Source organism: Gossypium raimondii, chromosome 11 (assembly GCF_025698545.1).
Source record: "Gossypium raimondii isolate GPD5lz chromosome 11, ASM2569854v1, whole genome shotgun sequence".
Lineage (NCBI taxonomy): Eukaryota > Viridiplantae > Streptophyta > Magnoliopsida > Malvales > Malvaceae > Gossypium > Gossypium raimondii.
This window is the reverse complement of record NC_068575.1, coordinates 5412680-5473627: the sequence shown is the minus strand read 5'-3', so window position 1 is coordinate 5473627 and position 60948 is coordinate 5412680. Positions and strand designations below refer to the sequence as shown.

Sequence of the window (60948 nt, the reverse complement as noted above, 5' to 3'; positions counted from 1 at the left end):
CACACTGACTAGTCCAAAAGAAAGGACAGATGCTTAAACTAATCTTTCAGCACTAAACAATCATGTAACAATACACCTAGCTCAGATGCATCAATTATTGGCGGAGTGCAAGCAGTCATAACAGCCAAGCAATTAGACCCAATGGCCACATTATCGAAGAGCAGAGCCTTTAGCCATGACAACGCCTCCCGAATGGCGTAAGCTACATCAATACAACGACTAAATCTGGCGTACTCAAACCCCGAGAGACATAACAACATCCGCATTATTGACATACAATTAAACGCAATCATACATCAAAGCACACTTTCAATAAATTACACAAGCTTGAAATGCCCTTGATTCTTGTATGGGTACTAAAACTGAACTTGAAGTTTAGATCAATTGATTCAAGTAATCTCTTTTAAAAAGTGGCATTTAATAGATCTAAGATCTGAATCCTATATAATCAACCACAAACATAAACAAACCATTTGTAACAATTAATTACTTTTAAAATTTAAAAATTCTAACAATTATTTTAAAATTAAAATCAACATTATTAAAAAAATATGAGGATCAAATTGAGACCATTTGTAAATTTTGAGAGTTAATTTTTAAAGAATTTAACTAAATCAATATAATATGTAAAAGTTGAGAGCTAAACTTGTTATTGTCGATTTTTAATTGCTACATCATCCTTTCTTCAGAGAGTTAACGGTACTTAACGGAAATTGACTAAAAAATATCTTGATTAGTTGGGTGATCAAATTAAAAAATGATAGATAATAAAAAGTGACATATAACCTGTGGTATAGTTTAGCTTGTAAATAAATAAATCAATAAATCATTAAATGTTGTAAAATCTTGCAGGTCTGCCGTCAAACTCTTTAAATATTACAAAGATGAGGTTATTATTGAAATCTATTAGAGGTTTAGAATTTTGGCTTAGCTCCCAAAAGTTGGAATTGCCTGTATATAACGAATAATAAAGGTTGAAGCTTTTGCCCTTGCCCTATCTATGCCATACATCCATTCTTGGTTTTGTTTGTTGTGGCCATTGCAGTTAAATTATTAAAACATTTTGGAATAACTCCAGAAATGTTGTTGTGGGCAAGGTCCAAGTTTTGAAGAAATTGAAGATCACAAATTTCATGAGGAATATGTCCATCGAAGTTATTTGATCGAAGGCTTAGAATCACAAGGTAGAGCTTATCACTAATCCATGCTGGTACACTTCCACCGAAATGATTTTCACTAAGATCAAACATAATCAAATATGGAGAATTTTGCAATGTGGATGGCACTTCTCCAAACATTGTATTATTTCGAAGGTTTAGCATTATAAAATTTAGATGCCATAAAGAAGGTGGGATTTTTCCGGTCAAATTGTTGCTTTCCAAATTTAAAAGTTTCAAATGGTACCAATGATTCCAACAATCTGGAATATCTCCTGAGATAAGATTTTTATCAATGTAAAGAACTTCCATCCATTTCCCACTTGATGAATTACAAACTAATTCAAAAAGAGATCCCGAAAATGAATTATTTGATAAAATTAGAAATAATAAAGTTGGGAATACTCTTGGCAATGGGCCTATGAATCGGTTTGAACTCAAATCAACAGAGTTTCTCACATTCAAATATGAAATCTCTCCTCTAAGTTGATTCGAGGAAAGGTTTAAAGATTTAAATGAAGTGGGAAGGTTCAAAAACCAAGTGGGCATGACATCTGAAATTCCTGCATGGGAGATATCCAAATAAAACAATTCCTTTTGGAATTTTAGCCACTGGGGAAACTTTGGGCCAAGATGCCAGTGACCTAATTCGATACTTTCACATTGAAATGGGGGAATCCAGCTTGAGTTTGGTTCAAATCTAAGCCGATTGTGTGATGCTGCTAGAGTTGTCAATCTCGTGAGATTAGAAAAATGGGTTTCTGATACAACTCCTTCTAATAGATTATACCCACAATCCAGAATTTCCAAACTTTCTAGTCGTCCAAAAGATAGAGGAAAAGTACCATTTAATTGATTTTCTGAAACATCAAATACCTCCAAAGATGATAACTGCCCTATAGACGAGGGAATTTGGCCGTTTAACTGATTTTTTGAAACATTAAACAACTTCAAAGATGATAGCTCCCCTATAGACAATGGAACTTGACCATTTAATTGATTTTCGAGATTGGTCCTTGTAACTGGGTATCCCTAAGACTAAGGAACTGAAGACGGTTTAAACTATACAAGGAATTGGGTATGGATGAATTGAGATGGTTCCAACTAAGATCAAGAACTTCAAGAAACGAGATGTTCCCAAAGTAATCTGGAATTGGGCCTTCCAAAGAATTGCCACTAAGATCAATGGACACAAGACCATGAAGACTAAATATCCACTTAGGTACTGAAGAAAAGCGGTTCCGAAAAAGATCAAGAACAACCAGTGATTTTGAAGAATTAACATTGATCGAAGATGGATCATTGTCTAAACTACAACGTGAAAAGTGCAACTCTAACAAAGAAGGAAGTTTGAGTGTCACCTGTACCCAATCATTTGCTGTATGAAGATCCGCATAACTCAAATCAAGGTACTGCAAGGAAGAAAGTCCAGAAACCCATTGAAGAGTTTTTGATTTGAGATTATTCCCTCCAAGATCAAGATACTGCAACTTTGAGAGATTCCCAAGGTTATGAGGAATTGCTCCCTGAAATTGTGCTCGACAGAGATTAAGATATGTTAAACTCTCCAGCAAACCGAAAAATTTCGGGATATGTATGCTGTTAAAATCGTTATAGCTCAAGTCCAGGGAACTGAGATGCTTCAACTCCAGCAGTGAAGGATTTATTTTGCCTCCTAGCCGGGAATTGTAGTAAGCTTCCATTTCAGCATTTGTTGCAAAGCCATCAGGCTCTGAAAGAGGAGCGGCCAAGTGCAGTTGGTTGACGTGGCCGGTGGAGTTATGGCAGACGACACCAGTCCATTCACAGCAATCCCCACCTTCAACCCATGACGATAGCCTGTTTGAAGGATCAATAAGATGATTCTTGAATTTCAAAAGAGCTTCTCTCTCACTCTGAATGCAAAGTAGGTTGGAATTGGCATGACAAACTGTAAAACAGATAGCGGGAATGAGAAGAAGAAAAGGGAATAAGGAAATAGGAAGAGGAGTAGTCATGGTTGCAATTGCCATGGCTCACAACTCCAAATATATAGAGTAAGCTTTAGCTAAAACACAAAAATGCATGAAGCGCAAGGAAGTTTCTTCCAACAAAATGCATTAAATTCGAAATTTATTTATCCACAAAAGGTTATAAAGTTGAGTCAAACAAAAGTCTACTAAAAGCTAAAGGAGAAAAAAGAGAAGGAAAAGCTAATGGAAAACACGGAATTTGAGTAAGAAAAGCAAAATTTTGATAAGGAATACTACTTCAACTTTTATTGAAAATAAATCAATTTATGTTTATATACTACAATGCAGTTTGTCCTATTTTGGTCACTCTAATTTTTTTCTTAATTTAGTTATTCTCGTTAAAATAAATATTCAAACTAGTCACTCGCGTTAATCAATTTGTCCTGTTAAAATATAAACGTAATTTTTACTCCACAATACAACAAGTGAATCACATTCTATCACTCCCCAAGTAGAAATCCCACCATTGTACCTAAAAACTACAACATTCACCTCTAAATACTCTCCATGAGAACTTGGGAAGTAAACACCCAATGTTTACAATTCAATTTGCACTATCACACCAAACAGTTCCTCAATGAATGAGTACAAGTGCTCTCAACATTCCCTCATTCATAATCTAGACAAGCCTCCATAGCATATGTTAATTTTTACTTGCAAACATAGAATCTAAATGAAAACAAAGCAACTCATTGAGAATAGCAATTACAATCAAACCAATAGAAGCAACTCCTTGATAATTTGTTAACTTTGCTAATGTGGCATACTCGAGGATTGCCATATAGATGACATGCCAACAATTAATTAATTTTATAAAATTTAAAATTTTATAAAGTCTTTTTAAACTTAAAAATCATTAAAAAAAGATGAGGATCAAATTGAGACCATTTGTAAACTTCGAGGGTTAATTTTTTTAAATTTATGACTAAATCGAAATAATATGTAAAAATTAAATGCTAAATTTATTATTATCGATTTTTTAATTGCTACGTTTCCTCTCGTAAGAGATTTAACAACACTTAATGTAAATGGACCAAAAAATTCTTGATCAGTTGGATGACGACCAAATTAAAAAAATTGTTAGTTAAATGATCACAATATACATATAGCTGTGGTATAGTTTATAAATAAAAAAATCGTGTAAAATCTTGTAGGTGTGCAGCCAAACTCTTTAAATATAGCAAAATATCTGAACATGAGGTTATTATTCAAATCTATTAAACGTATAGAATTTTGGCTTAGCTCTCCAAAATTCGAATTGCCTGCATATAACGAATTATACAGGTTGAAGCTTTTGCCCTTGCACTTCCCTTAACCATGCCATACATCCATTCTTATTTATATATGTTCATTCCTCTTTAGTTATGGTTGGTTATCGTTGATAGTTGCCATAGATCCATTGTTGAGAAAATGGTGAAAGGCATGTAGCTTTGAGATGCCTGTTCTGGTTTCTCTTTTTTGAGTTAGAGAGAAGAGAGAAGAGAGAAGAGAAAGGGAAAATAAAGTGTGTTGGATTAATTATAGAGAAGTCCTTAAGTTTTTGTTAAAATTTAAAAAAAAAAGTGCTATGTATCATCATTTAATTGGTTAATATGCCACATTAATAATCCGTTAGTGGATTAACGAAATTTTTAACACAATGACCAGTTTGAGTAATTATCTTAACTAAAGTGATTAAATTGAAAAAAAATTTAGAGTGGACAAACCCTATTTTAGAGTGACCTTGAGTGTAATTTATCCTTATACTTTTATGTGTGTCTAAAATTACTATTTTTTTTAGAGAAAAGACAAATTACTAGACTTGAGCCAATAGGCTCACCCCATAAACCCAAACCTACCATCCGTAATCCTCATTTATATCAACATATGGTATAATTGCAACAGGTAAATTACCAAAATAGTCACTTTTGTTTGCCTTAGGTTATATTTTAGTCACTTATGTTTGAAATGTTACGTTTTAGTCACTTACGTTATCGTGTTGTAACATTTTAGTCACTGGGTCGTTAATTGCCAACAATGTTGTAACGGTAAGCTGATGTGGCACGTTAAATCATCATTTCAAACGAAAATTTTAGGTTAAATTCTACAATTGGTCCTTATATTTTTTCATTTTCAACAATTTTAAAATTTTCTTTTATGTTCTTTTAACTTTTTTTTCCATTCTCTTCTGCTTCTCTCTCTATTTTCCTCCCTTCTTCATTTCTTTTAACATAGTTTTTCTATGTTTTCCATTTGTAACTAGTCCACAAGCTCGCCTCACTAAAAAAAATTAAATTGTTTAAAAAAAATAAAACATAGAAACACTACATTGAAAGAAATGGAGAAAGGAGGAAAACAAAGGAAGAAGCATAAGAGAATGGAAAAGAAATAAAGTTAAAAAAACATAAAAGAAAAAAATTAAATTGCTCCAAACGAAAAAATATGGGGACCGATTGTATAAATTAACCTAGAATTTTTGTTTGAAATGATGATTTAACATGCCACATCAGCTTTTTGTTACACCATTAACATAAACTAACGGCTCAGTGACTAAAATGTTACAACACGATAACATAAGTTATTAAAACGTAACATTTCAAACATAAGTGACTAAAATGTAACATGAACCAAACAAAAGTAACTATTTTAGTAGTTTACCCTAATTGCAACATTCTTTGAAAAAGATGCAAGGGAAAAAACATCCCATTCCATGTGATTTGCATATAAGAAAGCTGCTCACACAAGTAAGTGGGTTGTCTTGTTGGCACACCGACTAATAAAAAAAAAAAAAGACAGCTGCTTAAACTAATCTTTCAGCACTAAACAATCGTGTAACAATACACCTAGCTCAGATGCATCCATTATTGGCGGAGTCCAAGCAGTCGTAACAGCCACACAATTAGACCCAATGACCACATTATCGAAGAGCAGAGCCTTTAGCCATGACAACGCCTCCCGAATGGCATAAGCTACATCAATACAAGGACTAAATCTGGCGTACTCAAACCCCGAGAGACATAATAACATCCGCATTGTTGACATTTCAATAAATTACACAAGCTTGAAATGCCCTAGATTCTTGTACGAGTACTAAAACTAAACTTGAAGTTTTGATCAATTGATTCAAGTAATCTCTTTTAAAAAGTGGCATTTAATAGATCTAAAATCTGAATCCTATATAATCAACCACAAACACAAACAAACCATTTGTAACAACTAATTCATTTTTAAAATTTAAAATATCCTAACAATTATTTTTAAAATTAAAATCAAAATTATTAAAAAAATATGAGGATCAAATTGAGACCATTTGTAAATTTTGAGGGTTGATTTTTAAAGAATTTATCTAAATCAATATAATATGTAAAAGTTGAGAACTAAACTTGTTATTATCAATTTTTAATTGCTATATCACCGTTTCTTCAGAGAGTTTACGACACTAAACGGAAATAGACTAAAAAATGACAGTTAGATAATAATAAAAAAAGTAACAGTATAACCTATGGTATGGTTTTGCTTGTAAATAAATAAATCAATAAATCATTAAATGTTGTAAAATCTTGTAGGTCTGCTGTCAAACTCTTTAAAGATTACAAAGATGAGGTTATTATTAAAATCTATTAGAGGTTTAGAATTTTGGCTTAGCTCCCAAAAGTTGGAATTGCCTGCATATAACGAATAATAAAGGTTGAAGCTTTTGCCCTTGCCTTATCTATGCCATACATTGATAGTGGAATTGCCTGCTTATTTATATATGTTCATTTTTCTTTTAACTATTTGTGGATATATGGTGGGTTATCATTGATAGTTGTCATACATCCATTGTTGAGAAAATGGTGAAGGACACGTAGCTTTGAGATGTCTGTTTTGGTTTCTACATTTTGAGTTACTACGAGAACAGAAAGGGAAGAAAATGTTCTGGATTAATTATAGAGAGGTCTTTAAGTTTTTGCCAAAAGTCAAAAGAAAGTGCCACGTGTCATCATTCAATTGGCTAATTTGTTACAACAACAATCCGTTAATGGATTAACAGAATTTTTAACTGCAGTAACTAGTTCGAACAATAATATTAATTAGATTGAGTAAATTGATAAAAAAATTAGAGTGGCCTTGGGTGTGGTTTACACTTATACTTTTGTGTGTCTAAATTTACTAATTTTTTTGAGAGAAAAAAAATTATTAATGAAAAAGTCACAAAATAATAGTAAACACAAAGAGGAGACAGACTACAAAACCCAGGCCAACAAGCTCACCCCATACACCCGAACCTACCATCTGCAATCCACATAAGACATAATTTCAACATTCTTCAAAGAAAGATGCAAGGGGAAAAGCATCTCATTCCTTGTGAATTTGCATATAACAAAGCTAGTTACGCAAGCGAGTGGGCCACCTTGTTGGCACACCCATGAGTCCCAAAAAAGGACAAAAAGGCTAAAACTAATCTTTCAGCACCCAACAATCTAGCTCAGATGCATCAATTATACATGCCTTTTTCCTATCAAACTACATACCCATAGTAGCCCAAAACGCATACAATTTACCATAGATCTGGTCCAACTTTCGATAGTATGCAATCGTCCAAGACCTAATGAGAAACAAGGGAGCCACTACACCCCAAAATCCCATTACAAAGCTAAGAACTATGCTGAGTTAAGCCAATTCACTTTACTTCCTTCTCTATTACTTCCATTATTTGCAACATCAGTTGGAATACCTTTTGAGGTAAAACAGAAAAATACATGAAGCACAAGGAAGTTTCTTCCAACAAAATTTTATTGAAAATAAATCAATTTAACATGGAGTCAGATTTTATTTTTGGGAGTCAGAATTAAATTATATATTTTTACGATAATAAAATACAATTCACTATTTTAGTAGCCTAAATTTTTATAATTTTAAAGGATTAAATTAATTTTGTATTATTTTTAAGAGAGCCAAAATATAAATTTACTATTATCAATGCCAATGAAAATTTAGAAAAGTGTTGAATTGTGATTGGAGGACTGAAGTTTCTTTTAATGACTTAGAAGTTAATTGGCAATATTGATAGTTATCTCAACACGAGGTTCTTAAGATTCTTAAGACATTGGAGAAATTTGGCTTAGCTTCAATGTTTGAAATTTTCTAATTTTATATGTGAATAAAATATTTTTAAAACTTCAAATATTACTTTTAAAATTCAACTTAAATCTGTTTGTCTCAATCTCAAAATTATTTTTCTTGCCGTAATTACGATATTCATCATTGATAGCAGTGATTAATTTTCTAACTGAAGATATTTTCCGAAAAGTTAAATGAGTGACAATAAAATATGTTCCATTTTCGTGAGCGGGATTAAAAATATTATTTTTGAATATCCATAATCGTAATAGTGATTAATCTTCTAATTGTGGATGTATTCAAAAGATAAATGATTGACAATAAATTGTATTTCATTTTCATGAGTGGAGATTAAAATTATTTTTAATTATTTGAAAAGGTTGATTTAGTTAGGGAGAGGTTTATTATTATCGGATTTAAGAACTAAATCATAAAGTGTCAATATAGAACTTCAATCTATAGTACTTGATACTCTTTTGGTACCACGTACTGATCGAAACATTCCGTTTTGATAGTAAATTGAAACAACTAATTGTTTCATGTTGAGTTTTCTCAATAAAGTTTTAGTTACCAAAAGTTGTAAAATTATTTGTGTTTTAAAATAAAATATGAAAAATTTTCTCTCATGTAAAGAAATATTTATGGCATATTGTTAAATTGGGCCCTTAATGATTACATCTATTATCAATTTGATTTTAATTCTTTTTTTTTTTGAGTTAAATTTGACCATTAATTTTTTAAAAAGAATCAAATTGCTTTAAAAAAAAGAATTGTTGACTAAAAAAACTAATATTTTAGCGATGTTGGCATGCTAGGACGCATGGTACTCCACATATATTTCATACTGACATAACACTATTTGTCTTATATGCTACATCAATCTAAATGCATGTGGATTGTTATGCATGTTTCAATGTTTAAAAATTGAATGTTTTAGTTAGTATTTCCGTTAAAAAAACAATAATGAGACTCTTTTGAAAATGTTATGGGTCAAATTGAGCTCAAAAAAGAATAAAAACTAAATTGACAAAAAAAATTGAAAACTAAATTCAATATTATATCAATATTTACTATGTCCTGCTTCCCAATGAACCTAACTCAACATCCAGTCTCTATCTAAACTCACTTTATTACTTTTCAAAATTTCAATATATATTTTAGGCTTAATTCAAATATTGATACTTAAATTATATCCTTTTTCCTATGTTGAGATCTAAACCACTTTTTTTTTTTAAGTTGGTACCTTTGTTAGTCTAACTATTAAATCTATGTTTAAATAAGGCTTAACTTATAAGTTGGTATCTAAACATATTTTTGCTCTTAAGTGGTACTTAAACTATTCTTCTCTTACCCATTTGACACCAAAATATTAAACCCATTCAATAAAATTCCAGCTAATAATAATCTGCCATGTCATATAACTTAAAAATATATATTTTAAATTTTTTCCTTTTTTCTTTTACATTTTTCTCTCTTTTTTACTTTTTTTCCCATTCCCTTTTTTTTCTTCTTCTTCTTTTATAATGTATGACAATACTAGCGATGCTCAAAATTCACTCTCTCAAAGTTGAGATGCTGGCAATTGATTATATTTTCGAATTTCACCACTTGCTTGTTCGATTTGATGAGATCAAAAAAGTTGTTTCATCGACCAAATCCAATGTTTTCAAAATTGGACTGGATTGACCGGTTGGATTGAGAATCTGTTGGGGTATTGGTTCGGAGATAAGGGTTGATAGATTGACTTGCAAAATTTTGATATCACTTGTGACAAAAAAAATGTTTAAATACCAAGATGAGAAAATTTTAATTTAGGTACCAGTTTGTGGATTAAGCCTAAATTTTATAATCTCATTTTGAATATCCTCATGCTCTATCCTTTTTCTTAATTTCCTTCCTACATGTCAAGAGATTTATAAAATCATTTGAAAAATTCAAATTATTTTTTCATTCAATAATTCCAAAAGCCAGAAATTTATTTAGGAGAACCGAAATTAAATTGAAATTTTTACGATAGTAAAATGCAATTTACCGTTTTAATACCTTATCTCTTTATAATTTTAAAGGATTAAATCAAAATTTTATCATTTTCTAAGGAGATCAAAGTGCAATTTTACTTTTACTAATTTAAAATTTTAAAAGATATAAATAGAAAATTTTCCAGGTGCCCGTCCCTAGCGCCCTTGTTAAAAACTCGATTCACCTTTCTTCAAACTCAATTTTTAAAAACAAAAAACCACTCTATATGGCTGGAGTGGATGGAATCTCGATAACTTGAAAGGATTTTTGTCGGGTATGTATTTCACTTGAGTATATTAAAACTTTTATAAATTGTTTCATATATTTTTGAAATATTCTATGCTCATTCTCATTGTTTGAATGTGCTGAATCCAAACATATACTTTAAAATAAAAAATCGAAATAACTCTAAACAGGTATACCAATTTGATCCATAAAAGTTAACAAAGAAGAGAGAACAATCAATTACATTAAATTTTACAAACTTGAAATTAACTTGGAGATTTAAATTCCAACATTTACGACTTCTTTTATTTTCCAGACCAAATGCAAAAACGAGGACGTTTTGATGTTGTTACCTGTCTTACTGAGAAGGGTGAGTCCAAGGATGAAGAGCAACAGCTGAACTCTTTTTTTGTTGAGATCCATTGGCAACAATTAAAAAATGACAGAAAAAAATAGGCTAATCCTATTTACTACTATTTTTGTTACTCCAAATTTGAAGGATCAAGGAGGAAGAAGACCAGATCTATGGCTGCCACGTCTACTCAATTATTAAGCTAAGCAACTGATGGAATTTATCAAACAACATTTTTTGCTGAAAATTATTTTCATTGTATATTATTGAAATACAGCAAAACATATTCATACATAATCAAAACACACTTGGATCCAATCTCCAGTAAATTATACCAACTTTAGACAACATGTTTACACATGTTTTTTTCCCATCAAACTACATACCCATAGTAGCCCAAGACACATACAGCTTTCGACCAACATGGTCCAACTTTCGATAGTATGCATGCCTCCAAGACCTGATGAAAAACAAGGGAGCCACTACACCCCAAAATCCCATTACAAAGCCGAGAACTATGCTGACATAAAGCCAATTCACTTTACTTCCTTCCCTGCTACTTCCATTATTTGCAACGTCAATTGGAATACCTTTTGAGGTGCAGTTCTTAGTGAGAGGAGGTCCCCAAAGATGATTGCCCACGTAAGACAAGTTCTCAAAGCTTTGAAGCTGAGTGCTTGTTGGGATTTGTCCTGTCAAGTTGTTGTAGGACACATTGAAGTGGTTCAAGAAATTCAAATTGGAGAAACTTGGAGGGATTTCACCATTTAGTCGATTCATGGACAAATCAAGAGATTCCATTAACTCCATCTTGCCAATGTTGTCTGGTATATTTCCTGTTAAGAGATTCCCAGAAAAATTTAAAGACAATAGTCCAATGAGACTACCAATTTCTTTGGGGATCTCTCCTGTGAGACTGTTAGCTGAAAGGTCCATGCTTGTAACAAGTCCTAGTGTGCTACCATATTCATCCTCTCGTCCTTTCATTACCAATAATGCTTTCAAATAAAATGGGGCAGCATTTACATTGTTCAAATAAATTGGGTCTTCAAGATTTACATTATTTACATTCCCCGCAGAAATTTCATTATTGGTTTTTTTTGTTGTGGCCATTGCACTTAAATTATTAAAACATTTTGGAATAACTCCAGAAATGTTGTTGTGGGCAAGATCCAAGTTTTGAAGAAATTGAAGATCACAAATTTTATGAGGAATATGTCCATCAAAGTTATTTGATCGAAGGCTTAGAATCTCAAGGTTTGAGAGCTTATCACCAATCCATGCTGGTACACTTCCACTGAAATGATTTTCACTAATATCAAACATAATCAAATCTGGAGGATTTTGCAATGTGGATGGCAATTCTCCAAACATAGTATTGTTTCGAAGGTTTAGCATCATAAGATTTAGATGCCATAAGGAAGGTGGGATTTTGCCGGTCAAATTGTTGCTTCCCAAATTTAAAAGGTCCAAAATCGGCCAATCATTCCAACAATCTGGAATATCTCCTGAGATAAGATTTTTATCAATGTAAAGAACTTCCATAAATTCCCCACTAAACGAATTACAAACTAATTCAAAAAGAGATCCCGAAAATGAATTATTTGATAAAATTAGAAATCGTAAAGTTGGGAATACTCCTGGCAATGGGCCTCTGAATCGGTTTGAACTCAAATTAACAGAGTTTCTCACATTCAAATATGAAATCTCTCCTCTAAGTTGATTCGAGGAAAGGTCTAAAGATTCAAATTGAGTGGGAAGGTTCAAAAACCAAGTGGGCATGACATGTGAAATTCCTGCATAGGAGATATCCAAATAAGACAAATTCTTTTGGAATTTTAGCCACTGGGGAAACTTTGGGCCAAGATGCCAGTGACCCAATTCGATCCTTTCACATTGAAATGGGGGAATCCAGCTAGAGTTTGGTTCAAATCTAAGCCGATTGTGTGATGCCTTCAGAGTTGTCAATCTCGTGAGATTAGAAAAATGGGTTTCTGATACAACTCCTTCTAATAGGTTATACTCACAATCCAGAGTTTCCAAACTTTCTAATCGTCCAAAAGATAGAGGAAATGTACCATTTAATTGATTTTCTGAAACATCAAACAACTTCAAAGATGATAACTCCCCTATAGACAATGGAATTTGACCATTTAATTGATTTTCTGAAACATTAAACTCCTCCAAAGATGACAACTGCCCTATAGACAAGGGAATTTGGCCGTTTAATTGATTTTCTGAAACATCAAACAACTTCAAAGATGATAACTCCCCTATAGACAATGGAATTTGACCATTTAATTGATTTTCTGAAGCATCAAACTCCTCCAAAGATGACAACTGCCCTATAGACAAGGGAATTTGGCCGTTTAATTGATTTACTGAAAGATCAAGCTGAGTAACAGAGCTCAAGTTTCCAATGGCACTCGAGATTGTTCCTTGTAACTGGTTATGGCCAAGACTAAGGAACTGAAGACGGTTTAAACTATACAAGGAATTGGGTATGGACGAATTGAGACCATTCCAACTAAGATCAAGAACTTCAAGAAACGAGGTGTTCCCAAAGTAATCTGGAATTGGTCCTTGCAAAGAATAGCCACGAAGATCAATTGACAGAAGACCATGAAGACTAAATACCGACTTAGGTACTGAAGAAAAGCGGTTGAAAGAAAGATCAAGAACAACCAGTGATTTTGTAAAATTGGCACTGATCAAAGATGGATCATCTTCTAAATCACAATCTGACAAGTGCAACTCTAACAAAGAGGGAAGTTTGAATGTTACCTGTATCCAGTCATTTGCTTCAGAAAGATTCACATAGCTTAAATCAAGGTACCGCAAGGAAGAAAGTCCAGAAACCCATTGAAGACTTTTTGGTTCGAGATCATTACCTCGAAGATCAAGATACTGCAGCTTTGAGAGATTCCCAAGGTTATGAGGAATTGCTCCCTGAAATTGTGCTCGAGAGAGGTTAAGATATGTTAAACTCTGCAGCAAACCGAAAAATTTCGGGATATGTATGCTGCTAAAATCGTTATTGCTGAAGTCCAGGGAACTAAGATGCTTCAACTCCAGCAGTGAAGGATTTATTTTGCCTCCTAGCCGGGAATTGTAGTAAGCTTCCAATTCAGTAATTGTTTCAGAGTAATCAACCTCTGGAAGAGTAGCGGCCAAGTGCAGTTGGTTGACGTGGCCTGTTGAGTTATGGCAGACGACACCAGTCCATTCACAGCAATCCCCACCTTCAACCCATGACGATAGCCTGTTTGAAGGATCAATGAGATGATTCTTGAATTTCAAAAGAGCTTCTCTCTCACTCTGAATGCAAAGTAGGTTGGAATTGGCATGACAAATGGTAAAACAGATAGCGGGAATGAGAAGAAGAAAAGGGAATAAGGAAATAGGAAGAGGAGTAGTCATGGTTGCAATTGCCATGGCTCACAACTCCAAATATATAGAGTAAGCTTTAGCTAAAACACAAAAATACATGAAGCGCAAGGAAGTTTCTTCCAACAAAATGCATTAACTTGGAAATTTAATTATCCACAAAAGGTTATAAAGTCGAGTCAAACAGAAGTCTATGAAGAAAGCCCCACTCCCACGTTCTTTAAGACTTTTTAGGTCTTAGAAGCTAAAGGAGAAAAAAGAGAAGGAAAAGAAAATGGAAAACACGGAATTTGAGTAAGAAAAGCAAAATTTTGATAAGGAATACTACTTCAACTTTTATCTTTATGTTCCTGTATCAACAAAACATAGAGTTTAGAAGCAGGTCAACTTAACCAAGTCTACGGAGTAAAATATTTTTCAGGATAAATTACACCAAGGTCACAATAAAATATGGTTTGTCCTATTTTGGTCACTCTAATTTTTTTTCTCAATTTAATTATTCTCGTTAAAATAATTATTCAAACTAGTCACTCACGTTAATCAATTTGTCCTGTTAAAATATAAACGTAATTTTTAATCCACAATATAACAAGCGAATCACATTCTATCACTCCCCAAGTAGAAATCCCACCATTATACCTAAAGATTAGAACATTTACCTCTAAGTTCTCTCCATGAGAACTTGGGAAGTAAACACCCAATGTTTACAATTCAATTTGTACTCTCACACCAAATAATTCCTCAATGAATAAATACAAGTGCTCTCAATATGCTGTCATTCATAATCTAGACAAGCCTCCATAGCATATGTTAATTTCGACTTGCAAACATAGAATCTAAATGAAAACAAAGCAACTCATTGATAATAGCAATTACAATCAAACCAATAGAAGCAACTCCTTGATAATTTGTTAACTTTGCTATTGCCACGTAGATGACATGACAACATTTAATTAATTTTATAAAATTTAAAATTTTATAAATTATTTTAAAATTACAAATTATTAAAAATATGAGAATCAAATTGAGACCATTTGTAAACTTTGAGGGTTAATTTTTAAAATTTATGACTAAATCGATATAATATGTAAAAATTAAGGGCTAAATTTGTTATTATCGATTTTTAATTGCTACGTTATCCTCTTGTAAGAGATTTAACAACACAATGGAAATGGACAAGAAAAAAAAAACCTTTTGTTTAGTTGGATGACCAAATTAAAAAAATTTGTTAGTTAAATGATCAAAAGAGAAAAAGGACAATATACATATAGCCGTCGTATAGTTATCCTATAAATAAATAAATAAATAAATAAATCGTGTAAAATCTTGTAGGTGTGCACCCAAACTCTTGAAATATAGCAAGATATCTCAACATGAGGTTATTATTCAAATTTTGGCTTAGCTCCCCAAAATTGGAATTGCCTGCATATAACGAATTATAAAGGTTGAAGCTTTTGCCCTTTGCCTTAACCATGTCATACATCCATTCTTATTTATATATGTTCATTCCTCTTTAGTTATTTGTGGATGTCGTTGATACTTGCCATACATCCAATTATCTTAATTAAAGTGATTAAATTGAAAAAAATATAGAGTGGACAAATCCTATTTTAGAGTGACCTTGAGTTAGGGGTGTGCAAAATTCGGGTAAAACAGAAAAAATTCGGTTAACTGACTGAATTTGGTTAATCTGTAACACCCCTTACCCGAGACCGTTGCCGGAGTCGAGCACGAGGCATTACCTGACTTAACTTACTAGTTCGGAGCATAAAAATTTGCTTTTAAAATTTATTCACTCACAATCAATCCATATGTCCCTAAAAGAACTCTCGAGACCCCAAAATCATGTAATAAAAATGGTTCGGGTCCAAACCAGAAACATCAATAATTTTCCGAATACTTAATCAAATTAAAACAATTTATTTCACTATTCACAATAAAACTGTCCACCTGCGCAACAGTCACTAATTTAATTATACCTCGAGTTACGAAACTAGAAATTTAGATCCGTAAATTTTCCCTGAAACTAGACTCATATATATTTTTACCATAAAATTTTAAGAATTTTTGGTTCAGCCAATTAGTACAGTTTATTCTTTAAATTCTCCCTTGTTTCACTGCTCGACAGCTCTGACCCCTCTTCACTAAAAATTAATTATATCATTGTAAAGAATTCGGATAATATTATTGTTTGTTTCTATTGAAAATAGACTCACTAAAGAATCTAGGCATATGAATTATAACTCATAATTCCTTCTATACAATTTTTAATGAATTTTTAAAGTCAGAACAGGGGACTTCAAAAACCATTCTGACCCTGTCTCACTAAAATTCAAATATCTCATAATATATAACTCTTTTTATTATATATTTATTTCATGTGAAAATAGACTCATTCAGCTTTAATTTCCTATCTCACTCAGGTTCTAATTCAATTTATTCTATTTTTGGTGATTTTTTAAAATCACGTCACTGCTGCTGTCCAAAAAACTGTTTCATTGCAAATTTTTACTCTCTTTTGTCATTTCTTTGTATTAACTATCATTTAAGCATACGCAAGGCCAAAACACGTTCCTATATAGCCATTTCAATAACTAATCATTATCGAATATTTACTTGTTTCTCCTTAGCCATACCATAAGGACACACACACAAAATGACCAAATCCCTATACATGCCATATAAATCAAAAAGTTGTTTGAAAAACTCTACCGGAGTAAATCTTGATAGTGTGATCGTTGATGTAGATCCGATCCTCCGAACATATATATATCAATCTACAAGAAACGATAAACACACACAAGTAAGCTTATAGAAGCTTAGTAAGTTCATAGGCTCATTATAAAATCTTACCACAATTTCACTAATAATATTAATAAACAAATAAAAATTCAACATTTCCTGCCAATCACAATCTCAAACAGTGAATCTATTCAATCGAGCTCAATATCAGATGTCAACTTATATTCCGACATTTAGCTTCAATTTCACTTATAAATACCTGTCACATTAAGGATCGTCTTACGGATTTGAGTACATCGTTTGCCCGGTGCCACGATTTACTTGAATATTTCACATTGCTATAACTCAGTATGGTTTTCTTCATTGAAACACCATACCTACTTTTCACAACTCAGTATGGTTTTCTTCATTGAAATACCATACCTACTTTCACATTTTGCCATGGATCCACCATGGACTTATCCGTCAATTCATCACTGGTTGCCGAACGTATGTACTCAATCCTGCGTATTCCTTAATTTGAACTAACAATCTCATTTTATTCTCATTTTTACCATAATCATAATTCAACAACAATATACGAATTGATACAATATGTCATTCCCACACTAACAATTAATCATAAAAATTCAGCCATATGAACTTACCTGGGCCAATTTGCAGGAGTTGTAAAAGTTTAGGGACTAATCAACTACTTTTTCTTTTCCTCGACTTGTTTCGGGTTCTCGATCTAAAATACAATTTTATTCATTCATCAGCATCTAATTCTATTCTAATTCATTTCACAATTTATGTCCTTTAATTTTCGAAATTACACTTTTACCCCAAACTTTACAATTTTTACAATTTAGTCCCTGCTCAATTAACCCCTCAATTGATCTAATTTTTCTCAATTAACACCTTGTCCAACTATTTTAGACTACTATACAGCCTTTGATATTCAAAACCGCAACATCAAACCCTAGTTCTCAACTTTTTTTTACAATTAGGTCCCTAAAATCAATTTCTATCAAAATTACTTAATAAAATCATCATATAATAAAATTAAAGCTTTAACTCCATGTTCATTCATCATAAAAATCCAGCACTCATCAATGGTAACTTTCAAAATCAGCCATGAAATCAATAACTAATGAAGTAAACACCCAATGTTTATAATTCAATTTGTACTCTCACACCAAACAATTCCTCAATGAATAAATACAAGTGCTCTCAATATGCTGTCATTCATAATCTAGACAAGCCTCCATAGCATATGTTAATTTCGACTTGCAAACATAGAATCTAAATGAAAACAAAGCAACTCATTGATAATAGCAATTACAATCAAACCAATAGAAGCAACTCCTTGATAATTTGTTAACTTTGCTAATGTGGCATACTCGTGGATTGCCACGTAGATGACATGACAGCATTTAATTAATTTTATAAAATTTAAAATTTTATAAATTATTTTTAAGATTAAAAATTATTAAAAAAATATGAGAATCAAATTGAGACCATTTGTAAACTTTGAGGGTTAATTTTTTTAAATTTATGACTAAATATGTAAAAATTAAGCGCTAAATTTGTTATTATCGATTTTTTAATTGCTACGTTATCCTCTTGTAAGAGATTTAGCAACACTTAATGGAAATGGACAAAAAAAAAACCCTTGTTTAGTTGGATGACCAAATTAAAAAAAAATTGTTAGTTAAATGATCAAAAGAGAAAAAGGACAATATACATATAGCCGTGGTATAGTTTATCCTATAAATAAATAAATAAATGGTGTAAAATCTTGTAGGTGTGCACCCAAAGTCCCAAACTCTTTAAATATATCAAAATATCTCAACATGAGGTTATTATTCAAATTTTGGCTTAGCTCCCCAAAATTCGAATTGCCTCCATATAACGAATTATACAGGTTGAAGCTTTTGCCCTTGCACTTCCCTTAACCATGCCATATATCCATTCTTATGTATATATGTTCATTCCTCTTTAGTTATACATCCAATTATCTTAATTAAAGTGATTAAAATGAAAAAAAATTTAGAGTGGACAAATCCTATTTTAGAGTGACATTGAGTGTAGTTTACCTTAAGGGTGTGCAAAATTCGGGTAAAACAGAAAAAATTCTGTTAACTGACTGAATTTGGTTAATCGGTCGGTTAACAGAATTTTTTTGATCGGGGATCGGTTGATTATTTTTTGATTTTCGGTTAACGGTTAATTCGGTTCGAAATCGGTTGGTTAACCGAATTTTTCGGTTTAACTGAAAAAATTAATAAATAAAATTATAATATATAAATAGGCCCACTATTCACCTAAAACCAATCCAAGCTGTAACACCACTTACCCTAGACCATCGTCGGAATCGAGTACGAGATGTCATCCAATTTAACTTATTAATTCGGAGCATAAAAATTTGCTTTTAAAATTAAATTCACTGTTCACAATAAAACTGTCCACCTGCGCCACTGTCACTAATTTAATTATATCTCGAGTTACAAAACTCAAAATTTAAATCCGTAAATTTTTCCTGAAACTAGACTCAAATACATTCTTACCATAAAATTTTTAGAATTTTTGGTTTAGCCAATTAGTACAGTTTATTCATTAAAATCTCCCCTATTTCACTACTAAACAGTTCTGATCTCTTGGCACTAAAAATTAATTATCTCATTTTACAGAATTCATATAAGGTTATCGTTTATTTATTTTGAAAATAGACTCACTAAGGAATCTAGATATATAAATTATGACCTGTAATTCTCTCTGTACAATTTATAATGATTTTCTAAAGTTAAAACAGGGACTTCAAAACCATTCTGATCCTGTCACACTAAAATTCAAATATCTCAAAATATAAAATTCATTTGCCTACACCGTTTCTTTCATGTAAAATAGACTTGATAAGCATGTTTGGTATGCTTATTTTAAATAATTTAATGGGTGAAACACTGATTTCCATTTTAGTATGCTAAAAAGTAATTGTACTTCGATATAACTTTAAACATAAGACTGTGATTAAAAAATTAAGTTAAAAGGTACCTTTTAAGATAAATTATTTATTTATTTATTTTCATTATTCTTTGGTACAAGTTAATCTTAAATTATTTTTGAGTGAATGAACATCGATCAATAGGCCATAATTTGAGTTATTTATTCTCATTATTTTCATACAATGTGTTTTCTAATTACAAAATCATGAAATTTATTTTAAATACAATCAAATAAAATGTGTTTTTATATTCTAATTTAATTACGTATTTGTTATTTTTTTAGAATTTTGATTATATATATTCTTTATTTTTAAAAAATTAATAATATTTTTAAAAGAAATTATAGATAAAATTATGTATAACAATGAAAAATGTTAAAATTAATCAAATTCGACATTGTTATTAGCGAGTGATGAAGTTGAATTAATATTTGAAAAATAAATTTAGAGAAATAAATCCCATATTTTAATAAATAAAAAAATAAAACTAATGTTTATAAAAAATCTTGAAAAATTAATTTATAATAATTAAAAATTCTGGAGTGGTAAACTAGGTGAAACTAATCCCTTCAAAAAGCCCAAATCTAACCAAGCAAGGCCCATGATGAAGCATCTTCCATTGATAAACAAAAGAATTTTGCTGCTGATTTTCTCGGGAAAGATTCAATCTTTTCCTAACCATCTTTTGTTTCTCGCAGTCACAGCTTTACCCATTTCAGCTTCCAATTAACTATTTCGCTTCGTTTACTTTAGCATCAGTAAGACGCTGCAATCAATCAAAGGCATGTTCTTTCTTTTTCCTTAATTGTGAAGTATGAATTTTGTATGTTGATCTTTGATGGGTATTTCTTTATTTTAATTCTTGTTTGATTTCATGAATTGGGTTTGTTTTCTTTTTAATTATAAAAAATTAAATTTCAATGCAAATTCACTTTCTTTTTTTGCTGTTATTTCTTTGTAAGTGGAATATTTGATGGCATGTGATTGAAGGCATTATGAAATAATTTTTACAAATTTGAGTGTTAGAAATATAATTAGGGTTCTAAAAGCGAGTATTTTGTTCAGTTCCCAAATTCATTATGAAATTTATTAGGCAAATCAGTCTAAAAATTAGCTTGGAGTATTATAGCTGCAATGGCGGAAATCTAGGTGAATGTTGTCGCTATGTTATAGGGTCCGGGTCATAGTAGTCCCTCTATTGTTAAATGGATCAATTTAGTCCCTGCACTATTAAAAGGAATCAACTAAAAGGATTTCATTAACATTTTGAAATATTTTTCTGGTTTTGAAATGAAATTTTTTGTTTGGAGTTGAACTGCAAATGAAAAAAAAATATTCATTTCATTTTTTAAACAGTAAATGTTAACTTTGTTACAAATTGGCTTTATTTAATTCTTTTTAATAGTATAGGGATTAAATTGATACATTTAATAGTAGAGGGACTTAAGTGATCCAGTTCATATAATAGAGGGACTTGGCAGGTACTTTCACCCTGAAATCTATGTCAGTTTAGTTTCCATTGATTATCCACTACGAAAATTTCAAAATTAGCGAGTATTTTTCCAGTTCATATAATAGAGGGACTAATCTGGGATAACTTTTGGTGCTTCTATTTGTTTGCAATGCGGTATCTTTATGTCTTATTTATATTCCATTTTCTGTATGACAGATAATACTTTGTCTTAAATCCTTTGACTTATGCTGATTTTAATTTGTATTGTCGATAGGTGATATAACCTTTAGTTGGAAATAACGTAACTGGTACGTTGAAGGATTTTAATGGCAGGCAATGGCCTGCCATCTCTGGGTCGTGTAAAGCTTACTGACCTCGTACCTTCTGAAGGCATTCCTTCAGATTCTTACAAGCTATCAGTCTCTACTTTATCACAATCATTTGCTCAATATTCAGCTGCCATCATTCAGTTTCCAGCTAGTGATGGAGCTCTACTGAGATTTGGTTTAGATTCTGCTCGCCTTTACTTCCAACAAAAGGCTGCATACCCACCGGAGGAGCTGATTCACACAAATGATTCTCGTGAGTGGTGCAAAACGTCAGGTTACTATGCCGACCCCCAACTATGGCAGGAAATGTATGATTACCGGCCTGGTCTAACTCCTACAGACCCTATCAATGGAATGGAGTTTCCTCCGGGTGGTTTGCCTGATAGATTTGGCTTGCTCGGTAAGGCAGCTCGAGATGTAAGCTATTACTTGAACTTGCATAGCTCTCCCTTTGCTGAAATACTCGATAATGTACCCTTAAGAAGCCGGGAAATTTCTTCTTCAGTATTATTTATAGTCTAAAATTTAATTTCTTGATAAATTATATATACATTTAAATAATTTTCACATATATATTTATATTCTAAGTTTTAGTTTCTTCATAAATTATATGTTATTTTGGTTAAAAAGTAATTATACAATATATATACATGCAAATATATCTTAATTATATCCATATAAATATATTTATATGTTAATGTATGTTTTAAAATTAAAATGTAATTATGGTAAAATTAAAATGGTTTTTACAAAAAATTAGAAATTAGTCCAAATTTTGAATGTATCAACTGGTACTGATTGGTACAGTGGTATTGATTGAAATGAGTTGAATATGAAACTTATTAAAATTTTGATTGAAATAAAATATAAATTACTGTGCATTGATTTAAATTTGAAACATTACGTACTTACCGTGATATATATATTTCACAAAATAAGAAGTTAATAAATATGTGAGTTTAGCCTTATACTTTTATGTGTGTCTAAAACTACTATTTTTTTTTTAGAGAAGAAATTTATTAATGAGAAAGTCACAAAACACAAGCCAACGCAAGGAGGAGACAAATTACTAAACCTGAGCCAATAGGCTCACGCTATAAACTTGAACCTACTGTCCGTAATCCTCATTTATATCAACATATGGTATACTTGCAAGGGAAAAAACGTCCCATTTCATATGGTTTGCATATAAGAAAGCTGCTCACACAAATAAGTGGGTTGTCTTGTTGGCACACCGACTAGTCCAAAAAAAAAGACAGATGCTTAAACTAATCTTTCAGCACAAAACAATCATGTAACAATACACCTAGCCCAGATCCATCAATTATTGGCGGAGTCCAGCAGTCATAGCAGCCAAACAATTAGACCTAATGATCACATTATCGAAGAGCAGAGCCTTAATAATATATAATGTGATCATAAATTAAACCCTTAATTGTAGGACAAATTAGCCATATATGCCAAAAAAGTTTGTTAATTGACTAAATAGGACATTTTTTTTTAAATCTAGGGAAATCGATCCTTTTTGGAGAGAGTATGTGAAAACTCGACCAGTTGGGCGAGCTTTCTATTGACATGTCAAGGAAAGTGTGCTAAGTTGAAAACGTTTTTTGAAAATTTCAATGAAAGTGCGTCCAGCTTGGCAGATTTTTCCTGACATGTTAGAAGTTGAAAACGTTTTTTGAAAATTTCAATGAAAGTGCGTCCAGCTTGGCACATTTTTCCTGACATGTCAGCAGAAAAGCTCGCCTAGCTAGATAAGCTTTCTTGCCACTTCTGCAGAAAGAGCGTCCAGTTGGTCGCGCTTTTATACACTCTCTCTAAAAACAACTTATTTCCCTAAATTTTCAAAAAATCGACCTTTATGACCAATTAAATCAAAATTTTATTATTTTTGGAGGTACCAAAGTGTAATTTTACCTTTAGTAATTGAAAATTTTATAAACAATAAAGGGCCTAAATGGAAAATATTTTTAGGGGGCTAAAGCCCTTACCAACCCCTTGGCTCCGCCCCTGGTGCCACGTGTCATAATTCAATTGGCTAATGTGTCACAACAGCAATCCATTAATGGATTAATAGAATTTTTAACGATATTAACTAGTTCAAACAATAACATTAAATAGAGTGACTAAATTGAGAAAAAAATTAGCTAGAGTGACCAAAATAGGACAAACCTATTTTATAGTGACCTTGGGTGTAATTTACACTTATGCTTTTATACGTGTCTAAAATTACTATTTTTTTAGAGAAGAAATTCATTAATGAGAAAATAAAAAAGCAAAAGTGAACACAAAGATGAGATGGACTACTAAACCCGAGCCAACAGGCTCACCCCATACACCCAAATCTACCGTCCACAATTTGCATTCGTATCAACATAAGACAAAATAAGACATAATTTTAACATTCTTCAAGAAAGATGCAAGGGAAAAAACATCCTATTATATGTGGTTTGCATATAATAAAACCGCTCATGCAACCGAGTGGGCCGTTTTGTCGGCACACCAAGCGAGTTGACAGACGCAAAAACTAATCTTTCAAATCAAACAATCATGTAGCAACACACCTAGCTCAAATGCATCAATTATACATGCGTTTTTTTTTTCCTATCAAACTACATACCCATAGTAGCCCAAGACACATACAGCTTTCGACCAACATGGTCCAACTTTCGATAGTATGCATGCCTCCAAGACCTGATGAAAAACAAGGGAGCCACTACACCCCAAAATCCCATTACAAAGCCGAGAACTATGCCGACATAAAGCCAATTTACTTTACTTCCTTCCCTGCTACTTCCATTATTTGCAGCGTCAATTGGAATACCTTTTGAGGTGCAGTTCTTAGTGAGAGGAGGTCCCCAAAGATGATTGCCCACGTAAGACAAGTTCTCAAAGCTTTGAAGCTGAGTGCTTCTTGGGATTTGTCCTGTCAAGTTGTTGTAGGACACATTGAAGTGATTCAAGAAATTCAAATTGGAGAAACTTGGAGGGATTTCACCATTTAGTCGATTCATGGACAAATCAAGAGATTCCATTAACTCCATGTTGCCAATGCTGTCTGGTATATTTCCTGTTAGGAGATTCCCTGAAAAATTTAAAGACAATAGTCCAACGAGACTACCAATTTCTTTGGGGATCTCTCCTGTGAGACTGTTAGCTGAAAGGTCCATGCTTGTAACAAGTCCTAGTGTGCTACCATATTCATCCTCTCGTCCTTTCAACACCAATAATGCTTTCAAATAAAATGGGGCAGCATTTAAATTGTTCAAATTAATTGGGCCTTCAAGATAATTTAGATAATTTACCTTCCCTGCAAAAACTTCATTATCGGTTTTTTTTGTTGTGGCCATTGCAGTTAAATTATTAAAACATTTTGGAATAACTCCAGAAATGTTGTTGTGGGCAAGGTCCAAGTTTTGAAGAAATTGAAGATCACAAATTTTATGAGGAATATGTCCATCAAAGTTATTTGATCGAAGGCTTAGAATCTCAAGGTTTGAGAGCTTATCACCAATCCATGCTGGTACACTTCCACTGAAATGATTTTCACTAATATCAAACATAATCAAATCTGGAGGATTTTGCAATGTGGATGGCAATTCTCCAAACATTGTATTGTTTCGAAGGTTTAGCATTGTAGGTTTTAGATGCCATAAAGAAGGTGGGATTTTGCCGGTCAAATTGTTGCTTCCCAAATTTAAAAGGTCCAACATCGACCAATCATTCCAACAATCTGGAATATCTCCTGAGATAAGATTTTTATCAATGTAAAGAACTTCCATCCCTTTCTCACTTGATGAATTACAAACTAATTCAAAAAGAGATCCCGAGAATGAATTATTTGATAAAATTAGAATTCGGTTTGAACTCAAATCAACAATGTATCTCCCATTCAAATATGAAATCTCTCCTGTAAGTTGATTCGAGGAAAGGTTTAAATGTTCAAATGTAGTGGGAAGGTTCAAAAACCAAGTGGGCATGACATCTAAAATTCCTGCATAGGAGATATCCAAATAAGACAATTTCTTTTGGAATTTTAGCCACTGGGGAAACTTTGGGCCAAGATGCCAGTGACCCAAGTCGATACCTTCACATTGAAATGGGGGAATCCAGCTTGAGTTTGGTTCAAATCTAAGCCGATTGTGTGATGCTGCTAGAAATGTCAATCTCGTGAGATTAGAAAAAAGGGTTTCTGATACAACTCCTTCTAATAGATTATACCCACAATCCAGAGTTTCCAAACTTTCTAGTCGTCCAAAAGATAGAGGAAAAGTACCATTTAATTGATTTTCTGAAACAGCAAATACCTCCAAAGATGATAACTGCCCTATAGACAAGGGAATTTGGCCGTTTAACTGATTTGTTGAAACATCAAACAACTTCAAAGATGATAACTCCCCTATAGACAATGGAATTTGACCATTTAATTGATTTTCTGAAACATGAAACTCCTCCAAAGATGACAACTGCCCTATAGACAAGGGAATTTGGCCATTTAATTGATTTCTTGAAACATCAAACAACTTCAGAGACGATAACTCCCCTATAGACAATAGAATTTGACCATTTAATTGATTTCCTGAAAGATCAAGCTGAGTAAGAGAGCTCAAGTTTCCAATGGCACTCGAGATTGTTCCTTGTAACTGGTTATAGCCAAGACTAAGGAACTGAAGACGGTTTAAACTATACAAGGAATTGGGTATGGACGAATTGAGATAATTCCAACTAAGATCAAGAACTTCAAGAAACGAGATGTTCCCAAAGTAATCTGGAATTGAGCCTTCCAAAAAATTGTGACTAAGATCAATGGACACAAGACCATGAAGACTAAATATCCACTTAGGTACTGAAGAAAAGTGGTTCCAAGAAAGATCAAGAACAACCAGTGATTTTGAAGAATTAATACTGTTGAAAGATGGATCATCTTCTAAACCACAACCTGACAAGTGCAACTCTAACAAAGAGGGAAGTTTGAATGTTACCTGTACCCAATCAGTTGCTTCAGAAAGATCCGCAGAGCTCAAATCAAGGTACTGCAAGGAAGAAAGTCCAGAAACCCATTGAAGAGTTTTTGATTTGATACCTTGAAGATCAAGATACTGCAACTTTGAAAGATTCCCAAGGTTATGAGGAATTGGTCCCTGAAATAGTGCACCAGAGAGGTTAAGATACGTTAAACTCTCCAGCAAACCGAAAAATTTCGGGATATGTATGCTGCTAAAATTGTTATTGCAGAAGTCCAGGGAACTGAGATGCTTCAACTCCAGCAGTGAAGGATTTATTTTGCCTCCTAGCAGGGAATTGTTGTAAGCTTCCCAATCAGCATTTGTTGCAAAGTAACCAGGCTTTGAAAGAGGAGCGGCCAAGTGCAGTTGGTTGACGTGGCCTGTTGAGATATGGCAGACGACACCAGTCCATTCACAGCAATCCCCACCTTCAACCCATGACGATAGCCTGTTTGAAGGATCAATAAGATGATTCTTGAATTTCAAAAGAGCTTCTCTCTCACTCTGAATGCAAAGTAGGTTGGAATTGGCATGACAAATGGTAAAACAGATAGCGGGAATGAGAAGAAGGCAAGGGAATAAGGAAATAGGAAGAGGAGTAGTCATGGTTGCAATTGCCATGGCTCACAACTCCAAATATATAGAGTAAGCTTTAGCTAAAACACAAAAATACAAGAAGCGCAAGGAAGTTTCTTCCAACAAAATGCATTAAATTGGAAATTTAACTATCCACAAAAGGTTATAAAGTCGAGTCAAACAGAAGTCTATGAAGAAAGCCCCACTCCCACGTTCTTTAAGACTTTTTAGGTCTTAGAAGCTAAAGGAGAAAAAAGAGAAGGAAAAGAAAATGGAAAACACGGAATTTGAGTAAGAAAAGCAAAATTTTGATAAGGAATACTACTTCAACTTTTATCTTCATGTTCCTGTATCAACAAAACATTAAGTTTAGAAGCAGGTCAACTTAAAAAAAATTAAAACATAAAGTTTACAAAACATAAAAACTCTTGCTTAGTTGGATGACCAAATTAAAAAAAAAAATTGTTAGTTAAATGATCAAAAGAGAAAAAGGACGTGGTATAGTTTATCCTATAAATAAATAAAAAAGTAAATCGTGTAGAATCTTGTAGGTGTGCAGTGTGCACCCAAACTCTTTAAATATAGCAAAATATCTCAACATGAGGTTATTATTCAAATTTTGGCTTAGCTCCCCAAAATTCGAATTGCCTGCATATAACGAATTATACAGGTTGAAGCTTTTGCCCTTGCCCTTGCATTATCCATGCCATTCATCCATTCTTATTTATATATGTTCATTCCTCTTTAGTTATTTGTGGATGTCGTTGATAGTTGCCATAGATCCGATTATCTTAATTAAAGTGATTAAATTGAAAAAAAAATTAGAGTAGTGGACAAACCCTATTTTAGAGTGACCTTGAGTGTAGTTTACCCTAGGGGTGTACAAAATTCGGGTAAAACAGAAAATATTCGGGTAACTGACTGAATTTGGTTAATCGGTCGGTTAATAGAATTTTTTCGATCGGGGGTCGGTTAATTATTTTTTGATTTTCGGTTAACGGTTAATTCGGTTCGAAATCGGTCGGTTAACCGAATTTTTTCGGTTTAACTGAAAAAATTAATAAATAAAATTATAATATATAAATAGGCCCACTATTCACCTAAACCCAATCCAAGCTGTAACACCCTTTACCCTAGACCGTCGCCGGAATCGAGTACGAGATGTCATCCAATTTAACTTACCAATTCGGAGCATAAAAAATTGCTTTTAAAATTAAATTCATTGTTCACAACAAAACTGTCCACCTGCACGACTGTCACTAATTTAATTATATCTCGAGTTACAAAACTCAAAATTTAAATCCGTAAACTTTTCCTGAAACTAGACTCATATACCTTCTTACCATAAAATTTTTATAATTTTTGGTTTAGCCAATTAGTACAGTTTATTCATTAAATTATCCCTATTTCACTACTAAACAGTTCTGACCTCTTGGTACTAAAAATCAATTATCTCATTTTACAGAATTTATATAAGGTTATCGTTTGTTTTTTTGAAAATAGACTCACTAAGGAATCTAGATATATAAATTATGACCCATAATTCTCTCTGTACAATTTATAATGATTTTCTAAAGTCAAAATAGGGACTTCAAAACCATTCTGACCCTGTCACACTAAAATTCAAATATCTCAAAATATAAAATTCCTTTGCCTACACCGTTTCTTTCATGTAAAAATATACTTGATAAGCTTTAAGTCTATATATCATTCACTCTCTAATTCCATTTCTATTATTTATGGTGATTTTTCACATTCACGTCACTGCTGCTGTTAGAGAAACTGCTTCTTTGTATTAGCTACCATTTACACATATATAACACCAAAACATAATCTTTACTAACCATTTCAATAGCTAATCTTAGCCATATCATATGAACATACTCAAAATGATTAAGACTCTATACATGCCATAGTTTTAAACATTCTGAAAAACACATAATACCGAGATGGTTATGATAGTGTGATACGAGCTCCGACGATCCCCAATTCGAACAAGCTCGAATCACTATAAAACAAAGGAAAGAAGAAAATGTGTAAGCTACAAATGGCTTAGTAGGTTACATGTAAACAATAAGTACTCATTTAATAATTGACATTTCTCTTATATAACTAATCAAACATTTCTTAGCAATTTCAATCACTTACACATGCATAAGCTTACTCATTTCACTTGCACATGCACTTATACACTTAACATTTATCACATACGCTCATTCTTTTAAACGTACCTGCATACACACTTCATTTCATATTCACTTTAACTCATTATTAATCCCATTGAACACTCGGAATATACACAGATACGTAGAGATTTAGCACACAAGTGCCACACTGATATGTAGCTAAAGCTACCACTGATATGTAGCCGAAGCTACCACTAATCAATAACACTGGAAATGTCCACGGGCCTGCTCACACAAGCTGTCAGGTGTCTGCAACACATGCTAAATCACTCAGCACCCGGGACTCACTGTAACACTGATCTCTAGTGACATGTCACTTGTATCCACTTCTATTCCTAAGTTCAACTGGGAATTTACACTTAACACTTTATTTTCAACACTTTATCACTTGAATAATTCATGAATACTTTTCCTTCCACAGTCAATATTAATTCACATATAAAATATAATTCACAATTTATAAAAATATAACTATTATTTACACGTAACTTACCTCGGATGCAAAACGACTATTTTTGTAACTTAGTCGATAACCTTCTCTTTTCCTCCATCACTTTCACTATTCCTTCTTTCTTGATATATATTAACACAATTTAATACATTTTATCAACATTTCATTCAAATACAATTCATACACAACATTTTGGCAAATTTATTTTTTTCCCATAACTTTTCAAAAATGACACTTTTGTCCCAAAACTCGTAAAAATAAAATTCACTAAATTCTTAAACTTCAAACTTCACTAAATCATATTTCATGCTCATAACAGCCCTCAATTTCACAAAATCACAACTTTATGCACACTTTACCATCTTTCACAATTTAGTCCTTTTTCAACATTTTCATCGAAATTCATCTAGTAAAACTTGTAATTAACACTTCAAACATTCATTATCTAACATCACTAATCAATTTACAATTATATCATGAATGACTCAATTTTTAAACTTTAATTTCATTTTCCGTAGCTTCGGATAAAAATAATTTAGTGACTGTGACGCAGAAAAATAGTTTGCTGGAATTTGAGTAAACCATAGATTTATGCGTGATAAAAATTATATTTAATATGGAATCATGTTAGAAATTTATTTATCAATTACATACATACTTACTAAGCTATAAGCTTACTCCTCTTTATTTTCCCTTGTTTTATAGTGACATCAATCAGCTCGAAAATTGGACGAGGTCAAAACATCATCCACACTATCATCATCATCTTTTGGGTATTTTGCAACCAATACTTTTGAAAAATGGCTTGAATAGATGACTTAATGTAATGTGATATAAATTTTTATATATATGTATAAAATATTGTTTGGTTTAAACTGTTGGTGTATATTAATTGATAAATTGTTTCCTTAAAACTATTAACAAAGTAGTTTAGAATGTTGTGGATGAATAAATTGTGTCTGAATATATAATTGTATTTGGTTGAAATATTGAAGTTGATTGAAATTATGTTTCGAAAATTTGCAGGAGGAATTGAATGTTTATGAAAAGAAATTATGTCAAAATTTTTTTTTGTAAAGAAAAAAAAATATTTATTTCAGATCGTTTGATAACACTTCTTACTTTGTTTTGATGATGAATACGGGTAAGAGGTGCTACACAAGCCCAAGTATCTAACCCAACCCAATCATAAAAATTACAAATAATTTATGTGTTAATTTCAAGACTTATGTAATGTTTTTAATTATGTGTTAATTCAATTCGGGTAATTCGGTTAATTCGAGTAATTCAGTAATTTTTAACCAAAAATAAAAAATATATAATTTTCGATTAATTTTTTTAAAAAAAATTCGGTTCGATTAACGGTAAAAATTTTGAAAGATCAGTTAATTTGGTTAATGTTATTTCAGGACCGATTAACCGATTGAACACCCCTATATGTGACATTTGACATTAACATTCAAATTCGAGTAACATAAGTAACATGTTTGATTTTGGAGATAGACAGGAGCAGAAGTGCATAATCAAATCCAAAATAAATTTATACGTGAAGACGAAATCAACCCATATTCAAAGAAATTAAAAATAAGGTGAAACACTGATTTCCATATTTAGTATGCTAAAAAGTAATTGTACTTCGATATAACTTTAAACATAAGACTGTGATTAAAAAATTAAATTAAAAGGTACCTTTTAAGATTAATTATTTATTTATTTATTTTCATTATTCTTTGGTACAAGTTAATCTTAAATTATTTTTGAGTGAATGAACATCGATCAATAGGCCATAATTTGAGTTATTTATTCTCATTATTTTCATACAATGTGTTTTCTAATTACAAAATCATGAAATTTATTTTAAACACAATCAAATAAAATGTTGTTTTATATTCTAATTTATTTTAAACACAATCAAATCACAAGATTTGAGAGCTTATCACCAATCCATGCTGGTACACTTCCACTGAAATGATTTTCACTAAGATCAAACATAATGAAATTTGGAGAATTTTGCAATGTGGATGGCAATTCTCCAAACATTGTATTGTTTCGAAGGTTTAGCATTTTAAGATTTAGATGCCATAAAGAAGGTGGGATTTTGCCGGTCAAATTGTTGCTTCCCAAATTTTAAAGGACCAAACGCTACCAATGATTCCAACAATCTGGAATATCTCCTGAGATATTTTGGAGGAAAGAGAGAAAAAGACACAATAATAAAATAAAATAAAAACAAAATGACGACATATCCCTAAATTTTCTCCCACTCTCCACTAACCCACAATTACCTCGGAACTTCGGATCCACCAAACCTCTACCAGAGACCCGAAGCAAAAATTAACATCCTTACTCAATAGGGATAAGGTTAAGATAAAGAATAATAGAATTTCCAAAGAGTGGGATTTGAACCCAATACCTCATACACACTCAAAACATTTAACCACTAAAACAAATACACATTTATATTAAAATTCACAGAAACAAAAATAAATTATTTAGGGTGTTACAGCAATTTATATGTACTTTATGCTAATGTAGTACTATTTTATCTCATATCTCATATTAGCAAATAATTTAAAAATTAAAACAAAATGAAAAGTTAAAATAAAAAGTAAAAATAATTTTATTTTATTTCAAAGGAATATATATTTTATTAATAAATAAAAGTTGAACTTTCTTTTCTTATTATCATGAACTTAATTTTGTAGAAAAAAACTTTAAATGAATCAAATTAATATATAATATATTATAAGACCCCATATTATAAATTTGTGTTCCATTTTTTTAAAATTATTATACCTTAAATACCTAGTGTATCAAATATTTTTCAAACCTTGTTTTTGAAAACGCATTTAAGTACGCTTAAGTCTATATCCTCTTTCATTGACAATGAAATCAATATCAACCAAATTAAAATTTAATTTAAGGTCGATAAGTTTAAAACCACAAATGGAGATAAAAGTTTGAAAACTAAGTCTACGGAGTAAGTCCCACTCCCACGTACTTTAAGACTTTTTAGGTCTTAAAAACCAAAAGGAAGTTTTGTATATGTTTGGTTATTATTAAGCAAAATTTTGAAAACCATTACTACTTCTTGCATTATGATTTTTCAACATTTATTCAAAATCAATCAATTCATCCTTTACTCTGCTTTATTTAATTCCCAAACTTTTTCTTAAGAGTAAAATAAAACTTTTATATATACATTACTGTAGCTTCCGACCTCCTTATTAAATTAATTATTTATTTATATTAAATTATAAAATAAAAATTTAAAGGTTAAAGTATGCTATAAATCATTATACATTTTATATATTTAGATTTTAGTCTTTTATTTTTATTTTTAAAAATTTAATCCCTATATTTTTTAATTTAAAAATTCAAGTCAAATAGTTATTGCCACTAAAATTATTCTATTAAATTTAATGGGAATATATCCACTTCGATAGTCTTGTAACAATAAAATTAATTTTAAAATGTTAATTAAGATTTTTTCTTAAAAACACTAGTTCGAAATCAACTAAGTCTATGGAATAAATCCCAATCTCAGGTTTATTTTCTATTTAAAAATTAGGCTAAGCCAGAAATATTTTTAGGAAAATTCGAAATTAAATTGTAGTTTTACTATAGTAAAATACAATTTCACCGCTTTAATAGCTTATATCTTTATAATTTTAAAGGATTAAATCAAAATTTTATCATTTTCTAAAGAGACCAAAGTATAATTTTACTTTTACTAATTTAAAATTTAAAAAATTTTAAAAGATATAAATAGAAAATTTTCTAGGTGCCTGCCCCTAGCTACACGTAGCCCTTGTTAAAAACTCGATTCACCTTGCTTCAAACTCAATTTTTAAAAGCAATTAAAAAACCACCCTATATGGCTGGGGTGGATGGAATCTCGATAACTTGAAAGGATTTTTTTCGGGTATGTATTTCACACGAGTATATATATTAAAACTTTTAAAAATTGTTTCATATATTTTTGAAAGATTCTATGCTCATTCTCATGTTTAAATGTGCTGAATCTAAATATATACTTTAAAATAAAAAATCGAAATAACACTAAACAGGTATACCAATTTGATCCATAAAAGTTAACAAAGAAGAGAGAACAATCAAGTACATTAAATTTTGCAAACTTGAAATTAACTTGGAGATTTAAATTCCAACATTTACGACTTCTTTTATTTTCCAGATCATATGCAAAAACGAGAACGTTTTGAGGTTGTTACCTGTCTTACTGAGAAAGGTGAGTCCAAGGATGAAGAGCAACAGCTGAACTCTTTTTTTGTTGAGATCCATTGGCAACGGTAGAAAATGACAGAAAAAAATAGGCTAATCCTATTTACTACTATTTTTGTTACTCCAAATTTGAAGGATCAAGGAGGAAGAAGACCAGATCTATGGCTGCCACGTCTACTCAATTATTAAGCTAAGCAACTGATGGAATCTATCAAACAACATTTTTTGCTGAAATTTATTTTCATTGTAAATTATTGAAATACAACAAAACATATTCATACATACTCAAAACACACTTTGATCCAATCTCCAGTAAATTATACCAACTTTAGACCAACATGTTTAGACATGTTTTTTTCCCATCAAACTACATACCCATAGTAGCCCAAGACACATACAGCTTTCGACCAACATAGTCCAACTTTCGATAGTATGCATGCCTCCAAGACCTGATGAAAAACAAGGGAGCCACTACACCCCAAAATCCCATTACAAAGCCGAGAACTATGCTGACATAAAGCCAATTCACTTTACTTCCTTCCCTGCTACTTCCATTATTTGCAACGTCAATTGGAATACCTTTTGAGGTGCAGTTCTTAGTGAGAGGAGGTCCGCAAAGATGATTGCCCACGTAAGACAAGTTTTCAAAGCTTTTAAGCTGAGTGCTTGTTGGGATTTGTCCTGTCAAGTTGTTGTAGGACACATTGAAGTGATTCAAGAAATTCAAATTGGAGAAACTTGGAGGGATTTTACCATTTAGTCGATTCATGGACAAATCAAGAGATTCCATTAACTCCATGTTGCCAATGCTGTCTGGTATATTTCCTGTTAGGAGATTCCCTGAAAAATTTAAAGACAATAGTCCAACGAGACTAGCAATTTCTTTGGGGATCTCTCCATGTTGCCAATACTCGTAACAAGACTTAGTGTTCTACCATATTCATCCTCTCGTCCTTTCAACACCAATAATGCGTTCAAAAATAATGAGACAGCATATACATACTCCTGAAGAACAGAATTATTGGTTTTGTTTGTTGTGGCCATTGCTGTTAAGTTATTAAAACATTTTGGAATAACTCCAGAAATGTTGTTGTGGGCAAGGTCCAAGTTTTGAAGAAATTGAAGATCACAAATTTTATAAGGAATATGTCCATCAAAGTTATTTGATCGAAGGCTTAGAATCACAAGATTTGAGAGCTTATCACCAATCCATGCTGGTACACTTCCACTGAAATGATTTTCACTAAGATCTAACATAACCAAATTTGGAGAATTTTGCAATGTGGATGGCAATTCTCCAAACATTGTATTGTTTCGAAGGTTTAGCATTCTAAGATTTAGATGCCATAAAGAAGGTGGGATTTTACCGGTCAAATTGTTGCTTCCCAAATTTAAAAAAAGGACCAAACCCTGCCAATGATTCCAACAATCTGGAATATCTCCTGAGATAAGATTTTTATCAATGTAAAGAACTTCCACCCATTTCCAACTTGATGTATTACAAACCAATTCAAAAAGAGATCCCGAAAATGAATTATTTGATAAAAATAGAAATCGTAAAGTTGGGAATACTCTTGGCAATGGGCCTATGAATCGGTTTGAACTCAAATCAACACAGTATCTCACATTCAAATATGAAATCTCTCCTCTAAGTTGATTCGAGGAAAGGTTTAAAGATTCAAATTGAGTGGGATGGTTGAAAAACCAAGTGGGCATGACATCTGAAATTCCTGCATAGGAGATATCCAAATAAGACAATTTCTTTTGGAATTTTAGCCACTGGGGAAACTTTGGGCCAAGATGCCAGTGACCCAAATCGATCCATTCACATTGAAATGGGGGAATCCAGCTTGAGTTTGGTTCAAATCTAAGCCGATTGTGTGATGCTGCTAGAGTTGTCAATCTCTTGAGATTAGAAAAATGGGTTTCTGATACAACTCCTTCTAATAGATTATACCCACAATCCAGAGTTTCCAAACTTTCTAGTCGTCCAAAAGATAGAGGAAAAGTACCATTTAATTGATTTTCTGAAACATCAAACAACTTCAAAGATGATAACTCCCCTATAGACAACGGAATTTGACCATTTAATTGATTTTCTGAAACATCAAACTCCTCCAAAGATGACAACTGCCCTATAGACAAGGGAATTTGGCCGTTTAATTGATTTCTTGAAACATCAAACAACTTCAGAGATGATAACTCCCCTATAGACAATGGAATTTGACCATTTAATTGATTTTCTGAAACTTCAAACTCCTCCAAAGATGACAACTGCCCTATAGACAATGGAATTTGACCATTTAATTGATTTTCTGAAAGATCAAGGTGAGTAACAGAGCTCAAGTTTCCAATGGCACTCGAGATTGTTCCCTGTAACTGGTTATGGCCAAGACTAAGGAACTGAAGACGGTTTAAACTATACAAGGAATTGGATATGGACGAATTGAGATCATTCCCACTAAGATCAAGAACTTCAAGAAACGAGATGTTCCCAAAGTAAGCTGGAATTGGGCCTTCCAAATCATTGTTACTAAGATCAATGGACACAAGACCATGAAGACTAAATATCCACTTAGGTACTGAAGAAAAGCGGTTCCAAGAAAGATCAAGAACAACCAGTGATTTTGAAGAATTAATACTGTTGAAAGATGGATCATCTTCTAAACCACAAACTGACAAGTGCAACTCTAACAAAGAGGGAAGTTTGAATGTTACCTGTACCCAATCAGTTGCTTCAGAAAGATGCAAATAACTCAAATCAAGGTACTGCAAGGAAGAAAGTCCAGAAACCCATTGAAGACTTTTTGATCTGAGATCATTTCCTCCAAGATCAAGATACTGCAACTTTGAGAGATTCCCAAGGTTATGAGGAATTATTCCCTGAAATTGTGCTTGAGAGAGGTTAAGATATGTTAAACTCTGCAGCAAACCGAAAAATTTCGGGATATGTATGCTGCTAAAATTGTTATTGCTGAAGTCCAGGGAACTAAGATGCTTCAACTCCAGCAGTGAAGGATTTATTTTGCCTCCTAGCCAGGAATTGTAGTAAGCTTCCCTTTCAGCATTTGTTGCAAAGCCATCAGGATCTGAAAGAGGAGCGGCCAAGTGCAGTTGTTTGACGTGGCCTGTTGAGTTATGGCAGACGACACCAGTCCATTCACAGCAATCCCCACCTTCAACCCATGACGATAGCCTGTTTGAAGGATCAATAAGATGATTCTTGAATTTCAAAAGAGCTTCTCTCTCACTCTGAATGCAAAGTAGGTTGGAATTGGCATGACAAATGGTAAAACAGATAGCGAGAATGAGAAGAAGAAAAGGGAATAAGGAAATAGGAAGAGGAGTAGTCATGGTTGCAATTGCCATGGCTCACAACTCCAAATATATAGAGTAAGCTTTAGCTAAAACACAAAAATACATGAAGCGCAAGGAAGTTTCTTCCAACAAAATGCATTAAATTGGAAATTTAATTATCCACCAAAGGTTATAAAGTCGAGTCAAACAGAAGTCTATGAAGAAAGCCCCACTCCCGCATTCTTTAGGACTTTTTACAATGTTTACAATTCAATTTGTACTCTCACACCAAACAATTCCTGAATGAATAAATACAAATGCTCTTAATATGCTCTTATTCATAATCTAGACAAGCCTCCATAGCATATGTTAATTTCGACTTGCAAACATAGAACCTAAATGAAAACAAAGCAACTCATTGATAATAGCAATTACAATCAAACCAATAGAAGTAACTCCTTGATAATTTGTTAACTTTGCTAATGTGGCATACTCGTGGATTGCCACGTAGATGACATGACAGCATTTAATTGATTTTATAAAATTTAAAATTTTATAAATTATTTTTAAAATTAAAAATTATTTAAAAAATATGAGAATCAAATTGAGACCATTTGTAAACTTTGAGGGTTAATTTTTTAAATTTTGACTAAATTGATATAATATGTAAAAATTAAGGGCTAAATTTGTTATTATTACTTTTTAATTGCTACGTTATCCTGTTGTAAGAGATTTAGCAACACTTAATGGAAATGGACAAAAAAAAACTCTTGTTTAGTTGGATGACCAAATTTAAAAAATTGTTAGTTAAATGATCAAAAGAGAAAAGGACAATATACATATAGACGTGGTATAATTTATCCTATAAATAAATAAATAAATAAATGGTGTAAAATCTTGTAGGTGTGCACCCAAACTCTTTTAATATAGCAAAATATCTCAACATGAGGTTATTGTTTCAAATTTTGGCTTAGCTCCCCAAAATTCGAATTGCCTGCATATAACGAATTATACAGGTTGAAGCTTTTGCCCTTGCCCTTGCATTACCCATGCCATACATCCATTCTTATTTATATATGTTCATTCCTCTTTAGTTATTTGTGGATGTCGTTGATAGTTGCCACGCATCCAATTATCTTAATTAAAGTGATCAAATTGAAAAAAATTTAGAGTGGACAAATTCTATTTTAGAGTGACTTTGAGTGTAGTTTACCTTAGGGGTGTGCAAAATTCGGGTAAAACAGAAAAAATTCGGTTAACTGACTGAATTTGGTTAATCGGTAGGTTAACAGAATTTTTTTGATCGGGGGTCGGTTAATTATTTTTTGATTTTTGGTTAACGGTTAATTCGGTTCGAAATTGGTCGGTTAACCGAATTTTTCGGTTTAACTGAAAAAATTAATAAATAAAATTATAATATATAAATAGGCCCACTATTCACCTAAACCCAATCCAAGCTGAAACACCCCTTATCCTAGACCATCGCCGGAATCGAGTACGAGATATCATCCAATTTAACTTATTAATTCGGAGCATAAAAATTTACTTTTAAAATTAAATTTACTGTTCACAACAAAACTATCCACCTGCGCCACTGTCACTAATTTAATTATATCTTGAGTTACAAAACTCAAAATTTAAATCCGTAAATTTTTCCTGAAACTAGACTCAAATACCTTCTTACCATAAAATTTTTAGAATTTTTGGTTTAGCCAATTAGTACAGTTTATTCATTAAAGTCTCCCCTGTTTCACTACTAAACAGTTCTGACCTCTTGGCACTAAAAATTAATTATCTCATTTTACAGAATTCATATAAGGTTATCGTTTGTTTATTTTGAAAATAGACTCACTATTTGAATCTAGACATATAAATTATGACCCATAATTCTCTCTGTACAATTTATAATGATTTTCTAAAGTCAGAACAGGGGACTTCAAAAACCATTCTGACCCTGTCACACTAAAATTTAAATATCTCAAAATATAAAATTCCTTTGTCTATACCGTTTCTTTCATGTAAAAATAGGCTTGATAAGCTTTAAGTATGTTTGGTATGATTATTTTTAAATAATTTAATCGGTGAAACACTGATTTCCATATTTAGTATGCTAAAAAGTAATTGTACTTACGATATAACTTTAAACATAAGACGTGATTAAAAAATTAAATTAAAAAGGTACCTTTTAAGATTAATTATTTATTTATTTATTTTCATTATTCTTTGGTACAAGTTAATCTTAAATTATTTTTGAGTGAATGAACATCGATCAATAGGCCATAATTTGAGTTATTTATTCTCATTATTTTCATACAATGTGTTTTCTAATTACAAAATCATGAAATTTATTTTAAACACAATCAAATAAAATGTTGTTTTATATTCTAATTTAATTACGTATTTGTTATTTTTTAGGATTTTGATTATATATATTCTTTTTATTTTTTAAAAATTAATAATATTTTTAAAAAATTTATAGATAAAATTATGTATAACAATGAAAATGTTAAAATTAATCAAATTCGACATTGTTATTAGCGAGTGATGAAGTTGAATTAATATTTGAAAAATAATTTTAGAGAAATAAATCTCATATTTTAATAAATAAAAAAAATAAAACTAATGTTTATAAACAATCTTGAAAAATTAATTTATAATAATTAAAAATTCTGGAGTGGTAAACTAGGTGATACTAATCTCTTCCAAGCCCAAATCTAACCAAGCAAGGCCCATGATGAAGCATCTTCCATTGATAAACAAAAGAATTTCGCTGCTGATTTTCTCGGGAAAGATTCAATCTTTTCCTAACCATCTTTTGTTTCTCGCAGTCACAGCTTTACCCATTTCAGCTTCCAATTAACTATTTCGCTTCGTTTGCTTTAGCATCAGTAAGACGCTGCAATCAATCAAAGGCATGTTCTTTCTTTTTCCTTAATTGTGAAATATGAATTTTGTATGTTGATCTTTGATGGGTATTTCTTTGTTTTAATTCTTGTTTGATTTCATGAATTGGGTTTGTTTTCTTTTTAATTATAAAAAAATTAAATTTCAAAGCAAATTCACTTCCTTTTTTTGCTGTTATTTCTTTGTAAATGGAATATTTGATGGCATGTGATTGAAGGCATTATGAAATATTTTTTACAAATTTGATTAGAGTTTTAGAAATATAATTAGGGTTCTAAAAGCGAGTATTTTGTTCAGTTCCCAAATTCATTATGAAATTTATTAGGCAAATCAGTCTAAAAATTAGCTTGGAGTATTATAGCTGCAATGGCGGAAATCTAGGTGAATGTTGTCGCTATGTTATAGGGTCCGGGTCATAGTAGTCCCTCTATTATTAAATGGATCAATTTAGTCCCTGCACTAATAAAAGGAATCAACTAAAAGGATGTCATTAACATTTTGAAATATTTTTATGGTTTTGAAATTAAATCTTCTGTTTGGAGTTGAACTGCAAATGGGAAAAAAAAATTTCATTTCATTTTTTAAACAGTAAATGTTAACTTTGTTACAAATTGGCTTTATTTAATTCTTTTTAATAGTATAGGGATTAAATTGATACATTTAATAGTAGAGGGACTAATGTGATCCAGTTCATATAATAAAGGGACTTGGCAGGTACTTTCACCCGGAAATCTATTTCAGTTTAGTTTCCATTGATTATCCACTACGAAAATTTCAAAATGAGCCAGTATTTTTCCGGTTCATATAATAGAGGGACTAATCTGGAATAACTTTTGGTGCTTCTATTTGTTTGCAATGCGGTATCGTTATTTCTTATTTATATTCCATTTTCTGTATGACAAATAATATTGTCTTAAATCCTTTGATTTATGCCGATTTTAATTTGTATTGTCGATAGGTGATATAACCTTTAGTTGGAAATAACGTAACTGGTAGTTGAAAGATTTTAATGGCAGGCAATGGCCTGCCATCTCTGGGTCGTGTAAAGCTTACTGATCTCATACCTTCTGAAGGCATTCCTTCAGATTCTTACAAGCTATCAGTCTCTACTCTATCACAATCATTTGCTCAATATTCAGCTGCCATCATTCAGTTTCCAGCTAGTGATGGAGCTCTACTGAGATCCGGTTTAGATTCTGCTCGCCTTTACTTCCAACAAAAGGCTGCATACCCACCAGAGGAGCTGATTCACACAAATGATTCTCGTGAGTGGTGCAAAACGTCAGGTTACTGTGCCGACCCCCAACTATGGCAGGAAACGTATGATTATCGGCCTGGTCTAACTCCTACAGACCCTATCAATGGACTGGAGTTTCCTCCGGGTGGTTTGCCTGATATATTTGGCTTGCTCAGTAAGGCAGCTCGAGATGTACTGGATGCGATTAGCTATTACTTGAACTTGCGTAGCTCTCCCTTTACTGAAATACTCGATAATGTACCCTTAAGAAGCCGGGAAATTTCTTCTTCAGTATTATCTGTTTGTTGTCATGCAAGGCCTTCGTTCCCAGGGGCACAACACAACAATTTAACAACACAGGACGATGGTCAACTGATCATGGTTCCCGACCATGAGCACCAGGTTGATAAAAGTTTAATATCTGTTGTTAAGTCCGATAAAGCAGGTTTTCATGTACGGGATTTTCAAGGTCGGTGGATTCTTTTAGATGGGGACCTTGGTCCTCAAGAAGCTGTTGTTTATCCCGGACTCGCACTTTACCAAGCGACTGCAGGTTACGTAAATCCTGCCCTGCATCGTACCGAGATTAATAATATGTCGGGTAATATGTATGGAAAATGCTCTTTGGTTTTCAAACTCATGCCCAAATCTATGACCAGTCTTAGTTGCTCAGAGATGAGAGCAGCTGGTCACGGAGTTGAAGCTCAATTCCAGCTTCCTATACCAGTGGATGATTTCATGCAGAGATCTCACCCAACAGATCAGCTCTTTAATAGAAACACTTTCCCGAATTTCAGTTACCCCCCGGCCCATGAAGGTAGGCAGTATTTCTTAATATGACACAGCATTTTCTTACACTGTTTTGTTCTGGCCTTATGAAAAATAAAAATATGAGATATAGGTTTTATAGCGGTTCGGTACAATATATTTGATTATTTATGTTATTCTTTTTCCCAAGTAGCCTTGGTGAGAAGTTTTTAACAACACGTCCTTAGATCAATTAAATGCTGGTACAGGATCTATGAAGCCATTGATGAGAAGACGGAAGAACAATACGAGATGCAAGCCTCTACCTCCTTCCAAGAGATTACGGCTCGAAGCACAAAGAGTGCTTAAGGAAAGGGTTCTGGAGATTGCGGATAAGAAGGGCATCAAATTACGGTTTTGTAATCTAAAAGAGTGTGAGAATCACATTCATGCACTTGATAGTCCATGTGCCAATATAAGAATGGAAATTGGGTGGCCTCACGGAGTGCCATTCGTTCATCCCCACGATCTACCTAATAAGGCCAAGATCGGTTTTCTTGAAGCATATGAACCTGGTTGGACAGCGACTCACGATATGGATTTAAGCCTAATGGAACCTGCACAGACCAGTCAACAGTACTGTAACTGTCCGTCTCGTTTATGTTTTATTATTCTTACACAAACATTCATCAACATGAAATTTAGTTTTCACCATTGGTCTTTTGACGTCTGACGAGTTTTATGTTTTCGTCTCTGCAGGAATCATCGTTGTGGTTTTGTATGTCCATTATCCTGAATTAGCTTGTTCCTGGTCAGTTTTCTCAATCTCAACTTGGTGGTTTCTTTTCCTGCTAAATCCAGGACAAGAGCTGTTCCAACCAGCGTAAGCTGTTTTGTCGAACCCAGTCCATTGGAAACCAGACCGGATTTCATCGTTGAAGTATGAAACAGAACACAAGTCACCATACGTGTCTGTAAAAGAATGAGTACATTGTCTGTAAATAGTTAAAAAGTATTTTAGGAAATTCACTCTTTGGGCTTAAAGGTTCTTTCATGGTCTTCCTTTTCCCCTTTTTATATCTATATATAGTTTTCTCCATGTTTGAGTTTTCATTTTGCAGAGATGAAATGAAAGGATAGTAGGGATCTTTTGATTTTGATGACTTTGGGTGAATTTTCTGATAAATTCAACAGATTTGGAGAGGGTAAAACAGACATTTATGCTTTGGTTTTTATTTATAAAAAACCCTCAAATTAGTCTGTAATTGTCAAGCTGGGGCTCGAGTGGCAGCAACTTAAGTTTTTTTTATTATTATTATTGTTTACTATAAAAAGATATAAAATGATTGAAGCTTATAGCATTTTTATTTACTGATAAATAAATGTATTTTTCTATTCAATAAATCAATTTTGTATCTCATTTTCCATATAAATAAATTGAAACTGACAAGCAATAAGCATTTAGGACTTTCAAAAATATATTTTTTTATTAAAGTATGTTATTTGTTATGTTTTTAGAGCAAATTCCGTGATCCAAACATCCTTAAAAGAGTAAAATGCATCATGGACAAAAACACCATTCTACGAGATTTTGATTGACTAAGTTTAAACCTGATATTTCAATTTCAAGTCTCATTATATGTTATTTTTATTTTGAAGTTTAAATTTCATCATATAAAAAGTTTTATTGGTTTAGATCTAAATTTATTCCGACTCTTTAGTCCAATTATGTTTTATATTATGATTTTAATATAGTTAATTCAGACATGTATTATTTATAATTATAATTCTAAACTTCATATATATACACATATGAAATCAAACTATTTATTAATGTAAATAAAATGGTACATTATAGATCACTATCTACATTTACAGCCCTATTGTCAATCTCTCTTAAAAGATAACATATGTTGACCACCTCATTTCCATTCTTAAAAGCCCATTCTTCTTCGATAAAAGTATTAGTATTATGGAGGCTCCTGTACTAAAAGTTAAATTGTATTTTGTCCCCTTTACTCAAAAAATGAGCAATCTAGCCCCCGTACATTAAATTAAAAAATAAATTAGTCATTTCTGTTAAAAATTCCTTCCATTATATTGTTAAAAATTGACTTAATTGACGAAATAATCAGACAGTGACACATGATGTACCATATATAGCTCATGTTGATGTATATGGACAAATTTGTAATTGTAGAAATGGAAGGAATTTTTAACAAAAAGATCAATCTCCTCTATAATTTAACGTACTGAACTAATTTGTCCATTTTTTGAGTAGAGAAAGTAAAATACAATCTCACTCCTAGTATAGGGACCTCCATGGTAGTTTACCTACTTCTTCCTCATTCCAAAAGTTTTGAGGTCACCCCACTCCATTTTTGAAGTGTATATTAACATAAACAACATAATGTCCCAAAACTCACACCAGTTTACCCAGAAACCTGTTCAGCTGGGCTAGGGTGTTCCAAGTATAACTGCAAACCCAGAGGTTCACTGTTCATCGACTTGATCGGTGTTATTAATGGAGGTTGTTGCCATTGTTTTGTGTCAGTTGGGATCCACATTTCCGCATCCTTGCTCGTACTAACCTGAGGGAGCGACCGGAAGTAAGCCATGATCTCCCATCTGCAATCTGTTAATAAGTCGCAACATAGGCAAATTATGTAGTAAGACTGTAACATGGAAGCCAAATTCTTGCTTCCATGAAGTGAACATGTTAAGATCCGATTAACTAGGCTTAATTAAACTTACCACGGGGAAGAACTGTTGTAAGGGGTTGGGAAACCGAAAGTTTGATCAAGAATGATCGAAGAGAGAATTCTAGATCGCTTTCTTCCACTTTTGAGCCAAAAGATTGATTAACCATTAGTTTGAAGATAAACCTCTCCATGGGAATGTTGTCTGTGTTGAAAAAAGTAACTGCGACTCTCTCCACCAAACCCTATTTATAAAGACGAGCATTTCACATGTCAAGTATTTATGTTGAAGCTATATTTCATCAGAATCCATTTTTAAAGCTGCACAGAGGGTTTCCGAGAATTAAATATAATCAATGCCATCGATAAAAAAACTTCCTTTACTAATGTAAAGTAGAAGTTGGAGAAAATCATCTCCAGATCAATAAATTTTATCACATAGCTCAAAGTATTATTTCTAGTCCTTAGTTTTCTATGCTATAAAGCTATTTTACTTGGAATTAAGTGCAAATGTTAGATATGGATATATATATTAGACACGAGTACTTCAAGAAAAATGTAGAGTCGAAGGAGAATAGCTATGAATCATCGAGTTAATACGTAAGTTCACTTAGACTAATGTTTGTTTGGTTCATATAACAGCAATATTTTGGGTTCGTTTTGGCTCTCAAAAAGATAATAAGAACTAAAATTTTCAAGTCAGTTCGATCTTTTAGTGAATCAATCATGTTATTAAAGTAGTAAATCTCTCTTCGTTTTGATCAATATGACGGACACTACCAAAGAATATCATCATCACAACACTAGAACATAATATGCAACATAGAACACACATTTTCACATCTAAATAAATCAGATCAGATCATCACAAAACATTATAGACATCCGAATACGCTAAAAAAACACTAGTCAAACAACATCTAATGAATCAAACCAACCTTTTGGATGGAAGGAAGAAGTCCCGAAACAGCGGAATGGATATATTCTCTTAGCTGGGGATGTCGAGCCCTTTGTACGACAACATTCATATACCTTCTTCTCTCGAAAGCACCTTCAACAAAACATCGAACACGAGTTACTGACATGAAATTAACATAAAAATAAACCCAGACAACGAATATGTATAGAACGTGGTAACACCGTAAAAGGCTTCAACCATTAGAAATTGACACTTTCAGTTTCGAATTTAAACACAGTAATCAATAAAAATCTATAAATTTCCTTCAACTCTAAGTTACAAAACCTACACTACAAGTAATGGATAAAGTACACAAAATTAACTTGAAAATTAATAATAACAGGGTTTTGCAAGAGTACTTCTAGAACACTCTTTTAAGGTTGGTTCAATACTACTTATAGAAACCGTCAAGACATACTCGTATCTCACACTCACACTCGTTTCAGTGACTTTGAGCGTTTGATAGCAAAATTCATAATAATATAAAATTTAGACAAATGCTAACAATCCCAATTGCACCATTTTTCACTCTTTGCTAATTAACTAAATACCCATTCAGTCTAATCTTCAGCAAAAGAATTCCCAAGCACAAATTTATAAGTTGAATTTGGTTAAGGAATAAAAAATGCATATAAAAGCCCTAAACTTCTACGAGAAATAAAAGGAACATATTGCAATATACCGGAAGGATAAATTCCTTTGAGGTAAACGACTGAAGTGATAGCTACCTCCAAGAATTCAACCAAAATCCCAGCAACTTCACCTATAATTAAATAAATATAAAATAAATTCGCTTAAAAATAGTATAGAAAATAAAAAAAAATCAAATAAAAAGCGAGAAAATGCGTACCTTGAGGAGATTGATTATCTTTGCGTTCCATTTCTCCAGAAAATGGAGTCGTGGGCTTGCTATTTGGCATTTTAAATTCTGTGTTTATGAGCCATTTTGAAGAGGAAGGGAAAATTACGGAAGCTACCTTAAACTTTTTAATATTTTGATTTTTTACTATAAAAATTTTAATTATGAATAATTAAGTCCCACACGACCTGGTTTATCTTTTTAATACATAAGATCACATGACATATATATCTTGATTTTTATCCAAGCCCGGTTAGAATTTGTAAAAAAAAAAAACCGTTGCTTTTTTTACTGTTTTGTTGTTGTTTTGCTGTCATTTCACTATTATATTGTTATTATTTTGTTATTATTGTTTAAATATTGTATAACTCTTGTTTTATTATTAATTTTGCTACTATTTTAGAGTAATTTGCTTCCTAAGTTGCATCGTGTTATTTAAGTACAATTTTTTTTCCATTTGTTGGGAAAAATTATTTCAATGTTTTTAGTGTATTTGATGTAACACCCCCTAATCTCAAACCGCCGCCGGAATAGGGTTACGAGGCATTACAGAATATATCGGTCAATTTACGAGCAATTCACAAGTAAATAATAAACATATAAAAATTAAATCATAAAATCCCCTTTTAGTGGACTCTCGAGGTTAAATCACATATAATAAATGGAACAGGACTTGTTCGAGTATTATAAAATTTTTTTTGAACTCAATATATCCCTTTTATAAATATCTAACATTCCTACAATTTTCAAACAACAACTAATCTAAATCTAATGGCACAACCAAAAACAATTTAAACTCAAATATACCTAAATCATGACCAATTCATTAACATAGTATTTTAATAACTAAACATTCATAATATCATTTAAAATTAATTAATAACTTCATTTATTTTCCATTCTAACTTAATGCCAAATTATATAATATAATTTTTACCATTTTATTAAACTAATATCAAAATATGGTATACCATTTTTACAACCAACATTATAAGCATATCTATATAATCTCTATACAACTCCTATTACATGCCACTTTCAATTAAGGGAGAAAACATCACCAAAATTTATACTGGAGTCGGGATCGCTCGGATCTTTGAACCGAGACTCGAATCCTTTCAACTGCATGACGGAAACAATCTGTATCTTTGAGTATTTTATACTCAGTGGTATTACCATAATTCAAACTATAATAACCATAATAAAATATAAATATCAAGTATATAACAATTGAATTTCTCTTACATTAATCCATTCTTAAACTATATTAGTATTAACAATACACTTTTAACTATGCATCAATTTTAATCATATGTCATAACTTTAATTACATTTACTACATGAACATTTAGTTCATGTTTTCCATTTCCAATTTCAATTTCAATCCACAATTCATTTTTCTCATTTCTTTCAATATTTTCAATAATACGATCAATAAATTTCTCATTTCTTTCATTTTCAATTCATTTTTTACTTATGTGTCGTATATCAATCAGATTCATATAAATTTCTCATTTTAGTTATTCACCCTATTAATAATCTGGAGTTTGATGGATACATGGATTCCAACCCAAACACACCAGTACAACACATTGTGCCTAAAACGATACATAGTACCTAATCAGTATACGACACATAAGTGCTTGAAACGACACACGAGGTGCCTGATACGACACACGAGGTGCCTGATACGACACACGAGGTGCCTGAAATACGACACATAAAGTACCTAATATACGACACATATAGTGCCTGATCGGCTAAGCCGATAAATCCTGTACTCTTCCCAAATCATATGGCATGCCAATTATATCTGACTACGCCCGATTAGTTAATAGGGTATTTGAATCACTTTCTCAATTTCAAATTCACTTTCGATTCAATCACAATTCAATTCAAATTCACTTTCCACTTTGTAAATATACAATTCAATAACAATACATATTTCAGATATTCATATATAATCACACTTCGATTCAATTCAAATCACTATCAATACTTAATTTCAATAATCATATTCACTTGAAATCAACTCCATTCAAAACAATATTATCATTTCAATTGCTTACCTAATTTTACTTACCATGCATTTTAATTAAAATATAACAATTAATAATAAATAGATTTGAATTATAGTAATACAAACCCGAATTTGCTCAATTATTCCTCAATAATCTTCTCATTTCCTTTGTGTGCCGATGCCTCGAGTTCCTTGTTAGCTACAAAAAAAAAATTTACACTATTAATTACAACGTTAATTTATAATAATAGTAGAATTTCTATCTAATTTATACTTTAATTCTAATTTAGTCCTAACTAGATTTATCGACTTTTCTAATTTAATTCACACTCCATTTCTATTCAAATTTCATCCAAACTCAAATTTAACTACTAAATTTTCAGCATATTTCACTAATTTCAAATTTTCCTCAATTTAGTCCCTACAACATAAAACTTATAGCTTACTTTACAATTTAATCCCTTTATCTATTCTAACTTGAATTTCATTCATTTAAATCCCTAATTCATCTTTTTGTTTAACATAAGCTACACTTGAAAACCTATGAACTTACAAAATATCAACTTAATTCCATCAAAACCTTGTTTTAAAACTTCTAAAACATCAAAATTAAGTAAAAAGGGCTTAATTGACTTACCAATCAAAGCTTTAAACCTTAACCCTTAGTTTTTCCTTTTTCTTTTCTTTCTTTCTTTTTCCTTCCCCTGATTCGAATTAGAGGTGCTCATAAGCCGGGCCAGGTTTGGGTCGGGCCCAAAAAAATTTGGGCCCGCATCCCAGGCCTGACCCGAAATATGAGCCTAAAATTTTGTCCATGCCCGGCCCGGGAAAAAATTCCTAAGTCTGAGCCCAGCCCGGCCCGACCCATTTTTTAATAAATACCAAAAATTTATTTTAAAAATAAAAAATAAAAAAATATTTTAAAAATATTTTAAAATTAAAAAATTAAAAAATATATATTTATTATATTCGGGCCGGGCCGAGCCTGGGCCAAAAAGTGGTACCCGAGGCCCAGCCTATTTTCTAAACAGGCCTCATTTTTTGCCCAAACCCATATTTTGGGCCTATATTTTTACCCGAACCCTCTCATATTTCAGGTAGGGCCCGGCCCATGAGCATCTCTATTTCGATTGGTCTTTGTTTCTTTTATTCTTTTACTTTATTTCTTTTATGTATTAGTTAATAATAATAATAATACATAATAATAATATAATAATATTTAATTCATAAATATCTTTTACTTAAATTATAAGAAAATATTTTATTTTATTAAAAATATGTTTTATATATTTTACACATGTTTAATTTAATCACCATACATTTGTCTTTAATTTAATTTATTTCATAATATAATAATTATAATTATAATTTATCAAAATATCTTTTAACTTAATTTTTAAGTAAATAAATAATTATGATACAAATGTATATACATATATTACTACGTATGTACAACTTTATCACCCTACATTTGTCACTATTTGATTTAATCTGTAATATAATATCATAATTTTAATTAATATAAATTATATTATCTAATAAAATAATAATATTCATTATAATTTATTAAAATATTTATATAATTAAATCTTTATGAAGTAATTACCGCCTCAAATTCTTAAATAGGCTTAACTGCCATTTTGATCCTTTATATTTTCTTTTAATCTATAATTAAACTTTTATCATTTACTCAATTTAGTCCTTTTTACTAATTATCCTAAATTAAGCTAAATCACCTAATTAAAACCTAATTAAACACACTACTAAACTCATAGGTATTTCTAATAATTATCTAGAGGTTCAATTTTCTAAGACGGAGGCCCGATACTACACTTTCTCGATGTCCGTAAATTTTGAGTCGTTACATTTGATGTGTTATATTTTTTAATTTTATTTTATATAAAAAATAATATAAAAATTTTAATATGGGAAAGACAAGCTGTGCTTGGATTTTAACATTTTTATCCAAACTGAACTTGAGTAAAATTCTAAGTCCATTTTTTAGGTCAGGTTGAGTCTAGTCCAAACTTAGAAAGCTAACCTAAATTTTTTACTTGACCCGACCCAAACTTGACTCATTCCACCCCATGATCAACTCTACTCAACTAGCAAACCACAACTTTTTTTGAAATTGATATTTATATCAATTCAATCTTAATTATAAAAATATTTAACTTTAATTATCAATATTTATAACAAAATATAAAATAATCACTCATATAAAAATTACAGAAATAATCACTCAATATTTATTAATTATATTAATTCACTTTTAATTTTAAAATATTTAACGCGGTTATATAAATTAATTTTAGCCACCTTTAATTTATTTAATTTTTATTTTAAACGTCCAAAACATATTTTATTATCGAGCCACAAAAATTTATTTATTTCAAAATTGAACCACAATAACTTATTTATTTTAAAATCAAACCTACCAACACAGAAAATTACAATTAGAAGCAAACCAAACATCAAAATTATAGCTTTTAACACCATCAATGTCGATTGGAATTATGTGATATACCATTCAAAAAACATGAAAATTGTAACATCCCATGACAATTATCCGATTCATTGTAAGAAAATTGAAAAAAAGAAAAACATAATCTAAGGAAAAACTAAATTGACAAATGGGAGAGAAAGCACCCCCATACCCTTCATTTTTTTCTTTAGCTTACAGCTTGTCTTCGTACTCGGAAAGCGGGGTCATTTGCTCCTTCAATCCCTTCCTCCTGCGGATCTCCGCAACATGGTTTGCTGCCTGAGAATTGGGTTCTAATGGATCCGATGGCATCATATCCCAGTGATCGAACACACATTGTGGGAAAGCCTGTCCTGATGTTGCGGCCCTTAGTGTGCTGGAGAATCCGAATGACTCGATGACTGGAAGGTAAGCTTTTATGTTGTAGAGTGGTGTTCCAGGCCTCTGCATTTCCTCGAAGACGTGTCCACGTTTCTGGTTAAGAACACTGTAAATACCACCAAGTGCTTGCTCAGGAGCTTGGATCTCGACTAAGTAAACGGGCTCGAGAAGCCTTGGCTTGGCCGTAAGCTGAGATGCATAGAAAACTCGGCGAGCAGTTGGAATGATCTGACCACCACCTCTGTGGATTGCATCAGCGTGGAGAACCACATCACAGACTTCGAAGCAGATACCTCTCATGTTCTCTTCGGCGAGTGCACCTTCCTTTGATGCCCACTGGAACCCAGCGACAACAGAATCCTTAATTTCATTAAGGTACTGAACTCCTTTACACATATCGACAACCATGTTAGGACCAGTGGTCTCGGGGCCAAAACACCAAATCTTCTTAGCAAGATCTTTGTCCCAACCAAACTCCTCAGCCAAGATCTTGGAACGTACCTTGGGGTCATCTCTTGGACCGATACGCCCGTCATCTATGGCCTCAGCAAGACCTTCCTCCAGGGGTCGAGCTTCCATGTAGAGACGGTTGTGCTTGTTAGGAGACTTGCTCATCACAGTCCTACAAGATCTCTCAAGTACAGTCTCACGAAAAGACACAACAGGGTCCGATTTAACAATCTCAGCGCCACCCATAAAATCTTCTTGTAAATCCTTGAGACAGATCTCGAGATGGAGTTCACCAGCGCCTGCAACAATGTGCTCTCCCGACTCTTCAATAGTACAAACCACCATAGGATCAGACTTAGCTAAACGCTTCAACCCTTCAACGAGTTTGGGAAGATCGGATGCAACCTTACACTGAACAGCAACGCGGACAACAGGTGAGACAGAGAACTTCATAGCACGAATTGGGTGGGCTTCAACTTCCTTCTCATTAGTTAAAGTTGCGTTCTTCGTGATAAATTGATCCAAGCCGACCATAGCAACTGTGTTACCGCAAGGCACATCCTCAACGGTTTCCTGCTTCTTTCCCATCCAAATAACAGTTCTCTGTACACTCTTAACGTATAAATCTTTCTTCTCACCTGGAACATAGTTTGGGCCCATGATTCTGACCTTCATACCAGTTGCAACTTTGCCGGAAAATACACGTCCGAAAGCAAAGAATCTACCCTTATCAGAAGCAGGAATCATCTTTGAAACATAGAGCATAAGGGGACCCTCAGGATCGCAGTTCCTGATGGCGTTAGCATAAATATCATCGAGAGGACCCTCATACAAGTTCTCAACACGGTACTTCTGAGCCTTAGTAGGAGAAGGCAAGTGAAAGATCATCATTTCGAGGAGAGCACTGCTTGCAGGAAGCCAAGTCTGCATTACACGCTTCATTAGGGCCTTTCCCATCAAATCCTTCTCATCAGACTTCATGGTGACACCGAGCTTTTGCAACATTGGCCAGAGCTTATCTTTCTGGTCATTCATACATGTGTTTATAATCTGCTTGATGGGTTCATAACAGAATTGAACAAATCCACGCTTGCAGCTGGCAGTGCCGGTGCTCTTGGTAGTCCACTTCTTGGAAGCTGGATCAAAGTAGTTCTCACCCCAAAGTCTTTCCATCATTTTTGACTCATCAACTCCGAACTTCGAGGCATACATTTTAGCAAAGTTGGTCAGGGTAAATGCCCAACCATGCAAACCAGCAGAGAACGCAACTGTTCCCTTCTCGGGGTAGACTTGAACATCACCCAGAAGAGGATCTTCATACGTGGCCATGATGACATTAGCATTTTCGATCACTCTCTGGAATGTCTGGTAAGCCTCCTCTCCATCAACCTGGAGCTCAAGGAAACATCGGTCCATCTTGTTAACAGTCAAGACGGGCCTGATCCTTTCTCCAAGAGCCTGACGGAGAACAGTCTCGGTCTGCACACAGACACCTTCAATACAGTCAACAACCACAAGGGCACCATCAGTAATACGAAGAGCAGCTGTAACCTCCGATGAGAAGTCAACATGCCCGGGAGAATCAATAAGATTGATGAGGTATTCATTCCCTTGCCTATCTCCTTTGAAACTCTTCACAGATTCATCAGCCATTTCATAATACAAGGAGATACCGGTAGACTTAATTGTGATACCACGCTCTGCCTCATCGGCACGAGTATCTGTCATACGTACATCACCAGCAACTTCTTGCGCAATGATACCAGCAGCAGCGACAAGAGAATCAGTAAGAGTCGATTTCCCTGCATATCGAAAAACTAAATCAGAACCAATGCCAACAAAATCGTACACAAAGGTGCTTTCATAGTTAAAAATCGACGTAGGCTAATCATCCATACTACTACTACCAATCTTCCCAAAATCTAACACCAATGCATACACAATTCATATTAAAATCAATAAAATTTCATTAAATTGACATAAACACCATCATCAATTACAAATATATTAAAAAAAAACTCTACTTTTTTACATTATGGTTCATCGATAACAAAGCACGAACAAAGGGCATACCGTGATCGACATGGGCAATAACAGACATATTACGGATGTTGTGTTTCCGGTCCATAATAGAACGGAGCTCCTCAGCTGTAAACTTCACCTGTAATCATATCCAGCATAACACAAATCATTAAAAAAAATCACAGCAAAAATATATTTTAATAAAAACAAATTCAACAAAATTAAGAACATAACATAATATATTCATTAAACTCACCATCTTGAATAATCTTTAAAATGCCCCGAACTATTAAAACCTATACAAAAGCCAAACAAACACAATTCTTATATCTCCCAAATAAAATTATCAAAACAAGTATAATAAAAAATAAAAAACCCAGAATTCATGCAACATACAGAATGAGATGGCAAATCAAATTATCTAAATATATATATAAATTTTGTGACCAAATCCAGAAAAATAAAATAATAACATATAAAAAATTAAATGAAATCATGATTTAATACATTTAAGTATCTAAATCAAGCCAGATAGAGAGCAAACCTAAGAGAAAATAGATTTTGAGAAACTCAAACAATAGAGTGAAACTGAAAGAGAATATAAGTGTATTTATAATAGAAGATATGCTAATGAAGTGCCATTGAAAGAGAGAACCAAGTGCAAGAAGAGTTCTCTATAAAATAGGATTTCTTAATTTCAAAATTCCACCTTGGCTTTGGGTTTTGATTGTTGTGCCTAAAAATATCATTTTTGACTGTTCTATAATCTTTCCTTTCTTTAAGCTGAGTCGCCACATTGTTGGGGGAAAGCATGGCTAAACTTACTGTTGCTGTTCTTTAATTTTTCAAATTATATTTTGTCATAATTGAGTTTAGTTTAAATTTTTAATTTAGTATTCGAATTTTTTTTTTTACTTCAACATTTTTATCCTAGTTAAATATTTATATTTTTTCATTAGAGTAAATGTGTCCAGTATCAAATTAAAATTAAAAAATTTATATACCAAATTAAATATTAAAATCAAAATCATGTATCGAATAATACATTAATCCAAATCAAAACAATAAAATAGTAACTGCTATTTGAATCCTTAATTTGATTTTTAGCATAAGACTTTTAGTTCTACCTAGAGTTGATCATGGCCAGACTAGGTTTAAAAAATATTATGAAAATGACCTTATAAGTTTTTGGCTTTTTTAAGAAGTTGAACTTGTAAATTTAAAAATTATGAAAATAATTCAATTTCAAGATTAATTATGGGAAAGACTTAATTTTTTTAATAGAGTTGGGTGCCACCACTTTACCAGGAGACACCACCCTAAAAATAAAATAAAAAAACAATTTTTTTGGTGTCGTTTAACAAATTGATGACATCGAACTAAAGCTTGCAAGGACAAAACATTCAGGGACCTAATAAAGTAATTACCCTTTTTAGATTGACATAAAAAAAATGTGCATGAGAGTATGGCTGCATCTAATTAAACTTTTAGTCTATTTCCAAGGTCCGTCTCATTTTGAAATTAAATTTAATTAGCCCTTTAAAGATATAAGAATAACAAAAATAAATCATTCACATTTTAAATTTTATTTAAAACAATAAACTTAAAAAACTATTTAAAATTTTTATTTAAATTACCACTGTGCCCCTCATAAAATTACCTCAAGTTTATCTAAATTTAAATATTTTCATTTCATTCCTAGCATATTTGAATTTAGATAAACTTGAAGAAATTTTTAGGGCATATTGGGTAATTTAAATAAGAATTTATATAGTTTTTAAGTTTATTGTTTTAAAAATTAAAAAATTTGAAAGGTTTATTTTTGTTATTCTTATATCTTTTAACGGCTATTTAAATTTAATTTCAAAATGGAACAGATCTAACATGGAAATCGACTAAAAGTTTAATTAGGTGCCGCCATATTCTCATGTGATTTATTTTTGTTATTCTTATATACTTTAACGGCTATTTAAATTTAATTTCAAAATGGGACAGACTTAACATGGAAATTGGCTAAAAGTTTAATTAGGTGCCGCCATATTCTCATGCGATACTCTCTTTTCAGCCAATCTAAAAAAGATAATTACTTTATCAGGTCCCTGAACGTTTTGCCCCTACATGCTTCAATTCAATGCCGTCAATTTTTTAGGCGGCACCAAAAAGAATTTTTCTTAGGGGGGGTTTAGTGTGGTGCCGCCTGAGAAAGTGGCAACACCCAGCTCTACTGTAGAAATCAAGTCATTCCTATAATTAATCTCGAAGTTGGATCATTTTTATAATTTTTAAACTTATAAGGTCATATTCCTAAAAAAGCCTCAAAATTTTTATCGTTTTTAAGAGGGTTAAAGTACAATTTTACCATTATAATTTAAAATTTTATAAATTATAAAATTAATTTGGTTATACAATTTGTATATATATGTTTAGATAATTTGGTTATTGTTTTATTGTAATTTATTGTTTTCATTTTCAAACGATATTGAGTATTATAATATTGAAATTTTAATAGAGTAGTGAATAGGGAATTTTCTCATCTGATACTTAAACTATCAAGTAAAAAAGTGGTTAGTATTCTTAACCTTTGATTGACAAAATTTTCATTCCTACTCCTTCAATCCTTTGTTCAAGTAGAGCCTAGAAGAAACTTAAATATATCTTATATTATATACTATAAGATTTTAGGTCCCAACTAACGTGGACAGTCTAATTTTTAACACATGGTATATCTATTTTGTCAACATGTAACGTTTCTTTATACAACTTTTATAACTCACATTTATCCTATAACTATGTGTAAATTTCTTCAATATTTTCATAATTGCTCGAAAGTTTTTTTGTTTGAAATTTATTTTAAAAATTATATATTAAAACTATTTTATATAATAATATATTACATGATGGAGAAAATAATATTATTTTAATGGTTCAAAAATAACCTATAACTACTATTTAATTTTTCAATCTAAAAGTTTTGAAAAACATCTTGACAGAATTTTTTATTTTACAAATAAATTCATAAGATAGATCCTTTTAGATATTATTTAAGAAATTATAAATTAATTTTAATCCCACATTTTATTTTATTTTTCTAGTCTAGAAAGTTCTGGTAAACATCTTTAATAGATTTTTTAATTTACAAATAAACTAATAATTTAATAAATAAAAATAAATTTTAATCTCAAATTAATTAAAGAACATTGTCATATCTCACAATTACATTATAAATAAGTGACAATATTTCACTACTATTATTAAAAAATTAATTTTTCACTTCACTATTTTAATTAAAATTAACATTAATATGTTAAAATTTAATTTTAATCCCACATTGGCTAGAGGATACTCCTATGCTCACATTTACCCTATAAATAAGTGACAATTCCTTCATTATTTTTATTAAAAATTCTTTTTAATCTCATATTAACTAGAATAAAATATCAAATCAAATTATCTAAACATATAGAGAGAGAAATTCTATAACCAAATCTCAGAAAAATAAAACAATAACATACAAAAAATTAAAATAAAATCATGAACTAATACATGTAAAGATCTAAATCACACCCGATAGAGAGCAAACCTAAGAGAAAATATATTTTGAGAAGAAAAGAAATTCTCAAATGATAGAGAGGAACTCAAAGGAGAATATGAGTGTATTTGTAATAGAAGAAGTGCTAACGAAGTGCCATTAAAAGAGAGAACCCCGAGTGTAAGTAGAGTTTTCTATGAGATAGGATTTTTGTAATTTCAAAATTCTGCCAAAGCCTAAATACTATTTTTGACTGTTATATGATCTTTCCTTTCTTTAAGGTGTGTCCCTAGTCATCACATTGTTGAAGCAAAACATGGCTAAGCTTACTATTTTTATTCTTTAATTTTCCATACTTTATTTTAGTTTAATTTTTCAAGTTGGTATTTGGATATCTTTTCTATTTATTAGCTGAATATTTTTATTCTACTTAGATACTTATACTTTTTCATTAGAGTAAATGCATCAAACATTTACGGGATCACATGATATCTTCTGCTTTTGAATACTAAATTAAATATTAAAACTAAACTCAAATATCAATTTAATATTTAAAAAGTTTCATAGGCTAAATTGAATATTAAAACCAAACTCATGTACCAATGATACATTAATCCAAATCAAAACTACAAAATAGTAACTGCTATTTGAATCATTAATTTAATTTTTAGCATAAGATTTTTATTTCTACCTAGAGGTGATTATGGGTTGGGTTAGATCGGGTTAGAGTTAGGTATCAATAGAATTTTAGGTCCATTTTTATGCTCATCTCAATTCATAAAATGGGTCTAAAATTTTGCGTAAGTCTGTCTCAGCCCGTATTAAATTTTTTATAATATTATTTTTATATAAAAACAAATATAATACATCAAATACACTAAAAACATTAAAATAAATATTTTTCTATAAATAATACTAAAATAAATGTAACTTAACAAGCAAATGCATCTAAGATAATAGAAAAATTAACAATAAAATAATAATTAGACAATATCCAAACAACAACAGCAAAATAGTAACAATATAATAGCGAAATGACAGCAAAATAATGGAAACAACAACAAAACACATCAATTTTTTTTTCCAAATTCAGGCTGGGTCAAGCCCGAGCAAAAAAAGCTTACTCGAGGCCCATCTAAATGGACTTCATTTTTTTGCTAAAACTCATTTTTTGGACCTATAGTTTGCCCAAACCCTCTCACTTTTCAAGCAGGTCTACGAGGTACCCAACCAATGACCAAGTCTAGTTCTACCCCATAAATATTCTTTATGAGTAATATGTTTCTCGGTAACAATGGCGAAGCTAAGGACTGGCAGGGGGCACACCCCCTAAAATAGAAAATGTCATTTAACTCTTTTATAACTTATAAAATTTTAAATTAGTAATGGTAAAGTTACATTTTGACCCCAGAAATTATAAAAATTTATATTTTTAAGAAATTATAAAGATATAGGGTTTTTTACTTAAATAATATAAAATAATTAAATAAATACTGAAATGAGATAAAGGCATTAATATTTATAAATCTAGGCAGAAGCTACAATAAAAAAATAGTGTTGCATGACCAATCGATGACACCCCTCTCCCCAGCCACCAGTCACATAAACTTTTAAAAATAATTTTTTTTATGAGTGCCATTTGGTCAATCGACGGCACCATTATTGTACTAACCTCTTGCTGTTATTCTTGAAGGGTGTCCTCGAGCAGCACATTATGAACGAGAAAGGATGATTGGTCTTTACTACACTAAGAGAGTCCACGCCAAATGTCATTCGAGTGTGGGGGTGGGGAGACTTTTCCACCCATTTCATTTGTCGGATTCCACTTAGAGGTGTTCGTGGGTCGGGTCAGTCAAATTAAAATTTTAGGCCCGTTTGTTAGACTTGGATTCGACTCGGCTTGAAAAATAGGCTTGAAATTTTGTCCAAGCCCAACTTGGATAAAAATATTAAAATTTTGGCTCAGCCTAGCTTGACTGAATTAATTTTTTATATATTTTTAAAAATATATATAATACATCAAAAATACTAAAAATATTAAAATAAATATTTCCCGATAAATTAAAAATAAATTTAAAAAATATATATTTAAATAATACTAAGATTGGTGCAACTTAACAAGTAAATGATTCTAAAATAGTAACAAAATTAACAATAGAACAAGAGTTATACAATATTCAAACAGTAATAACAAAATAGTAGCAACATAACAATGAAGTGGTAGCAAAATAATGAAAAAAAAAAGAAAATAGCAACAAAATAGTAAAAAAAAGTAATAAAAAAATTGCATATTTAGGTCAGGCCAAACTCAGACAAGAAAAAAAAATCTTACCCAAGACCTAACCCATTTTCTAAACAGACCTTATTTTTTTTGCCTAAACTCATTTTTCGAACCTATATTTTTACTCAAATCCTCTCATTTTTCAAACTGATCCAGTCCATGAACAAACCTACACCACACCATTAGATTCTGGGTTAAAAAAGAGTGAGTAGGGGAATTTTCTCATCTGATAATTAAACTATCAAGTAAAAAAGTGGTTACTGTTCTTAACCTTTGATTGACAAAATTTTCATTCTTACTCTTTCAATCATTTGTTCAAGAAAAGCCTAGAAGAAACTTAAATAATATTTATATTTACATATAATATATATATTATAAGATTTTAGGTCCCAACTAATGTGGATAGTCTAATTTTTAACACGTGGTATATCTATTTTGTCAACATGTAACATTTCTTTATACAACTAATTTTTAATCTCATGTCGATAAGAAAATACTTTTATAACTCACATTTATCCTATAAATATGTGTAAGTTTCTTCAATATTTTCATAATTGCTCTAATTTTTTTGTTTAAAATTTATTTAAAAATTTATATATTAAAACTATTTTTATATAATAGTATATTACATTATGGAGAAAAATAATATTATTTTAATGGTTCAAAAATAACCTATAACTACTATTTATTTTTTATTTTAATTTTTCAATCTAAAAGTTTTGATAAACATCTTGATAGAATTTTTTATTTTACAAATAAATTAATAATATAAAAGATAGATGCTTTTAGATATTATTTAAGAAATTATAAATTAATTTTAATCTCACATTTTATTTTATTTTTCTAGTCTAGAAAGTTTTGGTAAACATCTTTA

The 60948-nt window shown here is 31.7% G+C and overlaps 6 protein-coding genes across 12 annotated transcripts; 1 reads left to right on the top strand and 5 right to left on the bottom strand.

Annotated features, from left to right (window-relative positions):
* Positions 1 to 899: 899 nt before the first annotated feature.
* On the bottom strand, positions 900 to 3213 carry LOC128034905 (receptor-like protein EIX1). The gene has a single exon (XM_052624215.1). It carries the CDS (start codon positions 3167 to 3169, stop codon positions 2150 to 2152), a length of 1020 nt encoding a protein of 339 aa, XP_052480175.1. The 5' UTR covers positions 3170 to 3213; the 3' UTR covers positions 900 to 2149.
* A 7848-nt stretch (positions 3214 to 11061) lies between these two features.
* On the bottom strand, positions 11062 to 27435 carry LOC128034904 (receptor-like protein EIX2). The gene is made up of 2 exons (XM_052624208.1): positions 27179 to 27435; positions 11062 to 14089 (listed from the first exon to the last, which is right to left on the bottom strand). Exons 1-2 carry the CDS (start codon positions 27369 to 27371, stop codon positions 11226 to 11228), a joined length of 3057 nt encoding a protein of 1018 aa, XP_052480168.1. The 5' UTR covers positions 27372 to 27435; the 3' UTR covers positions 11062 to 11225.
* Positions 20594 to 43550, top strand: LOC105761383 (uncharacterized). Of its 7 annotated transcripts, none has more exons than XM_052624211.1 (4): positions 20594 to 20741; positions 41365 to 42460; positions 42639 to 43026; positions 43150 to 43550. In XM_052624211.1, the coding sequence occupies exons 2-4, from the start codon at positions 41416 to 41418 to the stop codon at positions 43184 to 43186; spliced, it is 1470 nt and encodes a 489-aa protein (XP_052480171.1). In that variant the 5' UTR covers positions 20594 to 20741; positions 41365 to 41415; the 3' UTR covers positions 43187 to 43550. The 7 variants fall into 7 exon arrangements, with proteins under 7 accessions (XP_052480171.1, XP_052480169.1, XP_052480173.1 ...); XM_052624209.1 differs by lacking the exon at positions 20594 to 20741 and adding an exon at positions 40224 to 40414; XM_052624213.1 differs by lacking the exon at positions 20594 to 20741 and adding an exon at positions 40224 to 40414 and having other exon boundaries at positions 42639 to 43031.
* LOC128034715 (receptor-like protein EIX2) lies at positions 34573 to 37574 on the bottom strand. Its single transcript, XM_052623536.1, has 2 exons — positions 35141 to 37574; positions 34573 to 35045 (listed from the first exon to the last, which is right to left on the bottom strand). Exons 1-2 carry the CDS (start codon positions 37572 to 37574, stop codon positions 34573 to 34575), a joined length of 2907 nt encoding a protein of 968 aa, XP_052479496.1.
* A 645-nt stretch (positions 43551 to 44195) lies between the features above and the next one.
* Positions 44196 to 47014, bottom strand: LOC105761387 (DNA polymerase zeta processivity subunit). Its single transcript, XM_012579184.2, has 5 exons — positions 46898 to 47014; positions 46730 to 46810; positions 46028 to 46140; positions 45145 to 45334; positions 44196 to 45025 (listed from the first exon to the last, which is right to left on the bottom strand). Exons 1-5 carry the CDS (start codon positions 46965 to 46967, stop codon positions 44823 to 44825), a joined length of 657 nt encoding a protein of 218 aa, XP_012434638.1. The 5' UTR covers positions 46968 to 47014; the 3' UTR covers positions 44196 to 44822.
* Positions 47015 to 51487: 4473 nt separating this feature from the next.
* On the bottom strand, positions 51488 to 54409 carry LOC105761380 (elongation factor 2; the record flags this gene model as incomplete). Its single annotated transcript, XM_052623317.1, is given in 2 exon segments — positions 51488 to 54059; positions 54262 to 54409. Coding segments are annotated over 2 exon segments (2604 nt in total), but the record flags the coding sequence as incomplete, so codon positions are not given.
* Positions 54410 to 60948: the final 6539 nt, after the last annotated feature.

Bases quoted from the DNA above. Each gene is read 5' to 3' on its own strand.
- LOC128034905 (XM_052624215.1), bottom strand. From the start codon at position 3,169: ATGGCAATTGCAACCATGACTACTCCTCTTCCTATTTCCTTATTCCCT.
- LOC105761383 (XM_052624211.1), top strand. From the start codon at position 41,416: ATGGCAGGCAATGGCCTGCCATCTCTGGGTCGTGTAAAGCTTACTGAT. The intron at 42,461-42,638 runs GTAGGCAGTATT...ACACGTCCTTAG, and splicing joins TTACCCCCCGGCCCATGAAG to ATCAATTAAATGCTGGTACA. The intron at 43,027-43,149 runs GTACTGTAACTG...TCGTCTCTGCAG, and splicing joins CCTGCACAGACCAGTCAACA to GAATCATCGTTGTGGTTTTG.
- LOC128034904 (XM_052624208.1), bottom strand. From the start codon at position 27,371: ATGGCAATTGCAACCATGACTACTCCTCTTCCTATTTCCTTATTCCCT. The intron at 14,090-27,178 runs GTGGGGATTGCT...CATGGGTTGAAG, and splicing joins GCTATCGTCATGGGTTGAAG to GTGGGGATTGCTGTGAATGG.
- LOC105761387 (XM_012579184.2), bottom strand. From the start codon at position 46,967: ATGCCAAATAGCAAGCCCACGACTCCATTTTCTGGAGAAATGGAACGC. The intron at 46,141-46,729 runs GTATATTGCAAT...GTTTTGTTGAAG, and splicing joins CAAAGGAATTTATCCTTCCG to GTGCTTTCGAGAGAAGAAGG. The intron at 45,026-45,144 runs GTAAGTTTAATT...ACTTATTAACAG, and splicing joins TACAACAGTTCTTCCCCGTG to ATTGCAGATGGGAGATCATG.
- LOC128034715 (XM_052623536.1), bottom strand. From the start codon at position 37,574: ATGGCAATTGCAACCATGACTACTCCTCTTCCTATTTCCTTATTCCCT. The intron at 35,046-35,140 runs GTAGAACACTAA...TAAATTTTTCAG, and splicing joins AGGACGAGAGGATGAATATG to GGAATCTCCTAACAGGAAAT.